The sequence below is a fragment of the Canis aureus genome, chromosome 35, assembly GCF_053574225.1.
Source record: "Canis aureus isolate CA01 chromosome 35, VMU_Caureus_v.1.0, whole genome shotgun sequence".
NCBI classification, from domain to species: domain Eukaryota; kingdom Metazoa; phylum Chordata; class Mammalia; order Carnivora; family Canidae; genus Canis; species Canis aureus.
This window is the reverse complement of record NC_135645.1, coordinates 28,944,087-29,016,175: the sequence shown is the minus strand read 5'-3', so window position 1 is coordinate 29,016,175 and position 72,089 is coordinate 28,944,087.

Below are 72,089 nucleotides of genomic sequence, written 5' to 3'. Positions count from 1 at the left end.
ACCCTTTTATCTTTTAGCAGGATGGTCCTTAACCTCCATGTGTTTGAGGTCCTTCCAAACTTCTTGTTGTGATTTAGTTCTAATTTCAAGGCATTATGGTCCGAGAATATGCAGGGGACAATCCCAATCTTTTGGTATCGGTTCAGACCCGATTTGTGACCCAATATGTGGTCTATTCTGGAGAAAGTTCCATGTGCGCTTGAGAAGAATGTGTATTCAGTTGAGTTTGGATGTAAAGTTCTGTAGATATCTGTGAAATCCATCTGGTCCAGTGTATCATTTAAAGCTCTCGTTTCTTTGGAGATGTTTTGCTTAGAAGACCTATCGAGTATAGAAAGAGCTAGATTGAAGTCACCAAGTATAAGTGTATTATTATCTAAGTATTTCTTCACTTTGGTTAATAATTGATTTATATATTTGGCAGCTCCCACATTCGGGGCATATATATTGAGGATTGTTAAGTCCTCTTGTTGAATAGATCCTTTAAGTATGATATAGTGTCCCTCTTCATCTCTCACTACAGTCTTTGGGGTAAATTTTAGTTTATCTGATATAAGGATGGCTACCCCTGCTTTCTTTTGAGGACCATTCGAATGGTAAATGGTTCTCCAACCTTTTATTTTCAGGCTGTAGGTGTCCTTCTGTCTAAAATGAGTCTCTTGTAGACAGCAAATAGATGGGTCCTGCTTTTTTATCCAGTCTGAAACCCTGCGCCTTTTGATGGGGTCATTAAGCCCGTTCACATTCAGAGTTACTATTAAGAGATATGAGTTTAGTGTCATCATGATATCTATTCAGTCTCTGTTTTTGTGGACTGTTCCACTGAACTTCTTCTTAAAGGGGAATTTTAAGAGGCCCCCTTAAAATTTCTTGCAGAGCTGGTTTGGAGGTCACATATTCTTTTAGTTGCTGCCTGTCTTGGAAGCTCTTTATCTCTCCTTCCATTTTGAATGAGAGCCTTGCTGGATAAAGTATTCTTGGTTGCATGTTCTTCTCCTTTAGGACCCTGAATATATCCTGCCAGCCCTTTCTGGCCTGCCAGGTCTCTGTGGAGAGGTCTGCTGTTACCCTAATACTCCTCCCCATAAAAGTCAGGGATTTCTTGTCTCTTGCTGCTTTAAGGATCTTCTCCTTATCTTTGGAATTTGCAAGCTTCACAATTAAATGTCGAGGTGTTGATCGGTTTTTATTGATTTTAGGGGGGGATCTCTCTATTTCCTGGATCTGAATGCCTGTTTCTCTTCCCAGATTAGGAAAGTTTTCAGCTAGAATTTGTTCAAATACATATTCTGGCCCTCTGTCCCTTTCGGCGCCCTCGGGAACCCCAATTAAACGTAGGTTTTTCTTCCTCAGGCTGTCGTTTATTTCCCTTAATCTATCTTCATGGTCTTTTAATTGTTTGTCTCTTTTTTCCTCAGTTTCCCTCTTTGCTGTCAACTTGTCTTCTAGGTCACTCACTCGTTCTTCCACCTCGTTAACCCTCGTCGTTAGGACTTCTAGTTTGGATTGCATCTCATTCAATTGGTTTTTAATTTCTGCCTGATTAGCTCTAAATTCTGCAGTCATGAAGTCTCTTGAGTCCTTTATACTTTTTTCTAGAGCCACCAGTAGGTGTATAATAGTGCTTCTGAATTGGCTTTCTGACATTGAATTGTAATCCAGATTTTGTAACTCTGTGGGAGAGAGGACTGTTTCTGATTCTTTCTTTTGAGGTGAGGTTTTCCTTCTAGTCATTTTGCTCAGTGCAGAGTGGCCAAAAGCAAGTTGTATTGGGAAAAAGAGAAAAAGAGAGGAGAGAAAGAAGGAAAGAAAAGAGAAAGAGAAAAAAAAAAGGGAAGAAAAAGAAAAAAAAACGAAAAAAAAAAAAAAGAAGAAAAAGAGAAAGAAAAAGAAAGGAGAAAAAAAGGGGGGTGGGGGAAGGAAACAAATCAAAAAGCAAAACAAAACAAAAACAAAAACAAAAACAAACAAACAAAAAAAAGAACCACGGGGGAGTATCTTCTGATTCTGTGTACTTTAAGTCCCTTGGCTTCTCCTGGAAGTTGTCAGTCAGTCTAGCTGGTGTTCTGGGGGAGGGGCCTGTTGTGCTGATTTTCAGGTGTTAGCAGTTGGGGGAGCTGCTGTGCCCCTGCCTGGTGCAGGGCTCGGTGGGGGTAGTTTACCCCGTGAGGCCGCAGGAGGAACAGCCCCCGTGGCGGGGCAGCTCTGGAAACCTGGATTCAGCTCCGGCAGGAACTCCGGGGCTCTCCGTCTGCAGGGCCTGGAGGCTCCGGGGCGGGGCCGCTGATCTGCTCAGCTGGGGCAGGAGCGTCCTCGCTGTCCTGGGCCCTCCCGGCCTCTGCCTGTCCCGGGGGAGGCCGGATCCTGGGCTGTGTCCCGGCGCCCTGTGCTCCGGAGCCTGCGCTGGTGGATTTGCGCTCCCGCCCCACAGCCCCCTCCGCGGAGCCGCCGCCCGAGCCCCCCCAGCTGCTCCCGCCCCGCAGCCCCCTCCGCGGAGCCGCCGCCCGAGCCCCTCCGAGCTGCTCCGGGTCCCGCCGGGTCCCGCCGCCTGCGCTGCAGCCCTTAGGCAGCTCGGCGCACTCTCCTGGGCGCGCAGTTGCTGTTACTGTCCCGGGGAGCCCGAGGGCATCTGCTCCCTCCTGGTCCTGCTCCACCTCCCTGAGCCCCTTTCCCCCGGGAAGGTCGGTGCAGCTCCTGCGTCTCCGGGACGGGGCTCTCCTGTCCTGGGGACACTCGCCCCGGCCTCAGCCCGGCTCCTCGCGGGGCCCCTCCCCCTTGGAGGCCTTTTGTTCCTTTATTTCTTTTTCCCCCGTCTTCCTACCTTGATAGATGCGCGACCTCTTCTCACTGTAGCATTCCAGCTGGTCTCTCTTTAAATCTCAGGCCGAATTCATAGATTTTCAGGATAATTTGAAGGTTTTCTAGGTAGTTTGGTGGAGACAGGTGATTTGGAGACCCTACTCCTCCGCCATCTTGCTCCTCCCCCCAAAAATTCATAAATTCTGATTATCATTTAATTTTTACTCCTTCTACATTTCTTCTTTCCTTACCTTAAAGATACCGTGTGTATCCCATACACATATAATTCTGATATTTCCCCCATTTTCTATTTTTAGTTTTGGGATAGTTGCTAAATCAAATGGAAACTAATATAAATGTATAAGATCTCAAAGAGCAGCAATAATAACAAAAAGTTCAGGGGCATGGTACAAGCTATGAGAAGCAAGAGATATCCTAGTTAAAATAATATTTATTAAAGAATGCTATCTTTCTTTAATTTCATTATTTCCTACATGAGAAAATTGAGGTCATGTTAAATATCATGTCCAAGTTCTTACAGCAAAGAAAAAAACCCAAACCAGACTTCGTACTCAGTGTTCTTCATTACATGCAGCGCTCATCTTGACAAAATATCAAATAAGTATCAAATAAAAAAAGGAGGCACAGAAGGAGGTGTTGAGAAAGCCTTTGTGGTTCAGCGCTCTTTCACAAGTCAATGAAATTCCAGTCGCACTGTTTCAAATCTAATGAACACCATATAAACCTGTCTACATTTGATAAATATTACCATTTTGAAATGAGTCCTTTAATGGTATTTTCACAAGCTGTTAATGGTTGTGGTTGAAGGAGCTTACCTCACATAGCCCGATGTGTCATAATTCATGCCATAGTCACTGTTTTTTCTTCCAGGTTGATGGCCTCTTGTTGACTTTAAGTATAACCTGCCTGCTTTTTTTAACCTTACATTTAATGTGTCACACTGCATGATACGATTACACAATCCTGAAAGCCTGTGGTCATAAACACCATTTCTATAATCATGTAATCTGCTCTCCTTCATATAGAGAAAAGTTGCAGAAACAGAAACAGCTGAGCATTTATAGGCATGTAGCACATGCTCCTTTTTAGTATTATTTATGTGCCATTAAAATTGGAATTGGTGAATCTGGAATTATAAAAATAAAAATGGAACATGGAAGTTTACTGAACATGTAACTTCCACGGAAACGAATTATCTCTGCATAAGAAAGATAATGGATTAAAGTGATTACATTCTAGCCTGACAAGGACCACTCACCTCCAAAGCGAATCAATAAATGTATATTCATTAATTGGTGGATAGATTATGAGTTATTTACATAATATAAAGCACGACAATTATTTCCAACCCTTTTAGTAGTACCACCATTTTATCAGTTTTCATTGTCAAAACCACATAACAGTAAATATAAATTTGTGTGCAGATTAGCATTATTTTACCACCCTTACAAAATAGCTCTTTTCGCATTTTTGTTAGCTAATGCTCCCATGCATGTGTTGTTACATTTAGTTGTATTAAACATAATGTGTATTATGTTTCCAAAAAGACTTTCTATGCCTAAATTTCTCTCTGGTGGCTATTCCATAATTTGGGAAACCATTTCCCACTGATTACATATTTAGTTAATCTCCAATTTTTGCTCTTATAAATAATTTTCTTTTGAATATTTACGTCATTAAAAATGATCATTTTATGTAAATGAGTAACTCCTTATGATACATTTCCAGAAAGCAGATGACCAAGTCAAAGAGCATATTTTTAGTGCCTTTTGATTCAGGTTTAGATATTGATTTTCTATTAGTACTTGAGGTAATATGTTTTACCTCATGACCTCTTACCCTGAGGTAAGAGGAACATTAAGGGAACATTAAATTTTAAGAAAAAATGTTTGTATTTTTTGTTCATACTTTAGGATTGGAAACAATATTTATCAGTTATATGATTAATTATAGGAATAGAGAGCATGAAGAGAAATATCATTTCGTCTACATGTAATCAGGGTCAATTTATTTTTGACTTAGAATACTTATGAGCAATGTATTTTTTTAATCACAGGTATTCTGATTATAGAAGATAATGAAAGGTCATTTCAGAAATGCTGCAAGGAATATTTAGAATAAAACAATTTAGGAATTACAGAGACTTGTTAAATATTAGACCAATTATCAATATCTTAAAAGCAAATGCTAATTTTAGGGAATTTATGAAGTAAAGCAGTGAAGCACCTGATCACTCCACCACTAGAAGAACCATGAGAGAATTAATCATCTTTTGCGTGTCTTGGGGAAATCAGGATATATTTTCATAGTTTCATAGTATCTTTGCATGATTCTGAGATTAAAATATGGAGATATTTTCACTGGGGATAAAGATTGCTGTTTTTTTTTTTCTTTCTTTTTTATCCTCCTTTCAATTTTAAGGCCTCATCATTATGGTGGGTTAAATAGATCCACATAAAAATCTCCATGGGAACTAGTAATACTGTGTGACTACATTTGTCTGTAATTTTATTTAGCTAATTTCCCTAACACCTACTTCTACTACTGCATAAATTACAAGTCCCCTCTGGAGCCATTAGACAAGCCTTGAAACAAATGATGGATTTTTTATATCTACCATCAATAAGTTAGCCTAATGTAGATTTTCTTCTTTATTTAAATGGATATCTGCTGAGCTGATTATCTATGTACATGTCTATATTCTGCTTATTCCAAAGAGGGTTTGAAGTGACTCTCTGTTATTCATTGATAATGCCAAGAAAGGTTTTGTAGCTTACCTGAAATATTCAAAATCTCCCAGAGGTAAGAAAAATCCAAGTCTTAAGATCATGATGGTGAAATGGAAGGTTGAGCTTAAAGCTCAGCTCGTTCCCTCTTTGCATTTCTCAGTGTCAGGTTTTGTATTAATTGTACAGGAACACTTGATCATTTTACCACTAAAATAATTATGTTTAGGCTAAACCCAAGTCATATCAATCTGAAAATAAATCAGTTTTAACATAGTGAATGGCGTGCTTTCAGTTTCTTTTTGGATGTTTTCATGGATGTGTTATGTTAAAAAAAAATTCAATAGAGTAAATTTAAAGATCTAATTGGCTTTGTTCAATGATTTTTGAACCAGGTTGTCATCCCATCTATAGAGCAAATGGAAGGGTACTCAGAGGAGCTGTACGAAATGGAAGGCTTTTATGGACAAAAATAATATGGACAAGAAAGTTATTATCAAAAGAAAGGATTGTTTCAGGCAAGATCACCTTCCCTTAGGAGGAAGGGATAAGATTTTATCATAGGGATTGTATCATTAGAGCCGATCAGGCATATTGACTGATTGGTTTAAAATTCCACGCCTGTGAGAAGCTGAAACTGTAATTAGCTTCAGCATTAAGTCTAGGTGGGGCTTAACCAAAGTAACTCCATTTTGGGCCTGGTGTTTCATTCCAACAATTAGGTTGTGTTGTCTACCCCTTTGCCAAAATCCCTAGTCCTATAGTGTATAACTTTCAGACTCTATCTTATATCTTTTAGCTTTTCTCTATCCTTCCATAATTCTCAAAGCTTCTCCTACTCTCTCCCTTGCCTCTGGAAAACTATTTTAAAGAATTTGAGCCTGAGAGGGATTTTAAATCTATATCCTGGGAACTTTAGAGATAAAGGGAAAAGTTCATGTATGATTGGCAATCTGGGATGATGGTCAGGGAGTGGATGTTCTCAATATTTACTACTGAAAAGTTATATTCAGTATAAAAGAGAGTCTTTTGCATTTTGGCAGGAGCTGTTTATTGAGCACATGGTTTTCTTGTATTCATGCAATCATGAATGATATTGATGGTATTTACTGACCCATGTACTTTGCTTTGTCTGCTGAGGTGGAAAGCCAAAGCTGTGATAAAGATATTTTATTTAAAAACCCAAAGAATGCTTAGAATGCTTTTTAGGAAGAATTGTTAGCACTTTTCTTCTTCTTATTTTAAAAATTTGTCTGTTTGTTGCCTGTCAAAATTTAGTAACAATCAGAAAAATTAAATATTAGATATTAGAATCAGGACCAAAAGAATTTTGCATGTAATTGTCTTACTAGGTATGTAGGCCAAAGTGAATTTTTTTTAAGAGTCATAAATCAATGTGAACACACCCTCTTTCAAACTATATTTTGAGTAAGAATGAACCTCTGTGTTATAATTCTTTGTGTATCATATTATTTATGTGATTCTCATCTATTCACTGTAGCCTTAATTATACATTTAAACATGTTTTAGTAATGTTCAGGGTCTTTATAGGTATTGATTTGCAGTTGCACACTGAAGAAGCAGTTTATTATCTAAGTATTCTGTTTAATTATATAAGATTGTTGCTTTGTCATAGGTGGGTAAGAATGGACGTTCTGAGACCAGATAAATCTGGCTTCAAATCTCAACCCTACCCCAGCTCATTCTATGACCTCAAACACATTATATTACATCTCTTTAGCTTTTTATCTCTTATTTATATAATAATAATAAAACTACCCAAAATATGGCCTTTTTAAGGGCTTAAATAATAAAAAAAAAAAGGTTTCAATAAACTAATTCTTGATAATTAGGTTCTTTCTTCCCATGTTTCATTATAACGGTTATCATTTCCCATACAACAAATGTGATTTAATGTCATATCTTATTTCCTAAGTGGAGATTTTCTAATCTAGAAGCTCTTCTATGTACACCTGGGTAGCATCTGGCCTCTATTCCCCTTAAGTTTTATCCAGTCCTTTCATAAGGAGACTATATTGCCTCAGTGAGTGAAAAAGTGACTGCACATAATACACTCTTTGGTTAAGGTTTGTGTTTTCTTGGAAATGTTACCATCAATTGATCCATCATCATTAGCTCTATAATAACCAGCATTGACTACAGCACTCAGTTTAGTTCTATAAAGATTCGGGTGGCATCAGGCTCCCTTCTTAGTTAAAGGATTTGAATTTCCCATATCTTCCCAAGGGACTTGGTCCAAATGAAAATATGCTATAACAGAACTGCGATCGATTTGTAGAATTAAGCATTTGGAATAGTTCTGAGCACAATGCTAGACATGTATATATTTGTGGAAAAAATAGAGAACAGTAGTCGTTATAAAGGACTGTGAATCAAAATGTCTTTGCCTTTGTATAGTTAAAATGAGTCAGTCCAAGATCCTTCACAAACAGGGAATCAAATATTTTCTAGATCCCTTTATAAAGTAATTCCAAATGTTTTCACACAAATAATTGGAACTGTGGGTTAAATATAAAGATCTGGTTCTATTTGTGGACTACTTATTTTGCTACTGAATCTGAACTAATTTATTGATCAAAAGGAAGGCAAAAAAAAAAAAAAAAGAAGAAGAAGAAGAAGAAGAAATGGTGTATTTAAAAAATGGTGAACTCTATTTAAAAAATGGTGATAGAGGTGCCAGTAAAGGGATTTGCCAAGCAAGAGCAAGGGCTTGGTTCTCATTGCAGAAGCAGGATTCTGTGATTTTATAACTGAGTTTGAGGCCAGGTCCTGAAAGCCCATTTCAGATAAGGATTGCGTTATTAGATGACTCCTTGATAGAAATTCTGCGTGAAGCTTTGGCTCACAATTGGACAGGTTTGTATTTTGACAGGTAACATATAATTCAACTAAACACATAGTCCTGACTCAAAAAACTAGAAATACGCTTTTGTTTTGTGCTCTCTGTAACAAAATTAATTTGATAAGGGAATCAGGATATATTGCACTGACGACTTCACGTCACTTATATTTTTACAATCTTTTTGTCTAATCTTTTGAAGATCTAATGTCTCAAAACTGTCTTTGTTGCCAGTTTTTCCTAGTGACCCTTAATTAACATTCAGAGTTTTTTTTTTTTTTTTTTTTTTTTTTACCCTGTTATACATGTTAGGAAAACCTACAACTGTAAATTAGCATGCATGGAAGTCTTGGACCGAGCTAACCTTGGAATGTAACTGAATTATTAGAATTCTGTTGGAGTGTGTTTTACAGTATCTATCACTTAAGGGCCATTTAGAGTCAAGATTTAAGGGTGGAAAGAACTACTTGATGAAGATTGACAGGGCCTGAAAATTTCTTTGCTGTAAAATCTCTTACACAAAGTTTAAAGGATAAAAGTCATTGATTTATTCATAACATGAACATTTATTAATCAGATTCGTTTCCTCCAAGCATGCGAGATGGGACATTTGTTGAGACTGGCAGCGTGCAGTGGTGTGTGTGGAACTCTGACTTGGTGGAGGTGATGAGCATCTTTAAAACCAGGTTTCAGTCCTATCTGGCAGAGCTTGTGGTTCAGGGACGCTGAGACTGTGACAATGGTCTACATTCTCCCCTCTTTTAGAAACTACCCCTAGCAAAAAGGAAATGGAAGATGGAAGAAAGCATCAGAAGAGGAGTAGCCAGATCAATGTGGGAAAGAGCTGAAACTCTATTCCAACTTTCAACTTCAGGGAAGCGTTAAATACAAATACTCAAGCAGTGAACTTACTGCTACCATCATTTGCCTGATCAACTTTCTCTGAGAGGTTGTGTCACAATAAATTTGGAGGAACCAGAAGGTGTGGTATTATTCAAATGGTTGAAAAATATAGCAATAGATCTGAAAATATCAACCTATATAGATACTCACGTATGTGTTTGTTCTTTGACCTTTACTCTTTTCAAAATTTTTTTAAAATGAAATTCTCACCTTTCCTTTTCTCTCAAATTATCCTCACTGGTATTACAAATCATCTCTAAATTCAGTGTGAGTGTCTAACTGTAACCTCAATCTAGCTGATTTATCGATTGGCTGGTTTCTTCACCTCTGATCGCTTTCCCCTGTTCCTCCTCTGGGAATTCATGATTCCATTTTCTTCTGATCCTCTTGTTTTTATCTGACTATTTGTGTCACTTCAGGCTGAGTATCTTTATTCTTTTTTTTATGAGTTATAGTTACCTGTAGACCTGACTTTTTGTTAAATTTTTTCTTGTCCTTTAGGACTCAATACCCTATATCAATTATATCATTTGGACAACATCAGTCCTATCCCACATTGGCTGTATGAATACACCCAGGGAAAATGATTTCTGGCAAAGCTTCAGACAGGAGAGTTCTGTTAAGTGGTGGCAGATATAAAATTATTGATACTAGACAAGATGATCATTATTCTTACATATGATATTATTTTGGATATAATTGCCGGTGCCGTGAAAGTAAAAAAATAAAAATCCTCGAAGTAAGAATTCAGAATAGTAATCATTAAAAAACTAGAATTCCATCAACATAAATACAAGGCCACACACTTGGCAACCAATAAAAACATGACATCTGAATGAGAAAAATGCTGATTATAATACAATATAATAAAAATTGTACCATGAATTAGTTTCTGATACATTGTTTCCACCAGAAATTCCATGAAAAATACAGAAATCAATATAAGAACTCTACTATATTCTTTTAGCTTCATGTATATCTAGCAAATTGCCTTTTCTTAAAGATATCTGTATTTTTCAATATTTTAAGTAACCAGCTTTTATGTAATCTATGTTGAATTTGAAAAGATTGTGATGGAAAATAAACTCATAAATATTTCTACTATTAATTTCCTACTCAGAGAAAGCTTTTAAATTTTGTTATTTCAAATAACCTTGAACTTTTCCTCTTTAAATTAAATATTTCTTCAGTAACTAATTCTACATGTTCCCCATAAGGGATGGAATGAATATTTTTGGTTTTGTTTTCCAATAAATTAATAAAATTTAGCAGGAAACATTTCTATTTTTATTATGGACACACTTTTTCATAATGACAAAAATGCATTTTCTGAAGCCTCTTTCATAGTATGAATTATTATATAGGGCAGATGAAACTCTATGTTGAACATATGACTCCCCTTCATTGAGGCACATAGTAAGAATTATCAGAAATAAAAACAAATTTTGGTGCCTCTGTGACATCAGACAAATCACAGTAACCTTCCTGAAGACTTAGGTTCTTTTGTAAAATGAAAAAATGAAACCAAATAATGTCTAAGATCCTGCTTAACGCTAAGGCCCTGTTTTCTTCTGTGAGTTGTGCGTTGCCCTCAAAAACTGAATCTCCTCTTTTCAGATTCTGTCCCATTTCTCTTTTACACTGTGCTATTTTAGGAATTTCCATTTCATCTACATGTACATATTGCTAATTACCTAACATATTACTACAGACTACCCCAAACTAGGAGAGAAGTGAGAGAGAGAGGTGGGGAGGGAAGAAAGAGGAAGAGAGAGAGAATTCTTATTTCCCTAAAAAGCTGAACTCACCTTGGCCATAATTCTGAACAAGAGGCATGGGTAGTTTTTCCTCAAATCCACGCTCTGCTGCCAACGAAAGCTAAAGTGCAGGAGAAGTGGATCCAGAGAGATTTGGCAGGAACCATATATTGGAAGAGACCCTGCTTGAGAGCTGCTGCCAGACCCCATGCAAGCTGGGCATTTTGACTAAAGTTGTGCTGTTGTTTCTACCTGACATCCAATCCATTTAACATTTAGTGATCACTGAAGCTTAGGGCACATCTTTGATTCTGCGACATCCTGAGGGTTTTCTTTTCTTTCTTTCTTTTTTTTTTAAATTTATTATTAATTTTGTTTAGATTTTGTTTATTTGAGAGAGACCACCGGGGAAAAGGATAAGCCACCTCCCCGCTGAGCTGGAAGCCTGATTTGGAGACACCAGGACCCCAAGATCATGACCTGGGCCAAAGTCAGACACCTCACAACTGAGCCACCAGGCGCCCCTGTGTTCCTTCTTTTCTGTAGCATTCTCCTTATTTGTGGAGTTTCTTCTCACCTCACCTAGGCCTAAATTCACCTTTTACCCTACAGTAAATCTCAGGCTGTCAGTGCCACAGCATGCCCTAAGGGACAAATTTTAGATTCCTCAGGTACCGAACTGTGACCATTGGAAAAGGTGGACCATAATGTAAAACTTGACATGGTTGAAAAGACTAGTGTTAGAACTCTAAACATTTAAAAAAATAACATGAGAAAGGGCTATGTTTTCAAACAGATATTTAAACCATTGCTACTTAAAGTGGAAAGTCAAAAAAAAAAAAGGGAGGCCAGATCCTGTTATGGTTATCGCCATTCAGGTAAAGCAAGACATCCGGTTTTGTAGACTTTCACATATATCTTTTTGCTGAAATAAAAAGTATGTCTCACAATTTAACCTTCTTCCTTTACTTGTTGCTTTGAAATAGCCCATGTTAGATTTTCTGTGATTTGTTGTTTTTATCACTCTCCAGACAGTTCATGATTTGACCTATTAGGAATACCCTAATGTTCTTTCAAAATGCAAAAGAAACATGTTTTGTGGTTGGTGAAAAGTGCTTAATATTTTTATTTTTACACTTTTTGTCCCTGCCCTATGTTAAGCTTTATGAAGAGACACGAACTATACATGGACTTTGAAGTCTAACAAAAATAAACTGGTTGACCTACTTCACAGCATTTGTAACAGGAAACTTTCTGCCACAGGCTGATGGATGGTAAATTGAATGATCCTGATGTTTGGTCCTAGTTAATTATCTTTCCAAGAATTATCTATAGCAGTGAACTTCTGATGCCACGTTCAGGTACCAATCAGTACTAATTCATATCTTCCTTTGAGATTGCTTTCTTATAATTGTTGAATTGTCACAAATGTTTGATAAGCAATTTATTTGAACACAGTACAATTTGTTTCAGAAATTAGAAATACAAACTTCCAGTTTCCTCTTATGCTTACTCTCACTTTGTGTCATTTCATTATAGATAAAGTACTTTTTCCTTCAATAAAGACTATTGAAAAGGTACTGATAATTAGATATAGAACTTCTCCTTTAGCAATAGATTAATGGGACTTTTTTTTTTCTTTGATTCCTCTCTATTTACAGTTTCTTGCAGCATTTAGGTTGGTGGTATTATTGGAAACATCTCCACATGTGGCCACTCCAAAACAGCCATAGTGCTGATGCAATTTTGTAATGTTGGTGAGGTCGAGAGCCAGAAGCCAAGAAAAAATTCTTGAAACGTCTTTGGTTCAAAAAGGCAGTTTTATTAAAGCACAAGGACAGGACCTGTGGGAAGAAAGAGCTGTACCGGGGTCCTGAGGAGGGGCCCATTATACGCTTTCAAGTTGGGAGGAGTTAGAGATTGCACAAGTCTCTAAGGACTTTGAGGGGTCTAGCATTATTAGGAAAAGATAATTTATTACTCTCTAATAAAATCTGAGTCATGAGACCATTCAGATATATTGATGTGTCATAAGCTTGGGGATGACTCCCAAAATATACCTTGGGATAGACGTAGAGATAAAGGAAGTTTCCTAAGGAATTTTTATATGTTAAAGTAGACTTACAGGCTCTTGGGAGTCGGGCTAAGATGGTCTCTTGCCCTTAGCAAAGTATGAACATTGAAGCAGCGGAGTTCCTAGAGGAAGGTCACTCTGCCTGTTGTCAGTGGGGTTTTAAATAATAAGGAAATGTTTTCTTTTGCCTTTGTTTCCCACATCAGTGCCATGAGTTTCAAATGCCACCAGAAGTCCTTCATTTTCCATCTAAGATTTCTAACTAAATTAAATTATAACTTGGTAATCTTATTTCTTGACTCTTCTTATAACACAATTTTACCTTAGGCTCTCTTCCAGTTCATTTCTAATTACCACTGGAAAAAAAAAAAAAGAAAAGTCCTTTCTGTTGTGAATTCAACACTCCTTCCTCCTCGGGAACTCTTCTGTTAAAACAAACTATTCTCAGAAGCACCAGGTACCTCTGAACAAGTTGAAGTAAACAGAATTGGTGTGACCAACTCAAACTGAAATACAGTTTTTGCCTGAAAGCTCTGAGGAGCTTGGAAGTTTTCAAACCCCGTCCATTCACAGGAGTCGGATTTCCAGGCCATACTATGGAAATATCAACAGCAGAAAGCATATGTTGCTTACCAGATTCAGAAACAGAGGACAAAGGAGAAATAAAATAAATAAATAAATAAATAAATAAATAATGCAAATAAAAAATAACACAATATACTGACTACAGCTGAAGTAAAGTACATATATGAACCAGACACCGTATGCATCTATCCACGACTGAGGAAATCAGGTGATGTTCTTAATTGTGGGGCCAATGAAAACACCTGAGGAAGGCAGTGTCATTGTCCAAAAGCCCTACCTGCCCCTTCCCCAATTCATAATGTTGAAGCCCTAACTCAACACGATGGTGTGAGAAGGTAGGACCTTTGAGAGGTAATTAGGTTTACAGGAGGTCAAGAGAATGGAGTTCCCATGATGGGAACTTGCCTTTGCAAGAAGAAGGGACACCAGAGTTTTCTTCTCTCCATCATGGGAGGATTTACAGAGAGTTAGCTGTGGTCTGTAACCTGGGAAGAGCTCTTACCTAGAATGCAATCAGCTAGCACCTTGATCCTAAGTCTTCCCAGCCTCCAGAATTGTGAGAAATCAATTTCTGTTGTTTAAGGGACCCAGTATACAGTGTTTCGTCACAGCAGCCTGAGCTAACTAAGACAGGAATGGTTATCTGTGCTTTTCTGAACACGGTTAACCTGACGATACCGTTAGTCTTAAACGGGGCCTGTTCTTTCTTTTGTGATTAAGTTATGCTTTGACAATTTAATGGTATATTTCTGAAATCCAGACCACCTCAGTATCTGCAAGACAATGGCATGTGAAATTTGAGAACTTGGGCAGTTTTAGCCTGTTATGTTTAAATTTGGAAGAGAACCAAAAAAATAATCACTGGAGTGTAATCAAATTATTTTAATCACTAATTTACTGTTTGTTTGTTTGTTTGTTTAAATTCAAGCAAGCTATTGGGTCATGATTGTGAGTTTTGTTGGAGCTGAATAAAATATTTTAATTTTATTAGGCAGAGGAAGAAAGGTCAGAGTGGGCTAAGTATATAAATCATTCCTTCATTCATCATGAAAACGGTAAGTCATAGTGTCCTAAATTTGTAAAACTTAACCGGAGCATTGAGTCATCTCAGGCTCCTGACTTAGTCAGTTCCCCCATGTAACATATGTGTTGTATGCAAAATCACTGCTGTAGGCAAAAATCACACAATAGAAAACAAAAGTTTTGTGGAGAAATTGGGACTAGGGACATAATATTCAAAAACGTGGTCAGTGACCTCCAAAAATATAGGAACCTCATAAAAATGATTAAGAAATAATTAGAAATACATGATAATGGCTAAGAAATACACAAATACTATGATAAATATTGTACTTAACCTTGGAAAAGGCCTGAAATTTGCTTATGGAAATAAGCACCAAAAGATTGCAGCGTGGGAGTTACTGTGAAGGATAGAAGGAGGATTATCTGATCGGAGGGGAAGTTGGGACTCCCCATGTGAACTGGCATGGCTCACATGAAATGAGATGGACTGAGCTGGCTGGAAAATATGTGAAAAGCATGTTTTCAATGTATTCCTACTCCATTTGCCCAGTTTCAGTTTTCTGTATTCCTGTAGTGTTTCCCATCCCATGGAGGTATCCCATAAGCAAACAGGAAATTTGTGCAATGCTTTATTTGTTCCCAAATATAAAAAAAAAAAAAATTTTCCCAAATATGTCATTCATCTTGAAACAAACCTGCATTTCTAAGACTAGCATTGTAGCAGAGCTGGTTGCATGTAGATAGGTACACACACCACAGTGGCCATCTGTATCATTTTCATGTCATGAAATACAAATTAGTTTTACCAAGACAACATCATCTACCCCATTATATTGGAGCCATTTATCTAATTTTGTTTTAAAATCTTTTTCTTTTTAAGTTTAAAATTTTATTAGCTTTCCATTTACCTAGCAAGACCCGTTCATGGAGATGTTATAGTGAGACTATGTGTATACCAACGACACTCTAATTCAACATTAACACTAGAGCTCCAAGGTAATTTTTTTCCCTGTAAAATGTGATGTCAAATTCTTACATTTTCAAATTTAGGCAGTAGTGTTATAGAGAGCTTGAATCATCTGTTCTCACTCCTATCTCCCTACTGCTTTGTCTCAAATATGAGTATGAGAAGATTCTCCTATGCATTTAATGGTATAGTTCTTTGCCATGAAAATTCTCATGCTGAAATAAGTATACCATAATCTGGTAGTTAAATAATAATATTCATTCGTTATAAAATGCCTTATCTTCCATCTTCCATTTCCCATCTCTTCTGGCTTTCAATTAGCTCATAGCTGTTTAAAAAGAAAAAAAAAAAAAGAAGACAAAAATGTGAGATTTTTTTTTTACATACGGTTATATTCAAATCTAAAATTTCTAGAAGTGGGCAGCCTGGGGGGCTCAGCAGTTTAGCGCTGCCTTCAGCCCAGGGCCTGATCCTGGGGACCCGGGATCCAGTCCCATGTCGGGCTCCCTGCATGGAGCCTGCTTCTCCCTCTGCCTGTGTCTCTGCCTCTCTCTCTCTCTCTCTCTGTGTCTGTCATGAATAAATAAATTAAATCTTTAAAAAAAAATTCTAGAAGTTAGAGATTGTGTTTTTAATATCCTTCTTGTAAATGTTTAACTAAAATAATCTATTCTCTAAGAAGATAATCTGGGATTTCTGGAAGGTACATTAATTACTTGAGACCAAAAATGTATGAAGAGGGATTTGGTGAATACATTGTATGTTTGATCTCAAATAGTTCATACAGGTGTCAGTTCCACAGGCATATTTCCTTGGGAATGATTATTCAGGCTTTCCCTTTTCAAAGGGAATTTGAGACTTAATAACTTCTGGCTAATTATAGCAAATAAAAATACTTTACCTCCGTTTTTCAATATTTCACGTGAAACGTGTTTCTTGGTTTGAGTCATCTGCTATTACTGCTTTATTTCTTCACTCCATTATTCTCTGAGGAGATGTGCATTTTAGATCAATATATATTGAATATCATACATTAAACTGGCCAAGTTTTGCCGAGTTGAAGACAATTTTCTAAGGGAAAATAATATATCATCTTATATGTGAATTTTTGCTAGGAGGCAGTTGTAGGCAACTATGTTTAGCCATCATTGCTGTGAGCCTGATTTAAACTGTTCTTACACTTCAGATGAACACAGCACTTCTCTGGCATATAAAATTTATTTCTACTGCTCTTATTTTCCTGAAAATTAAAAATTGCAAAGCACTCCCTCTCTTTTCTTTCCTTCTTCTCTCTTTTCTTCCTCCCTACACCCCCACTCCTCAATCACAGCATATAGCACAGATCTAAATATTTTTTACATTCCCTAATAGAATAATTCAGAATACTTTTAATAGAAAACATTAACAAGGTAAATTTTATATATGTGCATATAAACATAAAACTAATTGCTTATCTATCTATATTAGTTTAATTAAGACAGTATAAATTTTATAGGGCATTTAAGTTAAGGCAGACCTTAGAAGAAAGACTTTCATTAAAAGAAAAGAAATTATAAGTGCACTAAGTGCTCAAAGTAAGAGTGAAGAATACTAAAATCAAAAGAAATATAGTTTGAGGAAAGGAATGGTGGGGGACATGTGAGACCAGAAGCACAAATACTAATTTGTTAATAAGCAGAAGTGAAGTAGACATCAAGGAGGTACATTGCTTGTAGATAGAACACATGTAGGATAGCTTTGGGGGTGGAGAAACGGTATACTAAAAGAATAGAAAGAAATTCATGGTAGCTGGAGTTTGGAGAGCTTTCAAATGAATGACATCAAATAAGACTGAAGAGAAGGTGTCAGTACCAAACAAGACAGAGTTTTAAAATCCAAAGAAATAATTTGGTCCTTATTTTGAAGGCAGTAGAAGATCATCTACAGGACTTCAGTGAGTGATGGACGTGGCCAGATGTATACAAAAAAAAAAAAATCACAATAGCAAAAATAGATTGGGAAATAAAATGAGGTGGGAATAAATGCAGCCAGCTATTTCATTAAGAGACTATGATTGATCTGATCTTGATCTATCCTCGTGGACTTCATTGAGAGAGCACTGTGATTTGGACTCACTCCATGTCTGCAGAGATGGAGAGAGCTGATAGACACAAAAAAAGATATTCTCCTTTTGCATGGGGCTTGGGAGTTGCTCCTTGTGTTGTAGGAACAATGGTAATGTGTCTCAAAGCTGCCCTGGAGCTGATATGTGGTGACGCCAACATACAAAGGAAAAGCCCAAAACTTCTGGGAGAATACTTGCTAGAAAATTACTTGGTCAAAGCCTGACAGTCTTACCAGCATCATGGGGGGTAATGAATACTGACGGAGCCATAAATGTCACCCACCAGCAGCTTCATTATGAGTGAGGGTCAGTAGCTGCCCATTGAAAGAAGTCATTTTGCTGACATTCCCAAGGTGTAACTATTTCTGGCTCGTGCAGGAGATTGGCTTGTCTCTTGTATGAGAAAAAGGTGATCAGAAAAAGCCCTTCATTTTACAGACAGGGAAAGAAAACACACAATTTTGTTTTATCAAGGCAGATTACATTGATTTTTTAATCTTGTAAATAGATTATGAACCAACATCAAATCTAGATGAGTGTGACTGAGATTCAGGCCATTTTTATTGAATCATCAGAACCCACACTGCTCTAGAGGGTCACAGCTTGTTCACAGGGAGATTACTTCCCAGATAGATCACAATTTTAAATACAAGAATACAGAAAAAAAACTATTTTGTTAAAAAAAATGGAGAATTCTTGGGGCGCCTGGGTGGCTCAGTTGGTTAGTGCCTGCCTTCTGCTCAGATCATGATCTGCGGGCTCCTGGGATCCAGCCTGGGTCAGGCTTCCTGCAAAATGAGGAGAGGGTGAAAACTCTGCCCTCCCTACCACTCATGCTTGCTCTCTCTCTCAAATCAATCAATCAATCATCCATCTTTTAAAGAATGGAGGGTTCTTTATTTTCTGTTAGTCTAATCAAATTACTCTTGGATATGGGTGTTTCACCTTTGGTCACCTGCTTAAATTTAAAATGTGTAATCATCATTAAAGCTGAGTGGAAGTTTATATTGGCGCTTGTGGGAAAGTCCTTAATAAGGTTTTTATGGAAATTGGTCACAAGAATAGAGAGATGTACAGGATATCTTGGCTTTCTGCAGGGTGTTAAGTATGACTGGATTAATGGTGATGAGAGCGGAGAAGAGAGAAGGTATTACTGGGGGTGGGGGGTGGGAATGCCAGGCATCAAAATGATGTTTGATTACCAGTCAAATCATTGATTATTTAGTCCTAATGTAACTGTAATTTTGAAAGTTGAGATACTCAAGCTAAAAAATGTGGAATGATATACTGAAAATCAAGAAAGAGAGCATGGCATAACAGAATAATTAAAAGAAGTTTTTGATTAACCAAGATCATAAGGAAAGGTTGCTGATAAGACAATTCGGGTTAAAAGTAGCCAAACATTGCATAGAATGGATTCAGTATAAACAGTAATAGCATCTGTCAAACCTAGATGGTTGAAGTCCAAGTGTGATCATTTTCTCTAAATAGCTGTATGAGTAAATTGTTCTCAAGCCCATATTTAAAAATGATGGTCAAAATACCAATATTTTTACCAATTTGTCAAAATGAATCCTATTGTCTTTTTCCTAAAATGTTTGTTTCCTTACCTTAGGGAAAAGAATTTTATTTTGGAGCCATAAAACCTATGATGTAGCTTAGGAGAGATTTGTGAGACTGACAAGTGGGTGGGTTAGTTGCCAGGCATATCATGAAATTGCCCAGGTATTAGGACAATAAACAAAATGTTTGGGTCTCTGAAAATGTTTCCTGAAGCCATATTAAAATACAAAGTATTCTTGATGTCATCACATGAGAGAGAAAGCACATTGAAATAATATTTTGACTCTCTGCCTTCAAAAACCATAGGTACTAGGGATTCCACAGAAACCTAAATAAAAACATAGATGCCAAGGATAATCCTAGGAAAATGAATCTCAACTAAAACAGGGTAATAGGTCTTGCATGGATTGTCCATGGGAAGTATGAGGTGTCCTGTAAGTGGACACAAGAATTTGAGGGAACCAACCATACAAATAGGAGATTTCCTAGCCAGGGATGGTGATGCTTACTGCAGAGATCTAAGGCTTGCTGAAATTTAGCAAAGGCACAAGGGCCATTGGGCACAATGAGTGACATATAGACTAGTGACTATCTTGATAATATCATATAGAATGAGAGAAGCTATGAGGCCTTGGAAAGACAAAATAATTTAGAGATTACAACACTTTCATGTGAGAATTCAGTGAGATAGTGTTTGTAGAATGTGGTAACAGACAAAATTTCAGTTACTACCATTCCCATAGTCCCTTCTCATGCTACTAAATCAACAAACCACTTCCTGTCAAAGTAGCTTTTTGTGTTAGTAACTTCATCCTTCATTGCATTTCTTCTGTGTCGTTCAGAAGACACACCCCTATGTATCTGTATGTATTTCATTTGCTTTTCACTTATAGATGTATTTCAACATCAATAATGTTTGACATTGCAATAAAAAAGATATTTTGGAGGTGGATCAATCATATGGGAAGTGAGGACTTGAAAAAGAACAAGTACAACGTCCAGATACCCAGGCACGTCTTACATGGGTACTATCTCTGATATAAGAAAGAGATGAAGACAAGCAGTTGATGGAGAGGGAGATGACAAATGAGATTTGGGGCTATGTGAGATGCAAATGAATATATAGAAAGGAGAGTCTGGGCCTGATTGCTGGTCTCGTCACACACCTGCCAGCTGAAGCCATGAGAATAGAGGAGATGGCCTAGGAACTGATAAGGGGCTCGTGGTAAAGGAAAATGTGAACTGAATGTGGAAGGGAAGGGAGTGTATTTCTAGGAGCGGGCGGCCCACAAGGTTTACTGAAGCCGAAAGGCAAAGTAAAATGACAGGTGATTGGCTTTTGGCTACAAGCGATAAAAACTATTTTTTGGAATCCTAGTATATTTCAGTCACATTCAGATTTCTGTGTTCAGAGCAAAAGACCTTGAATTAGGAAAACCTGGAAAACATTTCTCCTTAGGTATATTGTTATCAGAGGGCCTTGCAAAAAGTATTTTATTCTTAATGAGAGCCGAAGAGATTTGTTCAACAATTAAATGAAATTCTAGATTTGGAAGGCGTGAGAATATTTGTACAAATTGGTGTATGTTCTTCAAGTATTTCAAATATTGATTTATCATTTTGAAAGTAAGTAGCATTTAAGGATATTGTAAAGAGTTTAAACATGTAAAGTAGAACCATATGAATTATTAGCTATGATAACTATGACTTTTAGTATGTTGTCTTTAAAAAAAAAAAACAAATGGTCAGATACATGAGCCTTTTGTGAATTTTGCTTCTCTTTCTTAAACTACTCAAACATTTTCTCCTTTGTAAAATATTTCCTCTATGCCATCCTCTTGATGGAGTAAATCACTCTGCCCTTGTACCTCCACTGTAACTTGGGCACAGTGAGTATAAATTTTAACAACTCTTGAGATGATGGTGCATATTAATGAGGTCCTATGCCTCAGGTTTTATTCCTCCGTGTCATCAGTGCCTAGTTTATGGCTTGGTACATAGTAACAGCTTAAAGAAGGTTGATAAACTACTGAAATAATTTCTTGGAGAGTATAGATTATAGAAATGGAGGTGATTCTAGATTCTTTTAGTTTAATCCCTTCATTTTCTAGGTGACAATGCTGACAGCCTAAGATATTAAATGTCTTGTTCAGGAAATTTGTTCTTATCAAAGAAAGGCTTTAATCATCGTATTTTTACCTGGAAATACAAGTATGAAATTATGAACACCAGTGCAATTACTGTATTTTATTTCAGAAGGTAAAATTGTCCTATACAGCGTTTTTAAATGGCCGAGTAAAAAAGAATTCTAGAATGTATAAACTAGGGAAAGACATATTTCCCCAACCAGGATATGTACGTTTAAAGTGAATTAGGTATGCACATTACAGAGGTTTTGATTTTTAAATTTTTATTTAAACTCAATTAATTAACATATAATGTACTAATGGTTGCAGAGGTAGACGTCGGTGATTCATCAGTCTTCTATCACACCCAGTGCTCGTGACATCACGTGGCCTCTGTAATGTCCATCACCCCGTTACCCCATCCCCTCACCCCCACCTCAGCCTCCAGAGACCCTTAGTTTATTTCCTATGATTGAGTCTCTTATCGTTTGTCTCCCTCTCTGATTTTGTCTTATTTTATTTTTTCCTCTCTTCCCTTATGATCCTCTGTTTTGTTTCTTAAATTCCATATATGAGTGAGATCATATGATAATTGTCTTTCTCTGATTGACATTTCACTCAGCATAATAGCCTCTAGTTCCATCCATGTTTTTGCGAATGGCAAGATTTCTTTCTTTCTTTCCTTTTTGTTTTGGTGGCTGAGTAATAGTCCATTGTATATACAGACCACACCTTCTTTATCCATTCATCTATTGATGGACTTCAGGGCTGTTTCCATAGTTTGGCTATTATGGACATTGGCGCTATGAACATGGGGGTGCAGGTGCCTCTTCAGATCACACATTTATATCTTTGGGGTAAATACCCAGTAGTGCAAATTTCTGTGTCATGGGATAGCTGTATTTTCAACCTTTTGAGGAATCTCCATACTGTTTTCCAGAATGGCTACACCAACTTGCGTTCCCACCAACAGTGTAAGAGATCCTTATTCTCTGCAAAAATATTTGAAGTGGCTTAGAAAAATATTTCATATTTCATACATACATAGGTTCTATTGTTATATGGATAGAGAATATTTTTATTTTGAGATACAAAAAGAATAATTGGATATAACAGTACTAAAAGGAAATATGCTTTGTATTATGTTATGTAAATAAAGTATTTGTTTTCTCTAAATGCAGTTCTTATGAGTTGGAACATGTTTTCTCAGGAACCGAATTAAGTAGCCTTTGAGTCACTCATAGACAATTTGCTATCTAGCTGCATGAGTGGAATAGTTTCACCTATGGGGAGAATATATAATAACATACAGCTTTTAGATTTAAGGGGAATGTCTACATCTCTCTGCCATGGAAATTTATTTACACATAATCATAAAATCTAAAGACTTCAGAAGACTTTGGGATCATTTATTCTAACCTTGTACCAAATCTTTGAATTTCCAGAATAAGATTTTCAACGAAGTTTTTTCCTTTCCTTGAAATGTCAATGGATTCTTAATTATTATGGAGTTTTATTATGTCTTCAAATTATTGAAAAACAGTCTTCTTCACAATAAGCCAATCTACTTATATATTTTTTATTTCTACTTATTAAGCAATATATGGGAAAATAAAATATCTCTTTATTTTTTTTTTAAATTTTTATTTATTTATGATAGTCACAGAGAGAGAAAGAGAGAGAGGCAGAGACATAGGCAGAGGGAGAAGCAGGCTCCATGCACCGGAAGCCCGATGTGGGATTCGATCCCGGGTCTCCAGGATCGCGCCCTGGGCCAAAGGCAGGCGCCAAACCGCTGCCCCACCCAGGGATCCCTAAAATATCTCTTTAAAATGGCATTTCAAACATATTTTTAAAAGATTTGTTAAATAAATAAATTTATTATTTTAGAGAGAGAGTGTGTGTGCATGTGTGTGCTCATAAGATCATGGGAGGGAGGGGCAGGAGGAGAGGGAGAGGGAGAGAGTCTTAAGCAGATTTCACACTGAGCATGGAGTCTTACACTGGGTTCCACGTGGGGCTTGACTCCAATTTGCTTTCATGATCCTGAGATCACAACCTGAGCTGAAACCTCATATTCAGAGGCTTAACCAATTAAGCCACCCAAGTGCCCTGGCACTTCAAATATTTGAAAGTGGTTAGAATGTAACCTCTACATTTGCATTTCTATAAGCAGTGTGTTCTCATTTTCTTATATATACTATTATATACTATTAGTATGCATCAATGTTTTTTTTTTTAGATTCGTCTGATATATTTCCCATTGTGTCTATTTCTCTATTAAAGTGTAAATATCCAGAAGTGAATACAATACTCTAAATGTGATTTAACTAGCTCAGAAATAATGGTAACTCCCTTGGAGTTTATTTATTCAGCATCTATTTATGGAGCACATACATGTGAGAAGCAGTTTCCAGTGGTCAGGCTAGCCAGTGACCCAGTCATTATGTGGCCTACTGTCCATAATGGACACATTTGGGTTCTCTGTCCACCCAGTCTTCAGTCTTCCAGTGGTGTTTTGAAGGCACTTTATACAACCCAAGTTGTGCATATGTCTTCCCAAGTTGTTTTAGTCATATTCGATTGGTATTGGCCATGAAGGGAGTGTCTACACCATGAAAATTAGTGAACACTAAAATTATTTTTTTTGTTTGTTTTGCTTGGTTTTGTTTTGTTTTGGAGAGCTGGCTGTTAAACATAAACAAACCACTGGTTTTTGTTCAGAACTCTTCCCTCCAACATGTGTGGGATCTTGGCATTAAGTATTTACCAAAGGACTTGCTCCCATGACTATTAAACATAAACTGGGATATCTATAGATACTTGAAAATAAAATTTATTCTATATTTTCAGGGTATAACATCTATTTAAATGTATTAACTATATCAAGCAGATCCTCTTAACATTTATTTATTGATCAATAGATTTAAATTCAATCCTTTACCTGATAGCAATGGCATCAATGTACAAGCCAACTTGGAGTGCTTCATTGCCATGTTCATCAAGCATAATCACCCTTGTATGTACTGCCTGCCCCTCATATGGAGAAAAGCTGCTTCTTTCCTTTTTTATTGCTGCTTTCAATTTATACAATCTTCATTTCAATTGCCTTCTATAGTTGATAGCCAAACATTTAGCTAGAACTCCAGAGCACTAAAATCATGCAAATATCTTCAAGAGAACTCACTTGCCTGGTTGAGGTATTGCCATAATGCACACACGTATGTAGACACCTGCGATCTTAGGAATTCAGCGAAAGAGTCACCACTTTCTGAGAAGACACAGACGATATTCAAGAGATGTTAATTGAGATTATTTAACATTTTCTAATGCTAGATGAGCAGAGAGCAACTGATTTATGCATTCAATAAAGATAACAAAAGAAAGAAAAAGTAGCCCATTGAAGATCCTGGTACTAAAATTTGGGTCTCAACAAGGTCAGGGGCCATTTGCTAGATATTCCATAAAGAATATATACTGTGAAGAATATTAGCAAAGTTTATTGGATTATTGCCTATGACACCTAATTATAGCTGCAGACAAAATAAAGGGGGAAAAATAGCTGAGTAAATGGAGAGCATTTTTCATAAATACTTAGATACAGAACATGCTTCTGAAATTGCTCTGGAGGTGGTATTGGCTGCTTTTGTTCTGATTTACTTGCTAAATTTAAGGAAAATTATGATCTACCTGTATTATTTGGCAGACCAAACCATTAGCTGAATTTGTTACAATAGCTAATCAGTATTTGCAAAAAATGGGCAAGAAAAGGGAACTTATTAAAAGTATACTCATGGTTTTATAAATTAAAAGCTTTGAGATTTCAGGAAGTAAACAGAGAATTCATAGAGGTAGAAACATAAAAAGGCAAATAGGCAGGACTTTTAGAAATTTTCTGATGGAATGACCTAGGGATTCCTTGGGAAGAAAGATTCTGTTTTGTTAAAAACAAAAACAGAAACAACAAAAAAAGAAGCCAATCAACTGTATATTCAAAATCCTCTCCAAATTCCAAAGCCCAACACTTGATTGGAATAATGTCTAAAATGTATAACCAACGTCTTCTCTTTTAGGGCAGTTTAGGGGAATTTTATTACCATTTATGTTCCATTATTTCCATCATTGCCACCAGAGCAGATTGGAACTTTGGTGTTTCGGATACTCAAGTGGAACCTAAAGCTAATTGCTCACTATGCCAGAGCTGGAGACTTTGGCTCCCTAACAGTTTGCCCAGATTTTAGTACATCCTGTAGTTTATTAATTTTTTTCAGATATTTTAGCGCAGGTTGACATACATGTACAGAATTACTTCTTTTTTTATTAGTAGAATTAAACCTTTTAACCACAAGAGATGCTTTCCACTCTATCATCCATTCTTGTTCTCAACATCAAATAAGTTCATTATTCAATATATCCATCCAGTTAAGATAATGCTAAGTTCTACTGAAGCACTTCCTAAATTTTCCTAGTAGACTTTCCATATAAGTGTCATGAAAAATCACATATCTTGTTAAAGAAATACAGATATGTACCTGACAGTAATTGTGATAAATCAGTTCTTTTTCCCATTGAAACTAACTCACTTATATAACTCACATCGTTTATGCAATCGATGCCCACTAAGTAGTAATATTATATCTATCTTATTTTCGATATCAATCAATCAATCTTTGTGATCTATTAGTATGTTCTTTTCTCACATGAGCTTCTTCAATATCTTACATTAGAATTCTCTAAGACTACCCTGAAAGTTTCTTTTTAATTTCTCAAAGTCTTAGAACATTGTATGTGTTTCCTGTATATTCTGTCTTTTATTCAGTATATTAGTGAACTTATACCAGCCTTCTCCTCCTCAGTATTTGCATTAAGAGGGAGTCCCATAATTTTATTTCATTTTAAGTCAGCGAGGACCACCATCTTTTAAAGAGTTACAATAGTTGTATTTTTTTTTTAAGATTTTATTCATTTATTCATGAGAGACACACGCACACAGAGGGACAGAGACACAGGCAGAGGGAGAAGCAGGCTCCATGCAGGAAGCCCGACGTGGGACTTGATCCCAGATCCCCAGGATCATGCCCTGGGCTGGAGACACTCAACCACCCGGCTGCCCACAATGTTGTGTTTATCCTGAATGCTCCACAGGAGAACAATGACTGTCCTCTGAGAGTTTTTCCCCAAATCACCAGGTCAACTACAATTTCATGAATGTTTATCTTCCTGGGCATGATTGGATAGTGAGAAAGGCATGAGGGCTAGTCCCCCATTATATTTAGTTTAGGTTTACCCCTAAATCCTTGGGCACAAAGAGCTACAAAGGCATCTTCATTCTCAAATAAACCATTTTCAGAGCTTTGGGATTTGTTGTCTTTGATTAAAATACATTTTTTAAAACCTGATGCCCTCTTAAGAAAGGAGTGCTTTAGGAATATTCATGTAAATGAATGAAAACAAACAATATTCAATTGCCTATTGAAACTCCCTTTAAAGAAGAAGGCAATGAACTTGCCCAACTTCTTACATTTAGTGGTCGGCTATGGTGATGGTAAGGGCCTCCTCCTCTTTGTTCTAGAATCCTCTCTCAGGAGCTATTTCTATTACTGTAGAACACATCTCATAAGGTCCAAAATACATTCCCTCTTTATGGCAGAGTAAATGGTTCTTTCTGTTGGCTGTGTTCTTCTCATATTAAATTTTGACTGACAGCCTTCAAAACACACGGATGAAAACCACCTTCTGATTGTTTTCTAATTATTGCTTCTGACAAAATCTCATGTTTTCTTAGTGACAAACTAAAGCCTATTTCTGATCTTTTATTTTTTTTTCTCTCTTATGGGTGCCCTGTCAGCAAATCTGTTGTTGTTGTTGTTTTTGATTTTTTAGGAAAACCATTCCCACAACTCTCACTAATAGTGAGAAGGGAGAAATATTCTCTGTGCCTTCTGGCTGCGATTATTGTCCTCCTTGCTTTTCTGAAAACTTGTCTGCATTGACAGGCATACTTGCTGTGCATTTGGGATGGTTTGTGGTTAAAGAAAACTAGAAGCAATGAATTTCTCACCTACAAAGGTAAAAGTTCTCAAATGGTCCCTATCTTTTTGTTCTTTAGGACATCTGACAACTGCTTTCAGTTACAAAAGATGGTGATGTTACACGTGGAAATGGCCTGGTTGATCCAAGCAGAAATCATTTCCATTTGTGAGTCTATTCTTTTGTTCAAAGAATGTCCTCTGATAACTCTATTTGTTGCTAAATATCTTGTGCTGGATCTAGAGTCTTGGCAATGTGACTTTGCAGGTCCTTTCATCAGAATATTAAGTCTATATTCCCTTTCCTTCAACCTGGGCTTTCTTTATGATTTGATTGGCCCACCAAATGTGGCAAAAATAAGAGTATGTCAAACCTGAACATAGGCCTTGAGGCCTTGTGATCTACCACTGAGTCACTTAGAAGCTACCTGCTATGTGAATAAGTCACAGTCACCCTTCTGGAGGATGAAAAATCATAGGAACCAAGGTAAAGCTAGTCCAGTTGTCCCAGCCAAGGCTCCAGAGATGTGAAAGACTCCAAACAAAATGACCAAAGCCACCTAACTCACCCACAGATAATAGTCAACACATGAGAAAGCCCAGTCAAAACCAGGATATGTCCCAACTGAGCTCAACATAAATTGCCAATTCTCAATTGATTGCCATATAAAATATATATAATTAATTTTTATACTAATCTTGACTCTAGCCCTATTGCCAAATTTGGTTATTAATTCTACCAGTTTGTAAACTACTTTGGACTTTCTACATGATACATACAGGATAATATCAACTGTAGATAATGACAGTTGTTTATTTTCTTTCCTGATTCACCTTTATTTCTTTGCCTTAAATCATTTAGTAGGACTACCATTGAAATGTCAAATAGACTTAGTGATGATGGAGACACTTGGTATATTCTTGCTTTCAAGAAGAAAGCTTTAAATTGAAATTTGCTAACTTATTAATAAAATGAATCAATAGAAAATATAGAACATCAAAATCTTGTATCATTTTCTGGAAATTTCTTTTTTTTTAAGATTTTATTTTTTTATTCATGAGAGACACAGAGAGAGAGAGAGAGAGGCAGAGACACAGGCAGAGAGAAAAGCAGGCTCCATGCAGGGAGCCCAACGTGGGACTCTATCCCAGGACCCTGAGGTCACGCCCTGAGCCAAAGGCAGATACTCAACAGTTGAACCACCAAGGCATCCCATGGAAATTTCTATATAAGTTAACACTGATCCATTAATCATCCACCTCAAAATGTTTGATTAGTTATGTTTCTACAATATATTAGTCCATATTTATTTATTTCATTTACAAGATTATCACTAATAATTTTTCAAAAACTTTACTGAAGTATTTATGCAGTGTGTCCACTACATATTTCTGATCTACTCATTTAACTACTCTCTGAAGAAAACAATATGGTTAGTTATTTTTTGTTGTTAGTGAATGCATGTCCATCTTAGTGATAAGTATCAAGTATATTTTACTTTTTAATACAGACAAAATATGTCTCCTATTATTATCATTGATAACAATTGTAAAACAGAACACATATGATTAAAAACTATAAAACTGATACAGAAGAGTATAAAAAGGCTAAGATTTTTCCTGTCTTCACAACCCAGTCACATTTTCCAGATGGAAATACTATTAATTCCTGCTAATGTTCTTCAAAATAATTTACATATCATTTGATCAATGCATACATTATTTACAGCAAAATATTTGTCTTACACAGATGGTTTGGTACCTTGCTTTTATCAGTTAAAAATATACCTTGGAAATTTTTCAAATACAAAATTAAGTGATGTATCCTGTCATTTTATAGATTCTTGTTATATTATCTCACGATTGGGAAATATAGCTCACCCCAATACAATTTTTCTCCTATTAGGCCAGTTTCTTTCTTTCTCTCTCTCTCTCTCTTTCTTTTTATTTCTTTCTTTCTAGTGAAATGTGGAGAAAATAGACATACTCTGTTTAATTGGAATATCATTTGGGGAAGTTAATCAGCAATATATATTCAACCAGTAAATGATCTTATCTCTTGGAAACAAATCTCCACTGTAAGGGATTTCATGTATATCTAGCAATTTTTTGTTTTGTTTTATTTATAGCAAAGTAATTTATCTCATTATGATTTATCTCATTTATCTGTTAGGATTTTTGTGAAGCTTATACCTAACATTTGGATTTTCAGATACCAATTTATTATTTTTTGTCTGTGTTTTTTTTCAGTTTTATTGAGATATAATTGACATATAACATTATATTAGTTTAAAATGAACAATATAAAAAGATAAAATAAACAATATAATAACGTGTATATATATTATATACATTGTGTATATGGATATGCATATAGATATACATATAATGTCTATATTATATATATTTATATATACTATAGAAAATATGTATATAGATATACATATAATATACATATAGATAATATGTATATATAATATCTATCTATATATATAAATGATTACAAGTTTAGTTAGTTAACATCCATCACTACAGTGACAATATTTTTCCTGTGATGAGACTAACACTCCTTTCTCAGTAGCTGGTACAAGAGGTAGATTAAAAAAAAAGAAAAAAAACGGTAAGATAGAAGACTTTAATTAACTATTAAGCAACTTGACCTAATTCTCATTTGTTTTTTGAGAGAGATACAGAGGGAAAGCATGCTCACAAGTTGAGTGGGGGGAGGGATAGAAGGAGAGGGAGAGAAAAATCTTGAGCAGACTGAATACCCAGGACAGAGCTCTATATCAGCACCTGAGATCATGACCTAAGCAGAAATCAAGAGTGGGGTGCTTAACTGAGGGAGCCACCCAGGTGCCCCAACCTAATTGTCATTTACAGACTATTCTATCCAACGACAGAAGAATACACATCTTTTCCAAGTGTACATGGAACATTCTCTAAGATAGATCACATTGTGAGAGACCATATAACAAGCCTTAATAGCTCTCATCTGTGTCATGAAAGGTAGGGGAAGGAGGGGAGGTAAAATTGCCTTAAGATCCTTTCCACATGGAAATGATAATTATAGAAATGCAGATTTAACGATTTGAATATACATGTTTTCTTTTACTAGCTGCATTCCAGCAAGGAATTCATTTAATTGCAAAACAACATAACTATGGCTTCTGGATCTGCATAGTAGTAGTGATGATGTGGTAATACTTATCTCATTAGGTTAACTTAAGCATTAAATGAAATTCCTTTATTAAAGTGCCTGTTACATAAAAATTATATATATATATATATATATATATATATATATATATTAACATCATATAAAGAACAGAACTGTTTTAAAACATAAGAAATCTAAATCTTTCTTGTGAGAGTATTTTAATTATCTTTCTTCTTCTGTTGTTGTCAATCATGCACTATTAGCTATAATTTTTACAAAAGTCCTAAACTCTCTTTCATGAAAAATATCTGGAAAACTTAAGAGCATAAAATGCTTTGGTTTCAAAACTGAAAACCTTTCAACCAATATCCTGTTAATATAAAGTTATTTATTCAAGGCTTGCCATTGAAATATTCCTATTTAAATCAGTTGACGTTACACTGATTTTTATTTTTTTATTTTTTTAACGATTTTATTTATTTATTCATGAGAAACACAGAGAGAGAGAGGCAGAGACACAGGCAGAGGGAGAAGCAGGCTCCATGCAGGGAGCCTGACGTGAGACTCGATCCCGGGACTCCAGAATCACACCGTGGGCCAAAGGCAGGCACTAAACTGCTGAGCCACCCAGGGATCCCCATACACTGATTTTTAAGTATCAGAAGTGTTATAATTATCAAATATATATATTTTTACATCAGCCATGTTTTTTTATTTCAAAAGAAATTGGTTACATATATGTACAAAGACAGAGGATTGTTTAAATCATTTTTATTCATTTATAATATGAAGACATCAAACTTGTTTTTGGAAAATTAATGACAGAAAGGTAATAAGACTATGGTAAAAATTTTAGATTATAAAACAATATATATATTCATGTACATGTGAGAAAAATCTTGGAAGCATTTATATTGAAATATTAATGTGAGTATAAAATCACATTACTTGTGATTTTACTTTTATAATTATTTGTATTTTGGGTATATTTTGTGACTTTTACTTTTATAATTATTTGTATTTTGGGTATATTTTGAAATAAATGTACATTACTTTTGCAGTAGGAAAAATTCAACAATGATTTTTCTTTTAAATTATGGGGAAAATCTTGTAGAATGAATAAAGAGTGTGTGCATTTATAACAGTGAGTCAGAAAATATGTAATTAGTTCCATCAGGTGCCTTGTTTTCCCCAAAATGGACTGATGTTTGGTTTACTTAAATCGATTGGCAATTTGTTCTGGTATCAGTAGGCACTCCCTAAAAGGTGCTTTTAAAAGAAATTGTGCCTATTGAACATAGTTTGCTTTTTTTTAAAAAGTAATTTTTCAAAATTCATTTACTGCTACAGGTGCTGCCTTGTGAATATATCATGTGTCCATTGGGCATTCGAGTGGTTAATAGACTAAATCTCTCTAATTATAGAGGAAATCAAGATGTGTTGACAGCTCTGCTATTTGTGGGGAGTGACAACCCTGGGTGCCTGCCACATTCTGACATTCAAGCAATACTTCCTGTATCAGAAATTCTCCATAAAAATAATTGCTCTGGAAGTGGCTCACAGAAGAAAAAAGTTACATATATTTAGTCAGGCTTGTCTAGGTCCACCATGTCATCATTCCCTGCCCTCTACCCCACCGATTGCTCCAGATTTAAAGCCTAAAGAGTGAGCAACAAAATAATGCACTACTATGATCCCCTCTTCTTGAGGTTATATGGAGTTGTGAAAAGAGCATGAAGCCGGGAGCATAGGGTCTGATCCTGGCACAGTTCTAATTTGTGACCCTATTGGTATAGCCTGATTGGAATTCATTTTCTTGCAAGAAAATTCAACTACATTTTTGCTAACCTCCATTTGCTTCTAAATTTCTGTGAATTTTTTTTCTTCTTCCTTCTGGATTTAGAAGGAAGCTTACTAAGCTTTTAAGACATATCTGTTCTTATTAAATAGCAATTTTGGTCCATTTGCAAGGCTAGCTTTCATGATACATTTTCTCTTTTAATTCTCAAGTTTCATTTTAACCATCCTCAGGAGAAAAAGTTTCTCACACAAAAGACTAAACATTTTTGTAAATATTTGTTCATAAACAAATTTCCATCATTTAATAGGTATAGCTACATAGATTTATATAAGCACCATCTCTTTGTGATACTTACTTGTCAATACACACACACACACACACACACGCACTTAGGAAAAACCTGTGTGAACTTGAATTTATGAAGCTTTTTTGATTCCTATGTTTCAACAACCTCTGTCCAATGGGCTGAAAACTGCATTCCCTTAATAGTAATTAATTGTTTTGCTTCATTAATCAAATTTAGGAAAATTCAGGAACTCTATTCCTATAGGTTTTTAGATTCCTAATTTGTTCAGTATAGTTTCTTTTTTAAGATATTATTTATTTATTTGAGAGAGAGAACAGAGCAAGAGTAAGCACACGGAAGGAGAGGAGGGGCAGAGGGAGAAGCAGGCTCCCCACTGAGCAGGGAGCCCTACCTGGGGTTAGATCCCAGGACCCCGGGATCATGACCTGAGCCCAAGGCAGACACTTAACAACTGAGCCACCCAGGTGCCCCCATTCAATGTAGTTTCGAATAATTAAGAATAGTGCAGCTAATTTAGCTAAAAGTATGCTGAAAGATGTATGTAGAGCTTTCTCTTATGGCACATACATGGTCCATTTATTATAAATAAAGGAAGTTCTTGGAAAGTTGAGAAATTTTTGGAATATAATTTGTACTTAAGGTTACATTTCATGAGTTGTTATAATCAACAATAAGTGTCTAACCCTAAAATAGGTGTACTGGTTGACTTCCATAAAGTTTTTAAGTTGGTAAAAAGTGAATACTCACACTTTTATTTTTTAGGAGATTGTGAATGAGTAGCAACACATCTGAATTCATTAAATAAATAGTCCAAAAGAAAAGAGAAAGTATTCAATACATCTATAAACACCCAAGTAGAACTCATTTAATGACTTCAATTAAATGGTGGCAAAAGTAATTTCTTAGAAGTTTTCTCCTGGTAATCAGTGTTTATCATGTCTAAAATGTGAACATTTGAGAAACGTGTTTTGGTCAATTGTTCTAAGTATAAAGTTAGCCAAATTGAGCTCATTTTTATTTCAACAAATAATTGAATTCCATTATCCTAAGTATGTATTATGACATGAAACTCATGTATTTTTGAAATGAAATAATCTCATTTATTTTCTCTATAGTATAAATATACTATAGTATAAATATACTATACTCAGATTTTCCTCGTTACACATTAACTGTTACTTGAGCTATCGATTTTACTCATTTCCTTTTTTCTACCTTTCTTGCATCACCACATTTCTTTTACTCTTAATACACAAGAAGCATATCCATTACTAATTTTCAGGATTACAGCCACAATGACAGTAGTACCACCAACTACCATAACTTGTTTACAAAACTTTGCACTTTTTCATAAGCGTAATACATGTTTGAATTGTTTGTGAATCCCTTTATCTCACAATTACTCTTTCAAAATGAAACCCTCTCCTTAGATACTTAGATACTATAGTGGAGTTCAGCTTTGGACCCAAGCTGGGTCTCCGCTAACTCCTATCTACCCTCTATCTATCCTTAACTTTCGCCTTATAGATTTGCTCTGCATCTCTTTTATGGGTGTACATAGTTCCCTGCCCCTGGGCTCAGCCATATGTTGGCCAACTGGATATTAGCAGATCTGATGTAAGGAGAGTGTTAAGGGTTTGTGTTACTGAGTTTTATCTCTCACGTTCTTATACTATCACAATGAAAAGGAGATACTCAGGTTACCTACTAGTGTCAGAAGAAGGATGAGAGACACATAAACTAGAGATGTCTTAGAATAGAGTAGGCTGACTCACTGACCCAGAATAAGCCTGGTTGAGATCAGCCAATTTTGAACTGATACGGAGATTTCTGAGATATAAACACATACTGTACTATGCTATTAATGTTTTGTGGATGTTTCCTATGTATTAGTTTTGTGATGAAAGCAAAGTGATTCAAGATCTTTCTGAAATCATCAGCCATATTAGTGACAGTTACAGAAAGATTGTCTCAAAGATATGTTTCATCCGATAAGTCGTTATGAGTTGAGAAAGTATCATTCACATACATAAATCTTGTGATGAACTTCTGATTTAGTCCATAATACTAGATTTAAATCTGTGCTGTACAATGTGTTAATGCCAAGTTATTTTTATTATCTTCTATTTCGTTCCCACTTTTGTCACTACTTTAAAATATATTTTTCAATACTTTAAAATATGTTGAGATGAAATTATGATTCTAAAAAAATATTTAGGGATTTTCTTTATTGCTAAAGTTTGAACTAAATCACTTTTAACTTCATTAACTGATACTAGAATCCATTTTGAATGATTCAGTAGAATAATGCTCAGATCAAATGTACATTTGATGAAGACTTTCTCAGTATCCCACAACACAAATTCCCCTTCTCTGCATTCCCATTTCATATTCTTCTAGTATAATACTTAACATAATTATAGATTAGTAGGTAGGTGGGTATATAGATAGATAGTTCTTTTTTTTTTTTTTTTTTTTTTTAGATAGTTCTTTTTCATGTGTCTATCTCCTTTGAGGGTGCTAATTATGTCTTTCTCATTCACAGAGGTTTGTAAAGGTGTCAACAAATATTTAGTTTCAGAATTCATCAAAATAGGACTGTGATAATTAATATTATGTGTCAACTTAGCTGGGTCACAGAGTGCCTAAGTATTTGGTCAAACATTCTAGATGAATCTGTGAGTGGTTTTAGATGAGATTAACATTGAACAGGTAGATTAAATAAAGTATATTGGCCTTTGATATATTTGTATCACTATCCTTAGATCTTCTACTGGTCACCTCAGCCTTCAAGCAAAATTATATAATATACTCAATTTTTATCATTCATAAATAATATCACTTTATTTTATATTAAAAATGATTATGAAAATTTCCATTCGTCTTTTTCTTTCCCTTTCACTTTTAATATCTCACCTCTTTTGTTTGCAGTTATTTTCATATCCTCAAGGTAGATAAGTTTACATTCTGTTCACAAACATATTTTTTCCCCATCATTGAATGATAATCCTAGAGTTCAGTTCTGATAAGTTCTTTTTTGATTCTGAACTGCTATTGTAGTATTTTCATTTTCTTCACAGACACTACCATATTTTGTGAATGTTTGAATTCATTTTTGCCCCAAATAATTTCCTCCAACTTCTGGCTGAAGCATCTGTCATCTTGCTCTAATTTGGTGGATTAATTGTTGTATAGGTCTGCTGATCTATGATCCTGGAATTTTCCAACATTGTTGTCACTGGTTAGATCTACCCTTTCCTTGATATTATTTGTATTTGCTCTTCAATTATTTTGACAGAATAAATCTTTAAATAATTTGTAACAAAGTGTGTAGCAGAAATAGTATTTCTGAATACTTGAAATTTCCTCATCCCTGAAATGATTTTATTTTTCACTTCTGAGTACTATCTTAGCTCGATATAAAATTTTACATTAAAATTAATTTTTGTCCTCAAAAATGAGATCTTTTTATTCTATCATAGAATTTTGTTGATGAGAATTCAAATGCTATAGATTGTTACTTTTTTTTGTAAAAAAAATGCATACTCACCTCTGCTCCCTCTTAAACTCACACTAAAATCTTTAATATCTAATTTTATTTGTGGTAATATGGAACAGTGCTAACTCATTTGATAGACACTAGACATTTGTAGTAGGGCAGTTCAAATGTGGCTGGTGCAACTGAAGAATATATTCAGGGTTCTGCAGGTCACAATGACTGAATTGCTGATTTCACACTTTCTTCTGATTTATCACCCACCACTCCTTCAGTTGGATTTCTATCATCTAGAAAATGTTTATATTGTTGTAAGTTGGCCTTTTATTTATTTTTTACCCTCTACTATAATTCTATTAAAAAATATATAATAAGAGAGGGGAAAAATGAATGTGTTCAATCCACATGCCTGAAATAGACTTTCATTTGAAAGTGGATGCCTGTACTTTATTGTCACATCTTTGAAAAATGAGGGTTTTTTGTTTTGTGTTTTGTTTGTTTTTAGTGTAGTCAAGAAAAAGAAAATAAAATAGCCAAAAAATTCAGTTGTGTTAGTCATTATGGCCAGGAAAATCATGTTGAAATGTAATAATTCCCTATTACATTCTAGTTATTTTCTAATTTTTATGGTATATTCAACTTCTCAAAGTAATGTTGTTTTGGGGATTATCCCTTTAAAATAAATAACCAAAAAAGTTTAAAAAATAAAAATAAAGAAATAAATAACCAAACTGCATATGTGAAGACATCTTTGAATGATGACTGTTTTCCATTCTATCGGCAGTAGCATGATAAACATTATACATGACACAAACTATAGCCAAGTACTTCTTAATAAATTCCTAGTGGGTATAATACCCATTCATCTATTAGTTTTAATTTAACTTTTTATGAAATTATTCATTAACGGTGTTACTGAACAATTACATTCAAATTAGAGGACTTTACAGCAATAATGAAAAGATTAGTTACAAGGAATGACAAAATTCCTGTTCTTTATAACTTGGTGGGTAAACTTTAAAATGAAACCTGAAACCTCCTCAATTTTAATTCTTTTGTATCAAAATGTTAGTGCCCAGAAAATTCAGTCATACCATATTTATATAGAGACCTTTGGATTATGCAAGGTAAAGCATTCACTGCTTGTGGAGTGTAGCAGCAGTTACAAAACTAAAATTTTGCCAAAGAAAATAAAAACTAGTAACCTTCCAAAAGAGTTAAGATTTCTTTTATTAGACACACATTTATCAAAACAAATGTAACTGAAATTTAAAGGCATGCTATCGTTGTTTGCTAAAAACATAAAATGACCTGATTGTGTGGTCTTTAACAGCTTTGAGTAGTTTGCTCTGAATTAATTCCACTCTGTTGGGGAAATAACTACAAAAGTTTCTAACTTGTAAGGTATGCTGAGACAGAAAATGCTATAAGGCCTACTACTTTAAATTGTACTATGGTCAGCACAAACTAATCGAATACAGAAGCTACTCTTTCCAGTATCAGACCCTATTGTCTTGAGTTATAAACAGTTAAACTTTGATATCAAATATCAGCCCTATGCACTGGGAACCTCAAAAATTTTTCTTGGTAGAGCTAATGAGTCCATTAAAAAGGAGATTTGAGGATGAAGACTCTGTGGTTCCAACCCCAGGTCCTTTTGTTCTTTTAATAACAGTAATTTGTGTAATGGCCTTCTATTGAAATATTGTTCTCATTTATTTACATTTTCAAATGTGTTGCCATTTTCATTGTCGTGAGAAATGAAGATATATAAAATTTGTACATTTTCATTTATGACATGGGTTCTCTTTTTTATAAATAGTTCCAGTTATTAGTTTTTTAATGAATAAGAGTACAATTCTATTTTCTTCTTTTATTACTTTATTTGTTGGGTTATATTTTAAGTATAACCTGAGAACAGTGGGGTGAAGGATCTTGTAGAATCATTACGGTAGTCATGAACTGATAATCTACCAACTTTCATCCTTATTAATAGAATCTAAAATTAGTTAAGAGTAGCACTGTAACCTGCTAAAATACTATACCATGGCACCAGTGAAGGAAAAGGTTGTCCTGGGCATAATACTCGCCAATATGATGTAAAGCTGATATCTGAGTCTTCCAGAAAGTTTCAGACAACAGATTCTGTTGGCTGGTACTTCTTGGCGTTGACATTTGCGCAACTCAGGTTTAGAAACCCTCCTTCCGAGCCTTCCCTTTGGTCTATCCACTGTAGGGATGACATGTTGACTAAAATAGTCAGCTCTGAATCAGATATTAACTTTGAACATATTTTATTTTTTTCCTGTAACTCAAGTTTTGAAAATAACTGAGCTATCATGGTAGATTTTTTAAAATATTTTTTTCAGTAGTTAAATATGATTATGGTTTCAAAAGTCAAAATAATGAGCAGTTTTCAAAAATTATTTATTGCCTCCCTTCTAACTCAAGAATGAGAAATCAAAACATTCCCGTTCTAATTGAAAATAATATGTGTACATGTATTTATAAACGTAAAAAACCCCACAAATATCATGCAGTTCAGGAATAAACAAAGTTATAAAATATCTTCTCTATCTTGAGTTATGTTGGCTAATTTTATTTATTTTAAAGATGTTATTTATTTATTCATGAGACCCAGAGAGAGAGGCAGAGACATAGGCAGAGGGAGAAACAGGCTCCTTGCGGGAAGCCTGATGAGGGACTCGATCCCAGGACCCCAGGGTCACTACCTGAGCTGAAGGCAGACGCTCAACCGCTGAGCCACCCAGATTCCCTATGTTTGCTGTTTTAAAATGAATCAAAGCATTGACCATTGTATCATTCATTGCATCCTATATAAGAAATTCTATGATCAATTCCTCTTAAAATTTAGCTTAAGTTTAGTGTACTTTAAAACAATAATAAAAAACATTGAAAATTATAATTTTATATTACTTGCTTGTTCTTGTGAAGGAAGAGTTTTGTTTTTTTGGGTACTCACTGCTGTCAAATTTCATGACATGCAGTTGTAGAGAATATATTTTATGTCTTTGTACAGTTTGGGCTTTCTGAGAAAATTCTTGCTGAAGCTTGGGACCTAGTCTAAAAGAGCAAATCTGAGAAGTTAATTTACAGCAATGAGAACCTGGGAGAGGTTCACTCAACTCTGGAAGTGTACGTTTACTTTTCAAACAGTGTTGAGAACTGGGACAGGAAGATATCCCTGGGCTGCAAAGGAGAAGACGATGTTCTTATCTTTCCCCAGGAGAGATTTATTTACACTACAAAAGACGATATAAATCAAAAATTTCCATGAAACAAGCAGTTTTCTCTCCCCTTCAAGGAGGGGAGAAGGACAGTGTGTGTAGAAGCACCCAGGTTCGGTTCATTGATGTTCCCACCTGCAGCGCAGACCCCATTACATACTGGTGACGTCTGGTTTTCATCACATTGCTGTGGGGCAAAAACTAGGGCAAAAGGGAGTCGGTGCAGCCACTATTATGTAAATAATAATAATTAAGCTGTCTCTGCTCCAGAAACCTCCTGTGTACATTCAGATTAATAATAAATATGACAATTGCAAACATACCACATGCCTTTTGATTTAAAAATGGGTTTTCTATTTCAAAGTCATCAGATTTTGTCAATGGCTTCATAAGTTTTAAACTCCGATGGCTGCATACGTTTTAAACTCTGAAATTTCTGATTAATTTATAGTTGTTCTTGATATACAGTGTGAGTAAACATGTAACTAGTTACTTTTAGACATGACCACCAGGTTGGCCCAGCACGATTTGTTCAAGTGTCTACCCATACTTCTCCATTTTGTTTGTCTTTTAATTGTTTTATGAAAATGGGTGGTTTCTGGCACTGACACATCTGAAGCACATCCAGTGAATGTCCACAGCTTGTCCCAGCCTTAGAGCTAGAGGCCCCAAGCCGAAACTGTGTCTCTCCATTTCCTCCCTCCCTCTCTCCTTTTCTTCTTTTACCCTTCTTTCCTCCATATTATCCTTTTTATTTCTTTCCTTTTATCAGTTTATTGGATTCCACAAACTTTGATATATTATACTTTCAGTACCATTCTCTTGCAAATATTTGAATTTCCCTTACGATCTTGTCATTGACCTGTGGCCTACTTAATGTTGTATACTATGCAGATGTTTTGGGTTTCCCTATATGTCTATTGGGTGACATTGAAATGTCCTTTTAGTTGTCTTGGATTTAATTTCCTATTAATGGTTTTAAAATTCAAGGCATAATAGACTATTTGGAGGCTCATTTTTTTTCTCCTGCAAACGTCCTTGTTTCCCCCTTTTTCCACTGAATGTGTACATATCTGCTTCTAACTTGTCACTGAACTTCCCAAGTGAATACACTTTTTTCATTTTCATCTACTTTCAGGAATTTTCCTTCCATATGTAAGTTAAGCTCAGACTAATCACAAGAATGCTAAAAATTTGCTTCTGTCTCTATCATAAGGTATAAATAGATCCACTTCTCTTTGCGTATCTTTAATGAGAAGAGTACACCAGTTTCTAGTTTGATGACTGAAATATTAACTTTAATAAAAGAAAAAAATTAAGAAGAGTAATTTTCTGTGGTACCTACTAGAAGTCCACTACTTCATGATAAATACTAAACCATTGCTAGCCTTTATTCTCTTGTTAATTTAGGGTTTGTTAGGTTCCACCTGACAATTGTAAACTACTCTTAGACATGATATGATCATATATGTTTATATAATATCCTTCCTATCATCTGTGACTATAAATATGATTAACATTATTTCAAACCACAGCATTTATGGATATTTTGTTGAGCATATTATATATATTTTTTTGCTACCCAAAGATAATTTGGAACTAAGAGAAGAAAAACAGCAATGAAAAGTGTATTATTGAGAATTCCAAATTTAAGATCTCACCTTTCTTTAAAGCACAGTCAATCTAGGTGCTTTCTATATTTAGAGCCACACTCTGTCCAATCTATTTCAAATTTGTACAAAATAATGATATTGGTAGCAACAACTTCATGCTTTATGGGGCTTGTGGATAAAAAGTAAAGCACAATCAATCCTCTTTCATGATATGTTGAGATCTGTAGGCTTTCTTCAAAGGACTTCTTTGTCCTCACGTGGAAAGGGTTAGGGAGAGGAAGAAGGGAAGAAAGAACCCATTCCTTTTAATACAGAGTCTGTGAAAGTGGTTCAGTGAGGCAGAAAGCTTCATTGCAAGTCTATGGTACAAGTCATGTAACAGGCAACAAAGAGAAAGTGAGTTTCAAAGATCCTTTCAAAAAAGTAGATTAAAGAACAAAACCAAACCAAACCAATAAGATTGAAGCACCAGGTCAAATCAAGGTTTATACCCATGAAAAATAACGAATATGAAGATGTGAAAAAAACTCCTAAATTAGTTTTGTTAAATAGACTTCTTTTTGTCGCAATACTATCCCCCAAACCATTTTTTCCAAATGTATTTGTAAATATTTATATTCCAAAGCATAAAAGCTTAATGCTCAACTTAGACAAAAGCATCTTAAACAAACAAGCCCTCCCCCCAAAAAAAACCTAGAAACCCAGAATCCCAATATATCCCACTTGTGCTCATGTGTGCATACATGTGTATAAGGGTTTGTGCATACATATGTACATTGTGTGTTTTATTATGTTTGTGCACATCAGACACATTATATATACATTATAATATATGTACACATGTTTGGCCTATAGTTCGGCCTACGAGATATCAATTTTTACATTGATTATCAATATATAAAATTCATGAGGACTCACATTTTTAAAAAATCCATATTTTCAGCTTCTTTTAGAAGAAAAAAATATATGACCTTGCCTGACTAGCAATCTAATATGAAAATCACTTGCTGAAACTCAGATCTCTTTATACTGAGGTGCATTTTCCTCCGTCACAATTCTTACCTCTTTTAATGTCTCCCAAATGTGGGAGGTCAACTACCATTTGTGATAGGGTTTGCATCATTTACTTACACATTTGAGAGGGAGTTTTTAACTCCTAGCTCTACTAAAAGTGGAAAGATCAGAAGACCAGTGGTCCGTGTGTTTCAGTTCAATCCTTGCCCTTACTGAAGGTGAAAAATATTTATACATTTTCATATGCAAGGTGTGTAATTGTGAAATAGTCAATGCCGTTAAAAAATAAACCATGCTTAGAAACAGGTCAGAATTCAGAAATACCAAATGACCAAAAAACAGAAAGAAATGAACTAAACAAAAATCAGACTGGAATAATGCTATAGCACAGAGTAGCCCTTCTCTTTGGCCGTCAATACCTGAAAGTTTTTAAATTTGGAGAATTTGAAATATTATTGTAATTATCATATAGAATTGACAGATGATAAATACTATCATGTCAGCTGGTTTGAGATTCAATAGACTGAGTTTTTACAGGAAGTTACTGATAACAAAAGATTTTATTTTTGAAATGGAATATTTCATTTGAGATATTGGGATGTTCCTACTTTTCTCCTCTGACCTTTGTTCTATCGATGTTATACATGTTACTTGCACACCTATTATAAATGCCAGATTACATTATAATGATTATTTTAAAAGCCGATTATCTTTTAAAAAGGCTGAAGTAATAAGAAAAACACATATGTCTTCATTCAGTTACCATTTCTGCTACTCTGCATTCCTTTGTGGGGATCTGTTTTTCTGCCTTGCATAAACTTGCTTCAGCTTCTCTATGTCTGAATGCATATGAATCGTTCAATCTTTAGCATTCTTTTAATCATTAGCATTTCTAAAAATATCTTAATTTTGCCTTTGTATTTGAAAGATATTTCTTTTGTTTTCTTTCAGTACTTTAAGGAATTTGCTTAACTGTCTTCCCACTTGAATTGTTTCTAGTGAGCAATCTGCCTTCATCTTTATCTGTGGACAAATATGTCTTTTTTCTTGGCTACTTGTAAGACTTATTTGGTATCATCAATTTTAAGCAATTTTATTGTGATTTTTTTTCCAGGGTCCTGCGCTCGACTTTGATTACCTTGGACCTGTGAGTTTATTATTTTCCAGTTTTTTCTCAAAAATGTAAAGGTATTGCTTTTATTAGTAACATAAGCAAATTATTTAAAAGTATTCAGTATGTTTTTAAAACTTATTTGAAAATAGGACTTTCTTCTGCTTTTCAAAAGGAACAGTTAACTTATACTTTTGAATTTTTCATATTTCCATATTTATTTAATGAAAAATTAAAATTTTTTTTGACATTTTACTCAGTCCTGCATGCTGGAATTATTCTGGCACCTCTCACTATCCACAAAGTAAATGTTAGATTTTTGTTACTTACATCAGCGCAGTCATAACCTCTAGCTAAGTTCTCTTGTTTGTCAGTTGTTTATCTAAACTGGCTCTATTGTACTAAAAGGAGTGCTTTCATTGCATGGCTTAGTTTAGGCTGTGTGGAAGATTATTTTGGGAGAACTAGACATTCTCTGTAGTCAGCATAAATCCAGAAAACAATACTGCATCGCTAGTTTATTGTTTCTGTGGCTCTTTCTAATTTTCTCTCTGTACTATCTCAAAATGTAACACCAGTCATATTGTATGGTGCTATTTGTATAACATTATTGTGAAATGTAATCTTAAAATAGATATGGAAAGAGAAATCCTAATGGGAATGCTGGTAGTAGGAATATGCCTCAGAAAATAATGTTCCTTTAGGAAGAAAGAGATAGTTTCTTTCTCTTTAATCAATTAGGAAATTGTGCTCCTGAAGTAAATATGTAGATACAGTGACAAAGGGTTATTATAGTCACTCCTGTATTGTTCTCCGCTTCCACTGATAGTCCTCACGATCTCTTCCCTGCTGTGGTTAATAATTTTTTTTTTTTCCTGGAGCCTGTCATATCTTTGATCATCACACCTAGTTTTCAGTGCTATTGAAAATTTACATCTCTTTGTTTTCATACTGTTTTAGTGTGAAATCAGGCAATATCTTAAGCCAAAGTCCCATAGAACAAAACTTGACATTCCTCAGCAACATTGCATGCCTTATCGATTAAGCTGGATTTCAAGATTTCTAAATTCCTTGCAAGAACTGACAGCAAAAAGTATTACGGTTACCTTTAAAAAATAAAAAAAATTCCAGTAATGAAAATTAATTCCTGAGGGCGAAAAAAAAGATCTGTAGCTTGAAAGCCAGAAATATGTTTGAGTTCTGTCCTTGAATACTTAAATGTCATTCCCTAAGATTGTGCTAAACAGTATTGTAAAATATTATTTTTTTAGATTCTTTATGGTAATATCAACAGTTTTGATAAAATATAAAAAGACGAGGAAACTTAGTCCTACCCTAAAAGATCAACGAGAGAAATACCTACTGTTTCTCTTGGCACAGTTAATAGTAAAGTATCTGCCAATAAAAGCTTGCTAGAATCCTTAAACAGTAGAGCTCTACCAACATTCATTCCCGTATACTTTGTTTTCTTTCATGTAAGCAAATCAGTAACAAATATTATTATTTTATGATGATACAATTAATCAATTAATTTTTTTTTCTTTTTTGGAGGAGTTTTAGTATAAGAGCTGTCCAGTATGTCTCAATATTCCCAGGGTAACTGATCCGCATGCACGGTGTGGAGCAAACACGAGGTATGCACTCCCTTCTTGCCCAGAACAGGATTGCTCTCTTATTCTGAGGCTCACGCCTACCCTCAAAACCAATACATGTACCATGCATTATAAAGAAGCAGTTATGTTCACCTTTTTTTGAACCACATGTCATATCATCAGTTCATCAGTCATGGACAATGGTTTCCATGTGTGGGTTGTTACTAAGGATTTTGATGGTTTTATTCTATTTGCTTATGTAGGCCCTGCATTTCTGACCCAATTATATTAAGTCACTTAGGTTACCTCTCCTTCTCTTTTGAAGGAAAAATAATGTACATGAGAAAAATGAGATGGTCTGGGAGTCTACCTTTCTAAGAAATTTGTGAGCTGTACCAAAAATCCCTGAATATTCATTTATGAAAACACAGTAGAAATGTTGTCCACCAAGAATTTATCCTCAGTCTCTTGTTGAAATAGAAAAATATTTTCTTATGTCTTTTCCTCTATTTTATCCCTGTGATTGCCTGTAATGCTTTCTCTGGCCTCTCAGTTCCCATTGGGAACATCTCATCTGTGTCTTTTTTTTTTTTTTCTTCCCCCTAATTCCAGATAAAATTCCTCTGCTTTGGTAAAGATTTCTCATGTAATAGAAGGATAGTTCTTGCGTCCTGAGGACATATTAATAGAATTCAAACAGCACTGCGTTACTATATTTGTAATCCTGTAAATAATTCTTCCATTTTGGCATTATTATTTCTGTTTTCCAGATGAGAAGATTAAGGCCTAAACCAACCAAATATCTTACCAAAATTCACATGCCATAATTTATATTAATTTCTATTCTGATGTTAACCTCTTCTAGCTTCTAGAATACTATTTGATTACATGTTATAATCCACTTAATAAGCTTGAGCTCCCTTGAGTATATAAAATATGCCTTGTTCATATTTCTGCCACTGTCACACCTTATTTAGATCCTGAAGTCAGTAAATGTTTAACACGTATGATGAATATAAATAGAGGGACATAAAGTATTTGTATTAATCTGAGGTTTTGTAAGGTCTGAGTGACTTTGTCACTGCAAAGACATGTTAAAATATTTCATACACATAATGTTAATATGTATTTTATTAACATAAATATTGTTCTTGTTCAGTAATGTCTGAATTTAGTGTTCTGAATTTCAGAATCAGCTAGGAAAAAACAAACACCCATTATTACATCAGCCTGAGTAAAAACCTCATAGCATCAAGGGCTTATGCATCCAGCTGGAAGGTCAGTTAAAGCTGGGCTTTTGAAGAAACTTGAGAAAAACTTACAGTGTAATCCTGCAAGTATGATATTGTAGTTGCCATAAAAACCATTTGAAGAATAAAAATTTTAAGGGCTTTTTGAGAAACAAACAGTACCGAGTTGGGTGATACATATTTCTCCTTTCCTATTGAAAAATATAAAACTGCACCTCCGGGGAAAACTCAAATTAACACTCTCCGACTCTTTCTGATAGCTCGGGTCCATCTTCCCTATAATCCTGGGGCTCATGTTCAGTTCTGTCTAAATATAACTACAATGTCCTCAAGCCACTGCAAATGTTCTTTTCCAATTTTCAAATAATGGTGTAAGAAAATATGACAAGAACATAGAATTGTCCCATATAAATTGGCTTATTTCTAAACACACTATTCTAAGCTAATTAAATGAATAAAGCCTGACTGGCTATTTCATCATCTGTGTATTGTACTTTGCCATTTAGGTAGAAATAATTTTACTCTTGAATTATTTTTTGTGCTGGCTGTGATGTTCTCTGTTTCACTCATTTTGCTACGGGCAGTGGGAATTATAAAAGATGTCCAACCTCTGATTTTAAGGAATAGCCAATCTTTAGAAGAAAATAAGTGCACTAATTAATAGCAATGCAAGTAAGTATATTTTGTAATGATTATAATGAGTGATACTGCTAATATTTTAAAAAAGAAGAAAAAGCTTAGTAGTATTCAGGGACTTTGTGTTTTATAAATCATCAGGGTTTACCAGGCCCTTAGAAATATGTGTAATTTTGAACACTTGCTCTGCTTGCAGGAAAGTGTGTACATGTGTGTTTAGTTTTATAGCAAATTATCTAGACTGTGATACTCGGGTGAAATCCTGTGATTTCTAAATGTGATTTCTAACATCATTTAAAATGATGAATCACATCTATTATGGCCTAGTTGCTTTGATACAGTAAACTTTAACCTAAAATTTCTCTCTAGTTCACTAGTAGACCAGACATTCTCAAGCTTCTCATATATATGATAGCCAGTCTGGGAAATTCTTAGAAAAGTATAACTTCTTAGTTTCTACCCTCAGAGATTCTAAAGTTTTGGTCTTGAGTTGGCCTGGAAATCTGCATTTTAATTAGTTTCCTTCCACCCTCCCCCCCCAGCCCCCCACCCTAAGGGACTCTGATAGAGCTGACCAGGAGAGAACTTCTCAAAACACGACATCATGAGGCTGTCAGGTGAAAGCAGAGTTCTGACTATTTATTTATCTATTTTATTTTTTTGTGGCTGTACCTCCAGGACCTTACACAGTTCTTTTTTTTAATGAGAAAAAGAATGTGATTGCATGAAAAAGCAGCTTCCTTCATCAAGCAAGTGTTCATTTAGTAATTGTGAACTTCCTATTGTTTACGTATGAAATTGTAATATTTGCTGTGGCAACGTGGATCCGATCTTAAAAATGAGCGAGAGAAGAAAGCATGTCACGAGAAAATGTTAGGAGAGTGGTAAATGTGTAAGCAAAGGGAGGCATAGGATGGAAGGGATGTGGGAAAAGTCACTTTCTGGAGTAATGGATGCCCATGGTGAATCATGAAGGAGAAACTGGAATCAGGACAGCAAGAGAAACCAATGGAAGATGTTCATATCAGAGGAAGGAGCAAGGGTGAAAGTAAGGATACAGGTGGCATTGTTGCTGTGGCAGAAACGAGGTGGTGGGGTAGGAAGGAGAATGCAGAATGAGGAGGAATGTGGCAGGGGATACAACCAGACAGACTCACAGTCGCCACATGGTGGGACAAATGACAAAGTTGAGCTACAAGTTTTCTTTGTATCCCATAGAGTCACCCCAGTTGTCCTGGAAATCTGTTGTATTTGAAACAGAAGTAAGGTTCTGGTGAAGGAGGTACATATGGTGGTTGGCTTGGTGGGTGTTTGTTTTCTTTACCTGGAGCATCTTGGGAAGGAAAAAAAAGATGGTCAATGACTGGACCTCCATTTCCTGAGATCGAGGTTAAAAGACAGGTGATACTGCTAGGAGGAAGACTATCTCTGAAATGCCATTAGCAGAAGTTATCTGGTTAAGCTTTGCCAAATTAAAGAGAACCCAGTATCCATGGATTCATGAAGCAGGCCTCCCTGGAGAAGCTCCTGGATTTGTATAACTGTGGGGTACAAACTGGAGATGCTTGAAAACTTGCAATCTTCCTGCTGTAACCTCCCTTGGAGACCTCATCTCTTATTCTGGGATAGGGGCCACTTTCCCACACTGCGAAAACAGGAGCTGGGGAGCTCTTCTTGATGTCCAGACCTGCCTCTACTTCATCTGAACCTGTTGACTGACTGTACACAGCGAAATCTTACTAAAGCTTGATACCAGGCAAGGTGTTTGGTTTGTATTAGTCTGGTTTGGCAATTCAGTTATTTGTGTGTCTCAAGAGCTAGGTGGCAAAATTAATGTGGAATGATACTATAAATTGTTTTTGGAAAGAAAAACAGGAACACATAATTAGAAAAATACATATTATCTGTGCCATGCTGAAATTTCCCCGGTCATCGAGAAAGGAAGAAGGGCTGGGTAATATTTACTTTTTTGTCTTTGTAAAACAAGATAAACGAGGGACACTTGGGGGGATGGGACAAAGAAGCAAAGAGAAAGCTATTTACCTTCTATTCCTGATTGCTGATCACCAATTTCTTTCTATAATCAAATGATAACTAGGAAAGCCACCTTGACAAAAGCATACATTAAATAGGATTCACGGCTAACTTTACCGCCAAAGATGCTCCAGGGAAGAATGCGGGGGTTGAATTAAAGAGTGGAATAACAAAGATGAAATCATTTTTGCGGGGGGAAGTGGTTTCCTTGGAATTACAAATAAAACTTAGAATTCCAAGTTTTAATTTCTGCACACTCGTGGTACATCCTACAAACTGATCTGCTATTATTACAAATAATCTATGTGGTTTATGATCTGTGTCACTTCAACTATTCTGTGCGATGTCCATTGCTCCATAGGGAGGATCAGAGAATTTTGATAAAACTGAGCCCATTCTGATGGTAAAGTGACATCTGTAAACCAGCTGGTACATTTGGTAGTGATGGCAGCCTACTGCACCAATTGCTCTTTTTGACCTTTATGAGTCCAAAGGGGATAAAGATATGTCCAAAGTGGGCTAATAGAATATAGATTATCTTATATCATTTTAAAAATACAATTAAAGTAGAAGAAGTGATGCTATGAATGCTCATGGCCTGAAGTCTTATAAACACCCCAGGATATAGAGCATAATGGGGACAAAAGCTTTTCAGAGGGTAAGTCATGAACTTGTTCTGGCATGGAAGGAAAAAAAAAGGAAAAAACATAAAGTGAAAAAGAACTGACAGATTGATGTCGTGTAAATCTGGAAAGTTAACATCAAGATCTTAAAAATCAATTCTCTGCTTTATTGAGACCTAGTGGAATTCTCCAAATATAGAGTTAATGCGATACAAAGTCCCCATTCTTAGCAGAATGCGAGGTATTCAGTTGGTCTCTGAATACAGATAGATCACAGGGCAAGGAAAGCTGTGAATCAGTAAATAAAGTTAAAGAAAAACGTAGGTCCAAGGAAGAAAACGGATTTTCAATCATTTCAGGCTCTTCCTATAGACGTGTGATAGCAAAAGTAGAACATAAAGCCTCAAGATACGGTGCAATTAAATAAAAGGTGAGACCTTTTAAAGTTAACCACCGATTCCATGTGCTGGAAGAGGCAGGTAATGAAGCTCCATTTGTACAAAATATATCAATGTCTACACTGACATTTTTTGTTATGCTTATTTCTACACTGAGACATCTATTTATGAAAAAAAATGAATCAAGCAGAGAGCTTTCAGATATTACATGCAGCCTGGGAAACAATTCGATTTAAAAACCATTCTCATTTTAGCTATTTGCCAGAATTTATTGCTCTAAGGAGACAAAGTTTCTTGTTGGTGTTGTTGTAGTATCAACTATCAACCTAGATCGTAAAAAAAATTGAATCTTTAATCATTGGTTTTAATATGAGTAAATGGACAAATGCTTTAAAATTGTATTTTAGAAATAACTGAATGTACTGGTATTATTTTCTCTTATTCTGGGATAGGGGCCACTTTCCTGCACTGCGAAAACAGGAGCTGGGGAGCTCTTCTTGGATGTCCAGACCTGCCTCTACTTCATCTGACCCTGTTGACTGACTGTACACAGCGAAAATGTCTTTGGTCTAGATATTATTTTTCTTTTTTCTTTTTTTGCCCCTTAAGGTAATATGACCCCTTTTTCCTTCCTTCCTCCCTCCCTCCTTCCCTCCCTCCCTTTTTTGCTCCCTCCCTCTCCTCCTTTCCTCTTTCTTAAAACATTACCATCAATCATTATCATTATGAACATCAATATTTAGTCCAATAATATGTACTTTTTTGCCAAGAAAGTAAGATTCCAGCATGTAAACTAATAGTTTTAATGTTCACAGTGAAGAATGACAGAGACAAGCAGGACTTATTATTATAGACTATCTGGGAAGGTTTTTCATTATTTATTTAGAGGGATAGGAATTCTTTTTTCATCAGAACCAGATAATGAATTATAGGGGAACACAGAAGCCTACCACTTCATAGTCTCATCTCATTTTAGCCCAAATTTAATATTACTCATGGTTTTACCCTGCTGATTATTACTCTACACTACTTTTCTTATGTGTTTCAGTTGAAAATATAATATTGATTGCTCAAGGAGCTTGTTTTGGGGGACACTTTGATATGATGTACTTACTAAATAAAGAAAAAAATTAAATATATTTTTAATAAAGTAAAGATACTTTTTTTTTTTAAGTTACTACATGTGTAGTCAATTCCAAAACAAGAGCTTCCATAGAACACTACTACTGGATATGGGTTCTTTATCTGACCACATGAAAATATATATATTTTTAGGGGATATTTATTATAATATGTTTCTCTAACAAATAGTGTAAGACACAGTTTTCTGCAGCTTGATCAATGGCCTTCCTTGGGTCATACAAATTAAATTTTAGAGCAGAATTCTTTCAGTATATCAATAGCCTATGACTTTTAACACCATTTACATTGTAAAGTAATTTAATCATTTTCATTTTATTTGGATGAATGTAAGCTTTAATTCTTCAACTCCATTTTAATCTTCTAAAAACTTTACTGAGCGCTTAAGTTCCAATCCTATATATCTTAATTCACCAAAACCAACGAATATTCTTACTCTAATATAATAGTCTCTTGAAATGTGAGAAATCAAGAAATAAGCTGCTCCATGAAATTGGGAATCCAGAGGTGAATGCATAAGATAAATGGACTCGTTTTTAATAGTTTCAGCTGTAACAGTTTCCTATTTTAAAAAGTCAAAAGTGAATCCTATGATTTTATATATCCTCACCATAAAATATTTTGATTCACTGTCTTTTTTTTAAAACAATAGATAAATCTGTGTGTGTGTGTGTGCGCGCGCACGTGCACATGTGCACAAATACATAGTTTGAGATTTAGATATTAGTTCTTTAGAATTCAAATCCAGGGAGACTAGTCTTATAGTGTAGGCCTGGAAAAACCCTCTTTCCCTTTCCTGAGTTATCCTCCGCAACTGTAGCTCCTGCATTACAGTATGTATCTGACAAAATGGGGAGGTCAGGTAGGGCTTGTAGCAAATGCTTAGTCCAAACTTTTAAGGAGTAGATCATCCTAGCATGCTGAGATATTAATTTATATTGCCACAAATATTTGGTGGTACCTCGGTTTTAAAATGTTTATTTTATAATTAGTTACTCAGAATAAGTTCCTTTTATAAAACCAGGCCATATAATTTAATGGACACAATACATTCAAAATATTTCCTATCAGTGCTCAAGAGATATGGCTTAGATTTAGTAGTTTGGCTGTTTTATCTGCGTAACTTTTCACAAAAGAAATGACTTAAGACGTTCTCTTGTGATTTCTAAGTTAAAATTTTTTAAAAACTCAGATGTAATCTTGAAGACAAGTGCAGTGACTGGGACTTCCTATGCAAATATTATGCATTGATTGATGGTACAAACTTGGGGAACTAGTAAGAAACTTCACTGGATATGATCAAATAAAAATACAGAATTCAACTATTTTCTTTCCTCTACATTTTATCCCCACAATGCTCTGGTTCTTTCTCTGTTATCTGTAGCTGCTTTGTGTGGAGTCACAATGACCATCATAATGGTTGTTTTCAGTAAAAAATGACTTTTCATTGATTTGTGTAATATGGCCTTTTATCTTTCTGACCCATGTGAGAAACTAATCCTTATATCTCCTCCATTTGCAATAGCCCAAAGCAGAACTCAAAAACAAACATGTTGCTGAGTTTATCTGAAATCTAATTACAAGAACAATTTTTAACCCCTTAAAATAATTGTTTCATCTTAGAGGGCAGTTAGCTTGGTGAGTTCTTGGTACTCTCCAAGAGCCATGGATAGTAAAAAGCTTGAGGATATCTTTTTCATGTGCTACAGAGAACAGAGTGAGCCATCAATCAAGATAAGATAGAACCATTTATAATAGAAATCTGGAAATTCTAAAAATTTTAAGAAAATTATACATGTCCATATGATTTATGATGAGACCAGCTTCTTCATGGCAATGATAATTTAAAATATCTCAAAGATGTATTGGTAAAGAAACGATGAATTCAAGAAGAAAATGCAAATATCTTAACCATCCGGTTGTAGTAGGACCTAGGATAAAAAAGGCAAACACAATTACCAAGAACCAAGATTTATTTTCTTAGGCTGAACCTACTTACACTTTATATTTACTGTTATGCTGTATAATCATCTGTCTATAATTAATATTCAAATACATGCTCTAAGACACATGTATTGTATTTTGAATAATTTACACTAATCTATGATAAAATTTTTTTTTAAGATTTTATTTATTTACTTGAGAGAGAGAGAGAGATAGAGCAGCAGACTCCCTGCTGAGCAGGAAGCCCAATGCAGGGCTCCATCCCAGGACCTGGAGATCATGCCCTGAGCCGAAGGCAGGTGCTTACCCGACTGAGCCACCTGAGCAACCCTGATAATTTATTTATTTTTTTAAAGATTTATTTATTTATTCATGAGAGATACAGAGAGAGAGGCAAAGACACAGGCAGGGGAGAAGCAGGCTCCCTGTGGGGAGCCTGATGTCGAACTCGATCCCGGGACCTTGGGGTGACTCCCTGAGCCAAAGGCAGATGCTCAACCTCTGAGCCACCCAGGTGCCCCTCTGATAAAATATTTTTAAGTGAGTTTAAACATAGGATAAAAGTTTATGCTTATCATATATTTATTAATTGAGATTTATCTTTAGGGAGTAGGAGTTGACATGAATTAGGAGAGAGAAAAGAAATGAAAGCTTGATAGATTTTTAGCATGCCAAATCCTGGTATTTTAGTAAATGTCATTGTTAAATGCACTTTTTGGAATTTTTTCTTCTATGGATATAAGACTATGTATAATAAAAAACATAATACTGTATTAAACATAAAATATTTTAATACTTGTATTATAATTTCAAAAATGTTAAGTACTCTAGGTGTTAAGCATTTCCGTTGTTATTTTCTGGTGTTTCCTTGACAGGGCATTTTTCTCCCAAGAATCCCAAACAGTTTCTGTGAGGGGATCATTTCCTTACCTCTCTATATATCCCCCTCGAAGTTCACCTCCCTTCCCATCTGGAGTCATCAAGTAGTCTCCAGTGTTGCCCAAGAATGGAGCTTAGTGTGAGATGGTATTGGGGAATTAAAATTAAAATCACAATTTTCCCCTCATTCCAGAAATCTTCTCCACCATGGTAGTAGTGACAGAGGACACCTTTATTGTTGAATAAGCATTAAAACAAGATGTATTAAAAAAAAAAAAAAAAAAAAACAACCAAGATGTATTGCAAGATGTATTGCCCATAACAGACAATCTGCTAAGTACTTGCAAAGACAGGAGAGAAGTTCTCGCACCTCACAGGCCAAACGGGTACATCCCATTACATGTGTGTTTTCAAGATAAACAATAACTAGCCCTCAAGTAAGAGGACTTGACCTGATGATTTTTCACACACGGTGCATCCTAACTTCACCTGCCAATGGAGGTGACCATCTGTGTTAACTGGCTTTAGCTAGAGGAAAAACTACTCAACTTTTTGCAACTTGGAGAAAGGTGCCCACTGAAGTTGGGCTCCCACCCTCCCTCAAAAACTGGGAAAGAGGGGTGCTAGCTCTCTTTCTCTTGAAATGTATATTTTTTCTTATTTATTTATTTATTTATTTATTTATTTATTTATTTGAGAGAGAGAGACAGAGAGCGCAGGAAGGGGGAGCATCAGAGGGAGAAGCAGACTACCTGCTGAACAGAAGGCCCATAGGGGGCTTGGTCCCAGGACTCTGGGATCATGACCTGGGCTGGAAGGCAGATGCTTAACTGCCTGAGCCACCCAGCAACCCCTGAAATTTGTATTTCAAAGACATGTTCCAAAATCATCGGGAAGAACATTCCTGGGTCATAGAGGTGACAAAAGGCCAACCTAGTCTTCAAAAGGATTTATATGTATTTGAAACAGAGGAGAAAGTACTCACAAGTTTTCTAAAGAAAAAGCTCAAAGGAAAAGAAGGGAGTGGGGGGAAATCTCTTATTTTCAACAGAGAGAAGGAAGCATCTTATTTTTAATTTGCCTTTTCCTTACAATAGGAGCATGATATGTTTGAATTTTAAGAGCATTTTCTTTAAAAAGTAAAACAGTTCTCCTGAATTGTCATACTGTGTGTGCTTGTGTGTGTTTTAATACTTCTTTCTTGTTTTGCAGCATGAAGAGGAAAAAAAATAAGCTAATAGTAAATTAATAAAATATAATTTCTGGTTCAAAATTTACCCTTTGCCCTATATTTTATTTCGATTTTAATCGGTTATATTAGATTTTAGGCATGGTGAGAAAGTAAGATAATACAGAAATTCAAATCAAAATCTCAGTATTACACAGTATTTGATCAGAGTCACATTAATCAAAGTTCATGTTAAACCCCTAGACGCTGTAGAGTAACTTTCTGAATAATGACTACCCTCCAGGGTTATCAATTATTAAAATGGAAGTCGTTTTTAGATGAACGGTCTATCACATTTCTGGGTTCATTGATTTTATAGCATGCATTTTAGTAAACAAGATGCAACTAAACATTTTTGGATACTTTTTCAAATATTCTCACTGAATACACAGGTATCTTGAAATTATCTTTGACCCGAGAGCTGTGTGACTTGGTAGTTACCTTCTATTCAGAGATCGTTCTCTCCTGTGATTAGAGTTACTGATGCTTGCATGCTTGCAATATTCATTTTTGGGACAGAAATCTGAATTAAGAGCTGTAGAAAACTTTAATACAATATCCTTCCAGATTAAGAGAAATATACATAAACTATATCATATACATGAATGCAGACTCTTGTGCCACTAGACTAAAATAGATAATCTGGTTATGAAACTCATTAGCAAAACCATTTGATCTATTATTTCTCAGTGAAATAGAAATACTCAAAATAGCAATGTGTTAAGAATTGTCTACAATGCCATGTTTTGAACAGTCTACCTCTTGCTCTACTTTAGGTTATTTGGAAAATAAAATAGTAAATTTAACAATATAAGTCAAAATGTGTTTTGTGAATTTAACCCAGTATTCTTAAAAATTTGCACTTTTTTTTTTTTGCTTTCTCAGTTGATGAATCTACTTTCTCAATGGCAATCACTAGTGAACCCATATAATTCCGTTCATAACTATCTTCAAAACACACTGGCATCTACTTGTAGTCAGAGCAATAAGTGTATGGCTCTTGAGTCCCTATTTCTCTCTCCTTTTAAATTGAAGTACAGTTGATACACAACACATGCTAGACTCAGGGGTACTACATAGTGTGTCAACAGCTCGATACGTTATTCTACACCCACCTCAAGTGTCAATCCCTGTAACGCTATCACAGTGCCATCGACTACTTTCCCTATGCTGTACTCTTTATTCCCATGACTTATTCCATAAGTGGAAGACAGCACCTTCCACTCTCCTTCACTCATTTTGCACATCCCCTTACACCCACTCCTTTGATGACCACCACCTTGTTCTCTGTATTTATGGGTCTGTATCTGCATTTTGTTTGTTCTTTGGTTTTTGAGATACCACATGTAAGTGAAATCACTTGGTACTTGTCTTTGTCTGACTCATTTCACTCAGCATGATACCTTCTAGGTCCATCCATGCTATTGCAAATGGCAAAACTTCTTTTTTTTTAATGGCTAACAGTCCATTGTGTGTCTGTGTCACATCTTCTTTATCCATTGATCTTTTTTTTTTAATTTTTATTTATTATTTATGATAGTCACAGAGAGAGAGAGAGAGAGAGAGAGGCAGAGACACAGGCAGAGGGAGAAGCAGGCTCCATGCACCGGGAGCCCGACGTGGGATTCGATCCCGGGTCTCCAGGATCGAGCCCTGGGCCAAAGGCAGGCGCTAAACCGCTGCGCCACCCAGGGATCCCTCCATTGATCTATTTATGCATACTTGGACTGCTTCCATATCTTACCTGTTGTAAATAATGTTGCAATAAAATCAAGGATACCTATATCTTTTTAAATCAGTGTTTTCATGGGGCTTTTGTGGGTGGTAGATACCCAATAGTGGAATTACTAGATCCTATAGCATTTCTATTTTTAATTTTTTGAGGAACTTCCATACTCTTTTCCACAGTGGCTGTACCAATTTACATTCCCATCAACAGTCCATAAGGGGTTCTTTTTCTCCACATTCTTGCCAACACCTTATTATTATTATTATTATTATTATTATTATTATTTTGTCTTTTTGATACTAGCCATTGACAGGTGTTTCATTTTGGTTTTGATTTGTATTTTCCTGAAGATTAGTGACCTTGAGCATCTCTTCATGTGCTTGTTGGCCATCTCTGAGTAGTCTTTGGAAAAATGTCTATTCAGGTCCTCTGCCCATTTTTAAATTGGATTATCTGGAGTCATGTGTGTGTGTGTGTGTGTGTGTGTGTGTGTGTGTGTGTGTTTTGAGTTTGCATAAGTTCTTTACATATTTTGGAATTTGTAAATATCTTCTCTCATTTGTGAATATCTTCTCCCATTCAGTAGGCTGCCTTTTTATTTTGTTGATGTTTCCTTTGCTGTGCAAATGCATCTTATCTGGTGTCAACTCCACCTCTTTCTAATTGTATTTGGCCTCCATTGCACTAGGGAACCTTTCCTCTTGATCTTTAATATTTTTCATTTTACATAACTTTGCTCAAAAAGTCTTTAATTACTAAGGACACATTTATGCATGTATGTGTATATGTATGTATTTATTCTCAACTCATCAGTTTAAGCTTGTTTCTCAGAAGTAATTCTCTAAGGTCACAGAAAGGTCTCGATACCAGATTTTCTTTCACAGTTTCTCTCCCTGAATTCCATTTACTAATTGCAATTCAACTGCAATGGTAGTACATCCCTGTGGCAAACACTAGACAGCAGTATTCTTCTATTCCATGCAAAAGTATTCAATTAATTTTATACATTTTTGTAGTGACACAATATGAATCCAAGACATGTCATGTGGTTTCCTTACTACCAAACAACTTAAAGAGAAAAGTGCTCTGTTGAAAAGAATAAGGAAGGGGCGCCTGGATGAATGGGTTGGGGAAGTGTCTGACTCCGGGTTTCAGCTGAGGTCATGATCTCAGTGCTATGAGATGGAGCGCGCTCAGGCTCTGAGCTTGGCGGGGAGACTGCTTGGAATTCTTTCTCTGTCTCCCTCTCCCCTCCCACTATGCTCTCTCTCTCTCTCAAATAAATAAATAAATAAATAAATAAATAAATAAATAAATAAATATTTTAAATAAATAGAGAAATACATTTAACTTCATACAATTTCCCCTACACTCATTCTAACTCCCACTGTCCTGAGATATCTATGTAAATCAAGTTGGGTTTCTGGAGAAAACACACTATAAAAACTGATGTTTATAAGACATTAGTACTAGGATTTCCATTGAATATGCATACAACCAGTAATTCCAAGGCAGTGGCATTAGGATAAAAACAGAAATAAAAGTTCTTTAGGATAGTAAATCTGGCTTAATACATATTATTGAGTTAAAATGAGAGGACCTAGGGACGCCTGGATGGCTCAGCAGTTGAGCATCTGCCTTCAGCTCAGGGTGTGACCCCGGGGTCCTGAGATGAAGTCCTGCAACGGGCTCCCTGCATGGAGCCTGTTTCTCCCTCTGCTTGTCTCTGCCTCTCTCTCATGAATAAATAAATAAAATCTTAAAAAAAAAAAAAAAAAAAGGAGAGGGCCAATTAGAGCACACGTTTCCTTTACTCTTAAGAAAACCCTATTTGACAGTTTGAGAGTCACCCATGAAGAGAATAAACTGTCTTAAAGGAACACATCTAAATTTTTACTTGAGAGTTACATGATGTAAAACAAATGAAACAAAATAGTAACAAAAATGCTAAGTCTACCTTTCTATTTGTATCCCTTTTTAAGATAATGAGCCAGTTTTCTAGAACAGATTTTTAAAAAATTTATTTTAATGTACCTTCAAATTAATTCCTTCAAACTACCTTCAATGCTCTCGAGTCTAGTTTCCTGTGATTTACTGAACACACATATCACTATTTTATCGACGTCCCTTGGGCAGTCATACAATTATCACATAGTCTTCACACTTCCAGGTACCAAAATTTGGTGGGAGCTCCCAAACAAATGGAAGCTTCCACACTTCTGCAGTCAGTTGTGTGTGCTTTCTTCGCTCAGTAGTAAATTCATCAGAGTAGAATTCCCTGCAGCTCATTTGGTTTAGGCTGCAGAAGTGCTAGGAAAAGTATTTCAGGGACTTCCTCTGGGGCTAGATCAGGTTTTCTCTGCTTAGTAAAACACCCCATAATGTAAAGGCTTTAAAGAGCCACCGAGCCACCGCTTAGGGCCACCTGGGTGGCTCGGTGGTTGAACATCTGCCCTTGGCTTAGGTCGTGACCCCGGGGTCCCAGGATTGAGTCCCACATCGGACTCCCTGCAGGGAGCCTGCTTCTCCCTCTGCTTGTGTCTCTGCCTCTCTATATGTCTTTCACGAATAAATAAATAAAATCTTTTAAAAAAATGAATAAAGGGCAACCTCTCAGGTTACTCATAAGTCTACAGGGAGTCAGGTAGTTCTTCAGATGTAAATGAGCCTCAGCTAATGTGTGCAGGACTCATTCAGGGCATTTGCTGGTCTCATAGAGCCTCCCTCCTGCTAATAATGAGCTGGCATTCAGTTGGAGGGACAAGGATGACAGAGCCCTGTGTCTTCCTCCAGCAGGCTTTCTCAACTTTGTTCACATGGCTGCAGTAGGATTCCGAGGAAAACAGCAGAGCTGTGCACCACTGCTCAAGGCCTGAACTTCGAACCTCAGAATGGGTCCATCCTCCCCTGGGTCCATCCTCCAATGGGTCCATATTCCCCTGGGTCCATCCTCCCCTGGGTACATCCTACAAAGGGTCCATATTCCCCTGGGTTCATCTTTCCCTGGGTCCATCCTCCAACAGATCCATCATCCCTTGGGTCCATCCTCTGATGGGTCCATCCTCCAATGAATGGGTCCATCCTCCCTTGTGCTGCCTTCCATGGCCAGAAGGAAGTCACAAACCTTGTCCTCAGGCAAGGCATGGAGTAATATAAACCCCCAGGTGAGGAGAACTGCAAGATCTAATTGCAAAAGAGTAATAAAAGGAGAGGAGTGATTGAAGTAAGCTATGGCAAGAACTGAGACATCTTCCAATAATCATCGTCATGTTACCAATCAGTGGACAGCAATAGAAAACTCAGCCTTAATAGTAAGATTGTGAGCATGGGATTACATTTAAGTCAATGCCAAATTATAGTACACAGTCAGAACTGGATCGAGCACATGCTTTAAGACCTTAGAGACTTTAGAACAGATATATTCCTTTAAATGAGGCCATTTTCTTTCCATTTATAAGTAGAAATTCAGAAAAACAGCCGTGATTATTTCATATGCACATTAAAAATATATCTTTTATTACTTGACCACAATTCATTTATGATCTTGAGATATTGGTTAAGTGCTTTCTGAAAAAGGAACCTAAGTGTTATGTGGTCATGTGGAGAGTAAAACATTCTGATTGCAAAAGGAAGCCATGACAATGAATTTCCTGATTACAAAGCAAGCAAATAATATTAGAAAAATACACTTAGTTTTCTGTGCCATTTATTTTGATACTTATCCAATAGAATGCTAAGTAATAGTGGAGATAATAAATAACAGATACTTAGCTTTTAAGAAATTTATGTATTGTTAGGCTGACTTAATATCTCTTTTATGATGCAGTTTTCTTAAGGTTTTGTCCCTGAATAAGAATCTTTCAAAATATTTTCATCATATCTCATAACTCTCTGCACTATTGAAAAATTTTAATAGCAGTCTCTTTAGAACCATAAAAAACTAATTATAACACAACTACTTTGAATTTCATGCCTAGAAAAATACACAGAACCTGTCTGTGGAGTTATTTGGTTATCTAGTAAGTAGATGGTCTTAAGATTTTTTAATTCACGTTTTGAGTAACCATTTGGACAGGGGGAAATAAGTGGAAGGGACACAATCTTAAAATAATTATATCATATATAGGGAGTCCATGCGTAGAATAGAAAAGTGATGGAATTGTTTTGGATTTTTTGTATTAATCATTTATAGCCTACTTTTACCTCCAATAATCTCTTACTATAGTTAATAAACTCTGAATATAGATCCCTTGAGAAAGAGAAGAGCTTGAATTAGGACAGAGATAACAATTTCATGCCGTAATCCTGTTTTTTCTTCATATCAGTATTTTTAAGAGTCATTAGGCTCATCACTAAATGATAATAATTAGACATACTATTGTTAACATGTCTGCTGCATTTTACTTTATGGATCATTGGAGGAAAAAAATTTCTGTGCCCAGGCAGGCTGGGGCTTGGAGGGAGGCTAAGGAGCATGGGGATGGCAAAGAGAAAAGTTAATATGCCATAGAAAATAATTAGCTTGCAAGTTATAATATTTAAAATATTAGAATGTTATTTATTAGTTACCCCAGCAAAGGGAAATAAAATATTACCAGGTGCTACCATTTGTGAAGTTACCTTGTATAAAAGATATGTGCACACCTTATTCTACAAGTGTCTTCTAATTAAAACAAACAAAAATCCAAGTCTCTCCAAATTTTGAAATAGTTTTATTGGTGGCAGCCATTGCAGTTGAATTTAGCTGCTTAGCTCCAGTCTTCACCTATGCAGGGCAATATATTACTCTTAAGTTTTATATGTATGGAACGGCTTATAAAAGACTCTTGTTTATATGAAACTTTAATAGTTATTCATAATTATCTCTCTCAGATAAATACATCTTAGAAAAACAATAATAGAGACATATCTATAAATAGTATTAAGCATCAGAACTTTATTAGACATTAAAGTGAAGTAACATTACCTCTGTGTGTTTTGATATGAAAAATTATATAAGACTTAATTTTTAAAAGCAAGGGGCAGCAAAGTTGGCATAATATCATTCATACTATGGGGATCCCTGGGTGGCTCAGTGGTTTAGCGTTGCCTTCAGCACAGGTCATGAGCCTGGAGACCTGGGATCGAGTCCCACATCAGGCTCCCTGCATGGAGCCTGCTTCTCCCTCTGCCTGTATCTCTGCCTCTCTCTCTCTCTCTCTCTCTCGCTCATGAATAAATAAATAAATAAATAAATAAATAAATAAATAAATAAATAAAATCTTTGAAAAGATAATTCATACTAACAAATATTCATAAAATACTTACATTGTGGCAGGTTACTGTTCTAGGTTCTGGGGCTATAATGGTGACTACAATAGAAAAAAAAATCCTGCTGTCATGAAATCTACAGCCTAGGTTATTTGTGAAAATTAAGATTAGAAAGTGAAATACTGTATGACTCATACCTTAATATATTTTAAAATGAATCTTTTATCAATGTAATGCATGAGTATCTTTAAAATTTTAAATGTTACCTATAAAGAACCAAGCAAGACTTGTTTATAAATACCTTCAGATGCAAATACTTTGAAATTTGTGAGCTGTCCCTTGTGGTGTTAATATAAATAATATATTTACACATTTCTTTGACTTTTTGTGGAAATATGTGTTAGAAGAGTTGTCTATATATTTTTTATTTCTACTTTCTCTGTCCATTTATTCTTTAATCCGTTGCAGTCAGGCTTTCTTCTTGACCAGTACACCCACATGGCACTAGCTAACTCACCAATGGTCTTCACTTTTCTACCCAAGTGTTTCACCTTCAGTCTTTTATTACTTCATCCAGCAGCAGAATTTGACACAGTTGCTCACTTCTTCCTCCTTCAAACACATTAGCATAGCACCTCTTCCTTGGTTCACCTCCTACACCATTAGCTTCTGTTTCCCCATCTTCGTTGCTGGCTTTTTCTCTTCTCGCTATGTTGTAGTCCTCTAGGATTCGGCCTTCAAACATTTCTCTATGTATACTCACTCTTATGGATTTTCATGAATTTGAATATTATTTACATGCTTATGACTTCCAGATTTATATAACTAGCCCAGATATTTCCCTCTGGCCTCCAGACTTGTGAATAAAACGTCTAGTTGATGTTCCAGTTGGGTATTCAAAAGCATCTAAGACTAAGCATGTTCAAAAGTGAATGCCCACTTTCCACATCTAATTTGCTCTTCTAGCAACCCCTTTCATGTCAGTAAATGAAACTCTAATATTCCAATTCCCTAACACCACCCTATCCTCACCCCACACCCATTTGGAACTAGATTTGACCATCTCTTTCTCTTACATCATCTATTAGATAATTAGCTCTCTCTCTCTCTCTTTTTTAAGCTCTACTTTCAAATTGTATTCCAAATCAGAGCTATTCTTACCACCACTTCAACTCTGGCCCAAGGCAACGTCATCTCATATCTGGTATTTAGCTATAATAGCTTCCTAACCTATTTCCCTCCTTCTGCCCTTGCCTTGCTGTAGTGTATTCCTCATGTAACAGGTACTCAATCTGATTTAAATCTCATCATATCACCTTTCTCTCCAAAAACTCTTCAGTAGCTCTTCATCTCACTCAGAGAGGATAAAATGTCTTACAAGACTATACCTGCCATTTCCCTAGTGACACCAGATGGCTGCTTCAGACTTGATCATTGACTATTTCCAGAGGCGTGGTTAGGGTTTATGGAAACCAACAAGAGATAGTACCCTCTCCTGGTTTAGTAGTAGGATTTTCAGGGAAGCAGATACTGTGGCTGAGTTTACCACGCAGGATTTTACTAGGCAATGCCCTCGGGACCAAGATCAACACTTGAAAAAAAGAGGAAGAGAGCAGTGTAGAGTAGAGGTAAATGTCTAGTTGCAGTGCAGGCACAGAAGCAACCTCAGCTGACCCCAGGAGCAACTCAGGAGCTAGGATGGCCCTACAGAGTTGTTTCTGAGTCACAGGGCCCCAGCAGCGGGGGGCAACGTGCTCTTTGCCGAAGGGAAATTTGGGTGAAGCATTGCAGTCTCCACAGTGTCTACCAAAAATATAGATACGTAGTAACCCCAGGCCTGGCAGAGCTAGAGAGGCAAGAGTTGCTGGTGCCCAGAATGGGTAGCTGTTGAGAAAGCTATTTTATAACAGCTGAGTCTTTGGGAAAGAGACGCTGTCATCTTAGACCAACTGGTGAGATTGAGTCCGATAGATGATTGCCTCTCTTTCCTTCCATCTTCTGACCTCCAAGAGGTGCCCACCTTCCTTTGTCAAACTACATACAAGGAAACCTGTTGATATAATACATATAAGTTTGAGCCAGAGGTTGTAAGGCAGGGTGCACAAGGGTTGTGAGGATCAGAATGAAGACGTGCAGCAAGGTGTTTCTACTTCGCCGTACTCTAGCATGCACCCTGACTTTACCTCCTGCTCTTTTTTGGGCTTCAATGAAAGTTAATAAGCCAGCTGATTCACAGAGGGATGCCCCAAATATCATTTAGAATTGTTTTTAGAAACTTAAAAAAGCCAGCACCCGTGAAGTGCCTGCAACAGTGCTGAGCACAAAGACAGCTTAGTACATGTCAGCTGTCACCAGGCTGTTACCCTGTGAACATTAGGGCACGTCTGACCGTGGGCCCAGGTCACAGGGAGAAAGGGATTTTTCTCCTTTGGGATTCCAGGAGAGCCGAAGTCCTGGTTACGTACATGGTTTCTGGTAGAGTCTCTTTAACTCTGGCCTGGTATCAATGACACCAGGATCAACGAGGGAGCTTGGTAGGATGCATCTCTCGGGCAACTCCAGGGCAAGCACGCCACCCCGCCTAGGGGATGGGAAAAAGTTACATTGAACAAGCTTTTTGGTGACTTTTGTGCAAAAAAGTAATTGAGAAATGCTGCCAAAGGGCTCATGAAGAAACAACTCCCTCATTCCTTACCTTCTAACTACTGGACCAACTGTAGGTGTTCAGGTTTGCAGGTGATTACGTGGCATTTCTCCCGGGAGCCCTGTAACAGATCTCACTACTAAGTTGCCACAAGTTTGGCACAGGTTTATGCTGTAACTTTGGTGCCTCTTGTAAATTTTCTCTCCCCGTTGGCTATTTCCACCTTTACTAAAAACAGTAAAGACAGGAATACTATATTTGTGCTTTTATTAAATCCAAGAGAGAGATGAAGTTGGCCAAGCTGACCTTACAATATCTTGATAGATTTTGTTGCTGCTGTTTTTAACAGAAAGCTCTTTTTAAGAGAGAAAGCCTGTAACGCATTTCACACGAAAACTCAAATATTATTGGGTTCAGCGAAATCTTGTCAGGAATGCTTAGGATGTAACACATACGCCTGCTGAATTGGTGCTATTTTTCTTTTTTTGTAGGTATGCAGCTTTTTCTTTTGTGTTTCTTGTAGTTTCTTTTTTGCATTTCGAACTTTTTCTTTTACATATCATAGAATTTCCCTTAAGCCTCACTCTTTAAAATCATATTGTTAAAAATCAGTGTTTCATTGTTTATTTATTAAAAATGAGAAAAAATATATACCAAAGAGTGGTATATGTTGAGTATAACATAACGTCTGTAATCTGAAATTGCAAATATTTTCTGCTAAGGTCATATATGGTGTTATCTATATCACTGCTTTAGAGGGTCATGAATGAAGATTATTTTGTTATGGGAAAAACTGAATATATTAGTGACCTGATTTACTCATAAAGTAGCAGACATTTCAATTCAGGTAAAAGCAGAAAATTAATAAACTGGGTGAATTTCATGTTTCATTCAATTTAATTTTTTTTGTTTCATTTAATTTAAAATGTATCATAACTGAAATTAGTGTCACAGAATTCAGTCATTGAAATGACCCCAAACCACAATCAAATTTAAAATATTCTACACAATGTGCATATTGTAAAAGTCTCAAAAAGGAATCAGGTTGAACTTAATTACCAGGGTTTGCTCTAATGATTATAACCTGTACTGTTTCCTTTCTCTTCATTTGAAATAAACTTGGAGTAAATGAATTACTTGGAGTTGATTCCTATTTTCAAGAATACGTAGAACTTGGCTTACGTTCTGTTTTGTTTTTTGTTTTGTTTTGTTTTTAATCTGACTTTCCATATAACACTGACAGCTCTCAGACCAGGATTTTCTCAAATGTTTTCCATTTGGAGTACAAAGTCTTGAACTTTGTTTTGTTTTTTTTGTTTTGTTTTGTTTTTAATCTGACTTTCCATATAACACTGACAGCTCTCAGACCAGGATTTTCTCAAATATTTTCCATTTGGAGTACAAAGTCTTGAACACAGACTTAGAGAAATTTCCTGGTGAAGAATACGACCCCTGATGTTAGATCCCCTAAAGATCATGGTTATCCCACTTCCGCTTTTTTACAGAACATTGAGGAAGATTCTGCAAAATCCTTGCTTCCTAAGGATTTCATAAACCACCATTAAGTCACCATGTCTCAACGACCTGTCCTTTCTCAATGTTCACACACCCTGTTGTTTAACCCAGACCCCAACACTACCTGTCACTACTGGGCAGTAGTCCGACTTCCTAGAAAAATTACATTTAGCGCACGATTCCAATCTTCTCTCTCCTCTCTGCCTTCCCTTTGTTCGCAGCAAAAGAGTTGTGGATGACTTTTCAAATATTTTGGACAAACATCCACATCCTCACCACTTGTGAAACTTTTTTCTACTTTTTTCCAGAAATCCTCAGACCAAAGCAACACAAAACATTTCAGATAGAACTATTCTACTTCTAATAGCTAAAATAATCTGAATCTTTCTCCTTATAAAGTTAAAAAGCCCTTTCTTCTGCAGTCAGCACATTATGCTTCTTTCTCCAAAAATCTACTAGTTACTAACTGCCTATAAGATTAAATGAAAATTTTCTCATGGATACCAAGATTATCTACAAACTGGCCACAATTTATTTTTTTAATCTGTGTCTCAATAACTGAATTTATATTCTCTGAATCATAGTGTCTCTTTCACACTTAGCAATTGCATGTTATTTGAGCTGACACTTTTTCTTTTACCCGAAAATCTCCTATCCATCATCTTGTCTGTGTCCTAACCACAGTCTGAGAAAATATTTGAATATTAGTTCATCTGTGATGTCTTAAGAACAAGACAAGTACTATCTGCATCATTATTGGTAGTAGTATTCCAATATGTAGTTGAAAAAAGGAGCTTTAGCTAGTTTGCTATTACGAACTTTTCGTATTTCTGAAACATAGTAAGTGCTCTCCCCAAATTTGTAAATTTAGGGTAAATTAAACCTAAAGCACATAAGGAATATAAATCAATTTTTTTCTCTTCATTGCAACAACTGTCTCAGAGCTCAGGCCATCAGCAGATGTCACTTAGACTCTTGGCCAGTCCTTCCACCAAACATCCACAGTGCAGCCAGAGTTATGATTGTAAAGCTTAAATATGATTATAGCATTTCATCGTTTTAAGCACTCGAGTGATTCCACATTACTGCAGTATGGATTCCAACTTATTCACGTGGTTTACAAGGCTTTGAGGATATTTCATCCTCTTTAACTCTCATCCACTCCTCTCCTTCAAACCTACCTCTTGGATTCTGCAACTCTATTTTCCCAGACGTTTGTTCCAACATTTTATGCTGTTTTACTGCTGGCCTTGCACATAGTATCTTCTTAATTTAGAGCATCATTTTTTCTGGCTCCCATAGAAACTTTGTCTAACTCATGGTTTTTTATTTTGTCTCAAATCCTACCCTAAATATCACTTCATTTATGAATCCATCCCTTGGGCCATGAGCCTTTCTCAGCACTACGATAACACCATGCTTCCCCTCTCATAAATGTCACACCCTCTATTTTAGTTAATATTTGTTCCTCTGTATCCCCCAGTATAGTATTCATTCTTTAAATCCAGGTAGCCGGGATCCCTGGGTGGCGCAGCGGTTTGGCGCCTGCCTTTGGCCCAGGGCGCGAGCCTGGAGACCCGGGATCGAATCCCACGTCGGGCTCCCGGTGCATGGAGCCTGCTTCTCCCTCGGCCTGTGTCTCTGCCTCTCTCTCTCTGTGACTATCATAAATAAATAAAAATTGAAAAAAAATATTTTAAATCCAGGTAGCACATATCGATCGTGCTTTGCTGTTTCTTCACCACTTTCAGTGGAGGCGTGGGGAGTGCCACAGCTCCCGGTACCACTAAGCAATCAATAGTCTGACCCCAGCTGGGTGTCCCCCAGTTCAACTTCATTCAAACATTATCTACCCAGAAATAGCATCAGAGTCCACAGCTTAATGGCTCAGTTCTATAAGACTGCCCTCTATCCCAGAGGCCAACTGCAAGCCCAAATTGTTAATCTGGGCTTCTGACCTACTGGCTACAGTTTTGGAGATTCCCACAATTCCTTCCTGTGGTTCTATTAATTTACTAGGAGGGGCTCAGAGAACTTAGGAAAACTATTCATTCACTAGATTAGCAGGTTTGTTGTTGTTGTTTTTTTTTTTTTAAAGGACATTAAGGATGCAAATCGGTAACCAGGTGAAGAGAAACAGGGTGAGGTCCTGAACAAAGGAGCTTCTGTCCCCGTGAAGTTTGGGGATGGGCAGAGTGGTGCTGAGACGATCTCTGGTCTAGGAACCTTCTTTAAACCAGGGGCAGAGCTCCAAGTGCCTCTCTCTTGGTTCTCTTGTTATGCTGCTCAATCCTCTTCCTTAGCACTTACTGTATTGTATGAAGAGGCTCTAATTATTGAATAACCTCCCTAATAGATTCTAAAGATACTTAAGAGATAAAAACCTGTATTTGATGTGTTGGTATCCTCAACACAATGCCTAGCTTAGTGTTTATTGAAGCAAACTCGATGAATCTCTGCATCTTTTTCTTTTTCTCTTCTTTTTATTTCAACTGGTGTCCTAAAGTTCTATTACTCCAAACTTAGTCATCAAAATCTATTTTTTCTCTTCCTAAAAGATCAAATATCAATCACATATTTATTCTTTAATTGCCTTTAAAGAAAGCCATCGTTGTTACCTTTCTTGAGAATATTTAAAGGGTAGGGCACCTGGTGACTCAGCGGTTGAGCATCTGCCTTCAACTCAGGTTGCAGCCCTGAGGTCCTGGGATCGAGACCCACATCAGGCTCCTTATGGAACCTGCTTCTTCCTGCTGCTTGTGTCTCTGCCTCTCTCTCTCTCTCTCTCTCTCTCTCTCTCTCTGTCTCTCATAGATAAATAAATAGAGTCTTTAAAAAATATTTAAAGTGTATACCTTATTTTTAATTGGGAGCAAGATTGGTCTCTGTTAAAAGAATGTCATGCTTCACAAAGGAGACAGGCAAAAAAATTCACTCTCCCTCTTTTCCTAGCTAACTCCCTTTTACCTTTTTGGAAATAACTCAGATATTACTTCTTCAGGCAAGTCTTCCTTACCATTCAGAAAAGTCAAGTTGCTCAATAAAAACCTTCATTTTAACTTGAACTTTTCTTCCCTATCTCTTACTGAATAAATATGTGTGTGATTAATTTTTGCTCCATGTCTACCTCTGTCACTATGAGTTCCTTGTGGGAGTTGAGAGACACAATCCGTTCCTACACAACCACCTTCAGTAAATAACAGTGACTGTCATATGATGGACATGCCACAAGCGCTTTTCTGAATTCACCAAAATTAATATAACATGAAATCTCTTAGGTCAAATGTAAATGTAAGGACTTCAACGATCAAGAGAGCTGCCCTCCTTCTCTCACATTAGCGCATTTAAAGAGTCAGGTTCTGGGTTCAGCCTAGGGCTTCTGATCTTCCAGAGGACAAGACCTGGGGGGAGAGAAACAGTCACAGAGGGGAACTGCTGCTGTTCCACTCTAGCACAGAAGAATTGGAACTCGAACCTAATAAATGATAAGATCTAAGTGTTAGATAATGAGAAGTCTAATAAGAATAAAGGAGCTTTGAAAATTTTCAAAAACCGTTGGCATAATACTTTTTTTCACTTTTTTTCTTATTATGTATAATCGAATGTAGCCCAAATCTGGAGGATGTAGGTAAATAGTTCTTCATCATTAACAAGTTGAAATAATTTCACTGCATTTAAGTACGTATTGTTGCTCAAAAATACACCTTTTTCAGTGACAGGAAACTCAGTTCCATTGTTCCATTTTTATTTAACCACTGATCTTCACATTTTAAAAATTATTCAGACTAGAAAATATAAGGTGTTATTTGTTAAATAACATTCATCTGATCGTTCTGGATTTTCCTCAGGTTGGTGTTACCCCACATGGTATCATCAGAGCGTGTTCAGATGCTGCGACCACATTTGCCTGCAGCATATACCATATGATATGAAAGTTTTCTATTTGTTGCTTTGTATCATCTTCCTTTCAAGTTTCCATGAAGACTAAAGGAAAAAAATAGGAATAAATGTCCTAGGTATACCAGGTTAAAAAATATTTTACTATGGAGCTTAATGACCAGAGAGTTTTTACCGCATGCCAGACATGAATGTACTACCTCTAACGGGAAAGTGATAATGTTTTTATATGAGACTTTAAAATTGATTTTGCTTTTTTAAAGCAACAGGATTACTAGATCTAGCTTCTATGTGAAACTATTTGACTATGACTTTTTAGAGTTTTTAACTTAAATTCCAGTTTATTTGCATACTCTAATATTAGCTTCAGATATACAATGTAATGATTCGACACTTCCTTTATTTTTTTAAGATTTTATCTATTTATTCATGAGCGACACAGAGAGAGAGGCAGAGACACAGGCGGGGGCAGAAGCAGGCTCCCTGCGGGCAGCCCGATGCAGGACTTGATTCCAGGACTCCAGGATCATGCCTGAGTCCCCCCAGGGGCCCCTGATTCTACATTCCATACAGCAGCTGGTGCTCACCACAAATGCCTTCCTTAATCCCCATCATTTATTTGACCCCTCCCCTCAGCCGCCTTCTCTCTGGCAACCATCAGTTTGCTCTCTATAGTTAAGAGTTGTTTCTTAAATTCTAAGCATGAGTGAAATCATATGGCATTTGTCTTTCTCTGACTGACTTATTTTGCTTAGCTTAGTACTCTTTAACTCCATCCATATTGTTACAAAGGGCAAGATTTCATTATTTTTATGGCCAAGGAATATTCCTTTATATTATCCATTCATCAATTGATGGACACTTGGCCTGTTTCCATGATTTTGCTGCTAGACAATGTTGCTAGAAACATCAAATTACATGTATCTTTTGGAATTAGTATATATCCTTTTTGTTGTTCTTTGGGTAAATACTAGTACAACTGCTGGATTGTAGGGTAGTTGTATTTATAACTTTTTTGAGAACCCTCCATACTGTTCTCCAGAGTGGCTGCACCAGTTTGCATTCCCACCAAGAGTACAAGACGGTTTCCTATTCTTCACATTCTTGCCAATGCCTGTTGTTTCTTGTGTTCTTATGTAGTCATTCTGACAGGGGAGAAGCAGTACCTCGTCGTTGTTTTGATTTGTATTTCCCTGGTGATGAGTGATATTGAGCATCTTTTCACGTGTCTGTTTGCCATCTGTATGCCTTCTTTGGAGAAATGTCTATTCATGTCGTCTGCCCATTTTTAACTGAATTATTCGTCTTTTGGGTGTTGAGTTTGATAAGTTCTATATAGATTTGGATACTAACCTTTTATCTGGTAAGTATTTTCAAATGTTTTCTTCCATTCTAGAGATTGCCTTTTAGTTTTTGTGATTGTTTCCTTCACTGTACAGAAGCTTTTGATTTTGATGAAGTCCCAATAGTTTCCTTTTGCTTTTGTTTCCCTTGCCTCCAGAGACCAAGCTAGAAAGAAGCTTCTATGGCTGATGTCAAAGGGGTTACTGCCTATGTTCTCCTCTAGGATTTTTATGGTATCGAGTCTCACAGTTAGGTCTTTGATCCATTAAGACTCTATTTTTGTTTGTGGTGTAAGAAAGTGGTCCAATTCATTTTTCTGCATGTGGCTGGCCAGTTTTCCCAACATCACTGGTTGAAAAGACTCTTTTTTCCATTAGCTATTCTTCCCTGCTTTGCCAAAGATTAATTGACCATATAGTTGCAGATTCACTTCTGGATTTTCTACTCTGTTCTCTTGACCTTTGTGTCTGTTTTGGTGCCACTACCATATTGTCTGGATCACTTCAGCTTTGTAAGATAACTTGAAGCCAAGAATTGTGATGCCTCCAGCTTTTCTCTTTTTTCAAGGTTGCTTTGACTATTTGGGTCTTTTGTAGTTTCATACCAATTTCAGGACTGTCTGTTCCAGCTCCATGAAAAATTCTATTGATATTTTGATAAGGATTTGAATTAAATGGTATTTAATGTTTGCATTAAATG